Source organism: Ambystoma mexicanum, chromosome 5p, assembly GCF_040938575.1.
Source record: "Ambystoma mexicanum isolate Mex_15411 chromosome 5p, UKY_AmexF1_1, whole genome shotgun sequence".
In the NCBI taxonomy this organism is placed as follows: Eukaryota; Metazoa; Chordata; class Amphibia; order Caudata; family Ambystomatidae; genus Ambystoma; species Ambystoma mexicanum.
Window position 1 is genome coordinate 1224073234 of NC_090930.1, and position 72089 is coordinate 1224145322.

The following is a 72089-nucleotide window of genomic DNA, read 5'->3' on the forward strand; positions in this document are numbered from 1 at the left end:
CCGCTCATGCCCCGTGTCTCCCCTGTTCCCCCCACCCCCCGCTCATGCCCTGTGTCTCCCATGTTCCCCCCACCCCCGCCCATGTTTTCCCTGTTCCCCCCACCCCCCACTCATGCCCCGTGTCTCCCTCCCGTTCCTCCTCACCCCCCGCTCATGCCCCATGTCTCCCTCCTGTTCCCCTCACCCCCCGCTCATGCCCGTGTCTCCCCTGTTACCCCCCACCCCCCGCTCATGCCCCGTGTTTCCCTCCTGTTCCTCCACCCCCACTCATGCCCCGTATCTCCCTCGAGTCCCCTCCACCCCCACTCATGCCCCGTGTTCCCCCCACCTCCACTCATGCCCCATGTCTCCCTCCTTTTCCCCCACCCCCCGCTCATGCCCTGTGTCTCCCTCCTGTACCCCCACCCTTGGTTCATGCCTCGTGTCTAACTTGTGGTACCCCCACCCCTGTTCATGCCCCGTGTCTCCTTCGTGTACCCCTGACCCCCCGCTCATGCCCCGTGTCTCCCTCGTGTTACCCCTACCCCCGCTCATGCTCCGTGTCTCCTTCGTGTACCTCCCCCACCCCGTTCATGCCCCGTGTCTCCTTCATGTTCCCCCGACCCCCCGCTCATGCCCCTTGTCTCCCTCGTGTACCTCCCACCCCCAATCATGCCCTGTGTCTGCCCTGTTCCCCCCACCCCCCGCTCATGCCACGTGTCTCCCTCGTGTTCCTCCCACCCCCACTCATGCCCCGTGTCTCCCTCGTGTTCCCCCACCCCCCGCTCATGGCCAGTGTCTCCCTCCTGTTCCCCCCACCCCTGCTCATGCCCCGTTTCTCCCTCCTGTTCCCCCCAGCCCGTTCATGCCCCGTGTTTCCCTCATGTTCCTCCCACCCCCCGCTCATGCCCTGTTTCTCCCTCGTGTTACCCCCCACCTGTGCCCCATGTCTCCCTCCTGTTCCCCCCACCCCCTGCTCATGCCCCGTGTCTCCCTCCCGTTCCTCCTCACCCCCCGCTCATGCCCCGTGTCTCCCTCCTGTTCCCCTCACCCCCCGCTCATGCCTGTGTCTCCCCTGTTACCCCCCACCCACCGCTCATGCCCCGTGTTTCCCTCCTGTTCCTCCACCCCCACTCATGCTCCGTATCTCCCTCGTGTCCCCTCCACCCCCACTCATGCCCCGTGTTCCCCCCACCTCCACTCATGCCCCATGTCTCCCTCCTTTTCCCCCCACCCCCCGCTCATGCCCTGTGTCTCCCTTCTGTACCCCCACCCTTGGTTCATGCCTCGTGTCTAACTTGTGGTACCCCCCCACCCCTGTTCATGCCCCGTGTCTCCTTCGTGTACCCCTGACCCCCCGCTCATGCCCCGTGTCTCCCTCGTGTTACCCCTACCCCCCGCTCATGCTCCGTGTCTCCTTCGTGTACCTCCCCCACCCCGTTCATGCCCCGTGTCTCCTTCATGTTCCCCCCACCCCCCACTCATGCCCCTTGTCTCCCTCGTGTACCTCCCACCCCCAATCATGCCCTGTGTCTGCCCTGTTCCCCCCACCCCCCGCTCATGCCCCGTGTCTCCCTCGTGTTCCTCCCACCCCCACTCATGCCCCGTGTCTCCCTCGTGTTCCCCCACCCCCGCTCATGGCCAGTGTCTCCCTCCTGTTCCCCCCACCCCTGCTCATGCCCCGTTTCTCGCTCCTGTTCCCCCCAGCCCGTTCATGCCCCGTGTTTCCCTCATGTTCCCCCCACCCCCGCTCATGCCCTGTGTCTCCCTCGTGTTACCCCCCCACCCATGCCCCGTGTCTCCCTCCTGTTCCCCCCACCTCCTGCTCATGCCCTGTGTCTCCCTCCTGTACTCCCCACCCCCCGCTCATGCCCTGTGTTTGTCCTTTTCCCCCCTACCCCCGCTCATGCCCCCTGTCTCCCTCGTGTTACCCCCCGCATCTCCCTTGTGTTACCCCCCACCCCCGCTCATGTCCCGTGTCTCCCTCCTGTTCCCCCCACCCCCCGCTCATGCCCTGTGTCTCCCTCCTGTTGCCCCCACCACCCGCTCATGCCCCATGTCTCTCCCCCGTTCCCCCCTGCTCAAGCCCTGTGTCTCTCCCCTGTTCCCCCCGCTCATGCCCTGTGTCTCTCCCCTGTTCCCCCTGCTCATGCCCCGTGTCTCTCCCCTGTTCCCCCACCCTCTGCTCATGCCCCATGTCTCCCTCCTGTTCCCCCACCCCCCGCTCATGCCCTGTGTCTCCCCTGTTCCACCCCCACCCCCCGCTCATGCTCTGTGTCTCCTTCCTTTCCCTCCACACCCCGCTCATGCCCGTGTCTCCCCTGTTCCCCCCCACCCCCTGCTCATGCCCCGTGTCTCCCTCCTTTTCCCCCATCCCTCTCTCATGCCCTGTGTCTCCCACCCGTTCCCCCACACCCCCTGCTCATGCCCCGTGTCACCCATGTTCCCCCCAGCCCCCCGCTCATGCCCCGTGTCTCCCTCCCGTTCCCCCACCCCCGCTCATGCCCTGTGTCTCCCTCCTGTTTCCCCACCCCCCGCTCATGCCCGTGTCTCCCCTGTTACCCCCCACCCCCCTCTCATGCCCCGTATCTCCCTCCTGTTCCCCCACCCCCGCTCATGCCCCGTATCTCCCTCGTGTCCCCTCCACCCCCGCTTATGCCGCGTGCTCCCCCCACTCCCGCTCATGCCCCATGTATCCCTCCTTTTCCCCCCATCCCCCGCTCATGCCCCATGTCTTCCTTCTGTTCCCCCACCCCCCGCTCATGCCCCGTGTCTCCCCTGTTACCCCCGCTCATGTCCCGTGTCTCCCTGTTCCCCCCAACCCCCGCTCATGCCCCATGTCTCCCCTGTTGCACCCCACCCCCTGCTCATGCCCCATGTCTCCCTCCCGTTCCCCCCACCCCCCGCTCGTGCTTCTTGTGTCCCTGGTTCCCCCCACCCCCGCTCATGCCCCGTGTCTACTTACTTTTTTTCCCCCACCCCCCGCTCATGCCCCGTGTCTCCCCTGTTCCCCCCGCTCATGCCCCATGTCCCCCCCACCCCCTGCTCATGCCCCGTGTCTCCTCTTTTCCCCCTCACCCCCGCTCATGCCCCATGTCTCCTCTGTTCCCCCCACCCCCTGCTCATGCCCTGTGTCTCCCTCCCGTAACCCCCCACCCCCCGCTCATGCCCCGTGTCTCCCCTGTTCCCCCATCGCCCGCTCATGCCCCATGTCTCCCCTCACCCCCCGCTCATGCCCCGTGTCTCCCCTGTTCCCCCCCACCATGCCCCGTGTATCCCTCCTTTTCACCCCCACCCCCTGCTCATGCCCTGTGTCTCCCCTGTTCCCCCATCCCAGACCATGCCCCGTGTCTCCCCTGTTCCCCCACCCCCCGCTCATGCCCCGTGTCTCCCTTGTGCTACCCCCCACCTCCCGCCCATGCCCCGTGTCTCCCTCCTGTTCCCCCACCCCCTGCTCATGCCCCGTGTCTCTCCTGTTCCCCCCACCCCCCCGCTCATGCCCCGTGTCTCCCCTGTTCCCCCTCACCCCCCGCTCATGCCCCGTGTCTTCCTCTTGTTCCCCCTCCTATGATGCCCCTTGTTGACCTCTTGTTCCCCACACCCCCTGCTGATGCCCTGTTGTGTTCATTTTAAACACTCCGCCTTCCCTTTACATGGTGGCAATCTTGGTAAAAGATTTTCCTTCCTAGGTTTGGGGAGAAAAATCTTTTTTTTACCGCCCGGGGTTCTCACTTTGATGACCTAGGATGCTAGTGGTCTTCATCTATTGAAACGGACGTTACGGTTAAGTTGCACTAATAAAAACCTATGAAATTCAATGAAAATACTTTGTTAAAGGGACATTATGGTTAATTTGCACTACTAAAAACCTATGAAATTCAGTGAAAAAACTTTGTTAAAGGGACGTTATGGTTCCAAGTAAAACCCGAAGAACCCTTGAAATTTGCCAGTTATGGTAAGCTAAGCAACCATAACTCTGCCACCACCGTGCACTGCTAAGACTAACACGCAGGACATCAAATATGACATCACAAATATCATTGATGACATCACTGATGACATCACATGTGCATTTACTTTTCATACAAGGGGTTGTGAATGTAATGTTGGCAAAAAAGTATCAGGGATTATCGGGAGATATGTAATAAATTACATACTTCATCACGCAATGTAGCGCTCTGAAGAACATTCCATTGCAGTGTTCTTTCTAGTACAGTAACCTACTCATACAGAAATGTAGGTTTTTGGCTGCAGCATACACCACAGAGGTGCTATATTTGTAATTTTCCAAAGTTATATAATAAAACGGTGAATGCTTCTGTGTCAGACTTTTCCGTACTGTGAAACATGTACTAAGTAGCTAATAATGCATCACTTACTACATATTTCTACTAATACACACAAAACATAGACTACAATGCATACAAATAAGTGGCTTATATATGGAGAGTAAAGTAAGGAAACAAGAGGCAGTACCATTAGCAAATGTGTTTAATCTACATGATTGTATTCACACACAAAAATGATTGCTGTGTTTCAGGCCTGCTTCTACCCCTATATATGTACATCATAATATGCGATTAAATTCTAAGGAAAGTAGTGTAAGAACATGTGAGAATAGCAATATCTATAAATGTAATACCTTTAGAAATGTAAGTTTCTGACTGTCAGTAAATAAACCCACCTGTCCTAGATAGGGCAGTGAACAAAAAAGAAGGGGCTAGACATGTGATGTCATCAGTGATGTCATCAATGATATTTGTGATGTCATCTTTGATGTCCTGGGTGTTAGTCTTAGCAGTGCACGGTGGTGGCGCGAGTTATGGTTGCTTAGCTTACCATAACTGGGGAATTTCAGGGGTTTTTCGGTTTTACTTGGAACCATAACGTCCCTTTAACAAAGTTTTTTCACTGAATTTCATAGGCATATGTTTTCAGTTGCACAACTTAACCATAATGTCCCTTTAACAAAGTTTTGTTCACTGAATAATATATATATATATATATTCACTAAAATAAACGTTGTTGAGGGGACTTTATGGTTAAGTTGCCCTAACAAAGACCTGTACACTTCACTACAAAAATACTTTCCACCTCCCCTTTATGCTTCACATTAAAACCGAAAAACCCCTGAAATCCGACAGTTATGGTAAACTAAGCACCCACCCCTGCCACCGCCCATGTGCACTGCTAACACTAACACCAACACCATGAAAGATGTAAGAGCATGAACCCTGCAAATGAGCAACATGTGCACTCTGCAACATTACAGGAAAATTGTGCAAGGGCAGAAAAATAATACGTTAAGTATATTAGCACAATTAGATAGGCAGTTACGTAAAAATAAAGCACGGATTGCTGTACAGTGGGCCAAAGTACCCTTACAAAATATTTACAGCCTCCATTCTTTATCGGCATGTCAGTCACAAATGTGTTTGCAGCAAAGAATCTTCCTTGACTGATATGCATGTCACTTACAAACATTTTTTAATACATAACCTTATCAATTGTTTTTTTTTTTTACCCTTTCATTCTGTGAATAGCGCGCAAGTTTGTCTTGGGCTGAAGGTCAAAAAACAATTGCCCCTTTACTTTCACTCAGATGCGCGGGCGTACTGAGCGGTCAACCAAAAAAGCAACTTGTGCGTCAACATAATGAAATCTAATTATAACAACCTGTACTCCCATACAGATTCAGAAGCGCTGTTTGAAGCAAACAGTGCAGATGGTAGCCTTAGTTCTCAAAACTGTATAGGCCAATGTGAGGGAAACAGAAGCGCAAAACACATTTTAATTCACACGCTTTAATTGGTCATGGTGCAGTGAGCATGAACTTCCATTTAAACTTATAATTTTGCAGAGAAGAAAAATGCACTTTTTCACTTTGTGCTGCCACAGCTCATTGGGCCCCCTGAAATGGCAACTTGTGAAATACTATTACTTGAGTGTGAGAATTATAATGCTGTCTTGTTTTGGAACTGTTTCTGGCGGTATCGGTGCACACAAAAACATTAGTAGAAGAGAGGGGGCCACCGAACAAAGGTACCTTACTACACGCTATTTTGCAAACAATCTGGGAAAGAGCCACATGGTCGTGAGCATGACCTTTTCCCCCGTTCAGTGTAAGGGGAAAAAGGACGTTTTGAGAACCCCTCCCCCTTATAACTTTCGTCCCCCTGCACCAAACATGACCAAACTTTCCAACCAAAGTCAGAGTAGGCGATATATTTTTTTTCCAAACTTTGGCGACAATGAGTCCAAGGGTACGACAGTTATAAGGCAGCCAAAAATAGTTCTTTCTATAGAAACAGCCACTCCACCAAAGCAACACAGTCAGTAATGTCCCTCTCAAATGTGCTGCAGTGGGTGCCGCCAGGACCTAGAGGGTAAGCTATATGTCCACGTACTTTTTAATGTATATGTGTACAATGGCTTATGCCTCCACCGCTAACAAGGTCGTAACTGGGTGCATGGGCTTCGGCACACTGTGCACTCTCCCCTCAACCATGTAAGAGATAATGAATAGTACACGTGTAACCATGGCCGTGACATGCAGCGGTGGTTGTGGGCAGGCCCTACAGTCTTGGAAATATGGCTTTCGGCCTACGGCCTACGGCCATGCATCCAAGACTCTAGGCCCTGTCCACAACCACTGCAGCATGTAACGACCATGGTGGTGTACTAAGGAATAACACACCCATAGGAAAATATAATGTAATTGGGAAATACACTCAAAATTAATGGTCACTAACGCCACGCGTGTCCTGCATACATTTTCAAGGTGCCTGTACACAGCACGGACTCAAATAGTAGCCTTATTAGATCCCTCATTTTCTCCACGTACAAACATCCTGAAGAACGCGTCAATGCAGAATATATAATAGACAATTGCCGGCCAAACAAGTACAGTATTTCGTCCGTCTCTTACTCTGTGATCCTCCCCACGCACTATAGGAGAGCAAAACAGTTTCGAAAACAGCATTTCGCCTCTGGTAAGTAGCGCGCTGTCTTCGGATCCAAGATGTCGGGCGCTTCCACACATTCTGACATACATCACGGCTCGCTGTAGCCAATCGGCGCACACGTCGCGTGTCTGCAGTGATGACGCCACCCCCCCTGGCCAATCGGTATCATGTCTGCAGAACGAACAGAGAAATGTGACCGCGGAGCAGACATAGATATCACAAATTTATTCAAACATATTTTTGGGTCGTTTTAAAGGAAAGTACTGGATGGATTGTCACCAAATTTACTAAAGCACGCTTTCGGGTCCAAGCCCCTGCCCCTGGCACAAATTTGGTGCAAATCCGTCCAGCGGTTTCACCTGTAACCCATTCACTCTATGGAAAAAAAGACATTTTGGGACCCACCTATAACTTTGCCCCCTCTGGCCCAAACATCTCCAAACTTTGCAAAAAAATTCAGAGTGACCCATATACTTTTTTTGCAAAGTTTGGTGAGGATTTGTTCAGGGGAAGCAGAGTTATAAGCCACTCAAAAAGTGCTCTTCCTATGGAAAAAGCAACTTAACCATAACTACCATGGCCATGTAATATTCAAGGAAACAACTTTAGTTGCAGGCATGTTAAGGTGAGCAATACATTGTAACAAAACCTTCAAATAAAGAAAAAAATAACTTTAGTTGCATGGACGTTAAGATGAGAACTTAACGCAACAAAACCAATGAAATTCAGCTAAAGCCACCTTAACTTTGTGCCCCCTGTGGCGCAGCATATGACCACAATGATGACATCACAGATCACATCACTGATGTAATCACTAATTAGATTACAAAAGTAACTGGCATTAAGCATGTCCTTCAGCAATAGTCAGTGTTCATGGACAAATATATTTGAACACATGCATGGGTACTAGTCATGGCCTTCTGTCATGGACAGTGGTCACAACCTTTACCCATGTGCACAGAATATTTTAAAACACTAACAAGCTACCAGCCTTAGATTTTGGCCCTTACTATGGGATAAAGCTTTCAACCACCATCCCAACTGTATATTATATACACTGATCAGGCACTAGCCATGGACTTTAGCACAATACTGGCCAGTGGCCACAATTTTTGTATGTGTCCACTATATATTGTAACATATAAATGGGCCACTAGCTATGGCCTTTGACCTTGAGCACTTTGTACATCTTTTGGCCATGCCCACTGTGTATTATACAACACTAACCAGCCTCTAGCTATGGTCTTCAGCCGTGCCCACTGTATATTATATACACTAACCAGCCACTAGCCATGGTCTTCAACACAATACTAGCCAGTGGCCACAGACTTTGGCTGTGTCAATTGTATATTCTAACATATTAATGGCCACTAGCTATGACCTTTAGCCATGGCCACGGACTACAGCTTTCAATGTTGCCCACAGTATATCTTAAAAAAGTGACAGGCACTAGACATGGCTTTTAGCCATGCCCATTGGTATTTATTAACACCAACCGACCACTAGCTATGGCCTTTGGTGCTGGCCAGTGACCCCAGCCTTTGTCATGGCCAGATCCACGGCCTAAATTGTTCTTACGTAATCACAGTTTTCATGAGGTAACTTATAAATTATGTTATGTCTAATTCCATTATTGATGTAATCAGTTATACACAATGTAATCTGTGTTGTCACCAGTGGTGGCATCAGTGATGTGATTTGTAATGCCATCAGTGTTCTCATGCAACATGTATTTAGTGATGTCATCAGTGATGTGATGTCATCATTGTGGTCATAGGCTGTGCAACAGGGGGCACAAAGTCAAGGTGGCTCAAGCTCAATTTCAGGGGTTTTGTTGCATTAAGTCCTCACTTTGACTTCCCTGTAACTAAAGTTTTTTTTCCATGAAAGGCAAATGTTTTGTAACAATATATTGCTCACCTTAAAGTCCCTGCAACTAAAGTTCTTCCCTTGAATTTCAAGGATGTTGTTATTCCATATGTTTTAGAACACTTCCAGACCACTAGCCATGGCTATAGGGATAGCCGAACCCTACCGAATCACTAGCCATGGCCTTTGGCCGTGGTCAGTGGACATGGCAACTCTATATTTTAAAACACTTGCAACCCATTGTTCATCAATCACAAACTGATTTTGTCTTGTTTTGACAGTCGTATTGTTATATATAAACGATTGCAGGCTTCGAGAGCTGAAACTGTTTTTAGGCAATGCGCAATGAGATAAAATTATTTGGCGAGGATCACACACTTTGGTTAAGCAGTGTGCTCCAAGCCCCTTGTTTTATGGCCGGTCTCTTGGTGACTGTTGCGATACATCACACTACCCCAACTAACCACATTTAAGCCGCACGGAAATGGGAATAAAAGGACTGGCTGCAAGAATAACATATGCCCAGGTACTTTCTGCACACATAGCGAAAATCAAAAGCTGGCACCCATGAATATAATCACAGTAAGTGAACATATATCATAAAGTGAAATATACAAATGTAGTTAATTTGATCTTCCCCTTAGAAGAAAGTGTGCAAGACAAAATATCATTGGACTTTTAAAAAAGTAATGAACACCAGAAAAATAACCTAAAAGAGGAAATGTTCCAATACATATGCTGGCAAAGTATAAAAAGTGCTCACCTTTTAAACCCAGCAATCTGTCATGAAATATTCCCTAGTAAACGAAATCCCAATATGAAACAAGTGTGTGTGGTCTTGTGGGTAAGTGTCTGCACTGGGAGCATGACAACCTGAGTTAAATACTGTTATCCAAATACTTGAGCAAGCTTGCCAACTTAAAAAAAAAATATGCATTGCATCTGCCGTCTGAAGAAAGGTTATGCTGTCCACCCGCATGTGTCCTTTACTTGTGCCCTGAAAAGCAGCCACAATTAGGGGGAAATAACTGCACCAGTGTCCAAGATGCAAACTCTCTTGCCAAATTGTGGGCAAATACTCATGACTTAATTGCCCTCTCATCATTTCTCTTCCTCACCCACATGTCTGGCTTTCAACAATACTCTGCTTTATAAAGATAGCTTGAAAATTACACATACCATAGTGTCACTCAAATATATGAATCCTTATAGAACTATATTAATCAAAAAGTGTACAATAGAGGCATTATTCCCCATCTTAACTGTGAGACTACAAATCCCAGAATGCAATTATGAAAAAGCCAAAAATATTGTCTCAGAGAGCAAAACTTTCAAGGCCTGACAGTAGCATGGTTTAAAAAAAAACATGATGCAGATAGTGTGTGTTATGAGATATTTAAAACTAGGAAAACACATGGCATTCAAGACTGTGGACTGTCTCCCATCGATGCAGTAACCGGTTCTGACCCTGTTTAGCCTCAAAGTAAGGAAGGATCCGGCCCCTCAGGCCATGCTGCTCTAAGTGGTCTTGTAAGTTTATTAGGCAACATGGTCTGAGGGGGCTGGTCATTTCCTCGCTTCGAAGCTAAGCAGGGTCTGTCCCAGTTACTGCATGAATGGATAAGCCACTTTAGCTGTAAAATTATCTTTTTTTATTTTTTATTAATTACTGGGAAACTACAAATACCAGTATGCAATTCAGCAAAAGGCAAACAACCACAGGTACTGAACTACACATACCATCGGCTATTTGTAGTCCTATATAGCCACAAATATTAGAAAAATGGCCGAAAAGAAGAATGCTTTCCAGGCCCTTACCAAGTGCACCCCTCATCTGGGCCATCTCCTCCCACTCCGCAGATGGCCTCCTCACCTCCACTGTCCTCTCCGGTTCCCTGCACAACACACTCTGTTTCTGTAACCCAGTTTGCTTTGAGATGTTGGCCAGTCAAGCCTACAGAAAACTTTGTGTTGCAAAATCAGTCCCTAGACGCCCTCCAACTCGCAAATTTCACTTGGTGCCCTCTAGTCACCCCCATCTCTAGCCTGACGGTATTTTCATTTTGTTGACCTACAAATTGATTTTTTCTGTGTTTCATTTTCCCATATCCTTGGCTATAACCTCGAAAATCTCTCACATCGAGAGAAAAAAAAGATGGCAGCTATTTAATGTATAAAAACACCCAGTTTTGGGTAAATCCCTGAGATATAGTTGTCTATTTTTAAAAAGGGGGCACCCCTTTCTCTGTCAATTATTTAAATAACTACTGAACAAGATACCCCCAAACCAAGCATGGATCGCGAGTTAACACTTTGTGCCCAAGTTGTTTTGGACCTTGTCCAAATCCGTCCAGTGGTTTGGGCTCTACACTTTGGCGAAAATTGCCCTTCTTTGTCTATGGGATAAATGAATGGGTTGTAGACCGCAACTTTGGAAGACATTTTTTTGTCTTCTTAATGACTTTTTTTTAATGTATTTCTATGGAACTTTTCAGTCTGGGGGGGGGGCTCGCAAGTCCCTTATCACCTTTGCAATTTCGTTCTATTCCATTACTTGAGTCAAAAGTTATTAACAATAGAATTTTAAGGGGTTCCTATGGGAGGCCGATTCTTCTTAACTATAGGGCTGCTTTCACTGCCCTATAATATATATATTACAGGGCCTGTGGTAGAAGCCCTGTAGTTATTTTTAAGTTGCTCTACTCATCAAAAGAGCACTTATTGGGTGGCTTATAATTTTGTACTACCTGCACGAATCCTCACCAAACTTTGCAGAAAATGTGTATGGCCCTCTCAGACTGAAGATTGGTGTGCTTTCGTACAGGGGAACAATGTTATAGGGGTGTCCCAACATTTCTGGAAATTCTCATAGATGCAATGGAAAAAAAAGTTGCTCATGCCTACAGCACAAACCGCTGGACGGATTTGCACCAAACCTGCCCAAGGAGCCACGGCTTGGTCTCGAAAGTGTGATTTTGCAAACTTGGTGTAAATCCGTCCAGTAGTTTAAAAATAAATTGGCAAAACGTTTTACAAAAAATTAGTGATATGTGGGTCTGCTCTACAGACACATTTCCTGATTTGGTGTTGCAGCGTGCCGTTTGCAGACATTTTACGTGCTCACTGATTGGTGAATTCAAAACGTGAGGTGCATCAAAACATTTGAAATGGGCGCCAAGTTGGATTCGTGAACATCGGCCATAGTCCACGGATATCGCGGTAAAACATATAAAAAAAAAACACAACATTTCACTTGTCAAACTAATGAAACAATCTCTGGGGAGGTGAGGGGTGATGAGGATGGGATGGGATATGGCCATAAAATGTCAACAATCGGGTGTTTCTTCTTCTACGAAGTCCACGAACATCTCAGATGTTCTGGGACATCCATGCATATTTTTGCCTTACAAGGTTGGCGAAAACCAGTTTTTGGATGGTTTATAACTTTGGCCCCACTCAATGAAACTGCATGAAATGTTGCATTGTCATTATAGCCCTGACCCGGAATGGTTCTGCAATGTTTGATGCAGTTTCTCTAAGAGGGGAACACATTAGAGGGAGGTCCCAAAATATTTGAAAGGCTTATAAGTTTGGTGCCATTTGACGAATCTGCACAAAAGTTTGCAAAAAATTTTAGACCAAGATTTATATGTTTTTGCAAATTTTTGTGGGATTTTGTTCAGAGCGGGCAGCATTAGAGGGGGTCTCAACATTTTTATATGGCCTATAACTTTGTTTCTGCTTCACAAATCTGTAAAAAATGTTTTCAGAAAGCTTATAGACCCGACCTTGAAAACTATTTTTGTACGTACATTTTGATACTTTTAAACAAAAAAAACATGGACCGATATGCAGAAAACTTGTTCAAGGAGCATGGGCAAGGACCCGAAAGCATGGTTAAGCAAATGTGTCTGTATTTTATTTTTTGAAAAGTGTCATCATGTAGGTACAGAAAGTAGTGATTTACCTTTGGTGACTGGGGTATGGGCAGTGGCCAGATTATCCAGGCAATGGCCAAAGGCCATTACCCAGACAATCTGGCTACTGGCCATGACCACGAGGGACCGGCAATGGGGTTAAAACGGCATGGCCACCAGCAGGGTCGGACTGGGACAAGAAATAGGCCCGGACACCCAAAATAAAGTGGCCCACCCCTCGCCTCAAAAAAGTGGCCCATCCCTCACCTCGAAAAGTGGCCCACCCCTCACCTCAAAAAAAGTGGCCCTCAAACCATCATCCGTGAATCGCGTCAGTTCACGACTTTACAGAAAACGATACTTATGGAGGCTTCATGTGTCTGTTGCATGTTATTATGTATTATGTTTTGTGTAAACGCTTGAGAAAGTGATAACATTCCTTTTGTTCTTCTAAAAAAAAAAAACAACATCATCACATAGTAAAATACTTATTTTGCAGAACCAGACTCAAGGCATGTCTACTCGTTGCCACCAGTAATGAAAATAGAGTTGCATTTAAGAAGCCAAAGTACAGCCAAATGATGACACAATAACAACACAACTCATAAAATAACATAACTTTTCAAACAGTTCTGTGACAGCCAGGTCCACAGCTCCTGGAAATCCTGCTTCCAGCTTCATGAAAATCCTGGAAATCACTCAATCAAGAGTTCCTGCAACAATGCACTTTTATGTGCAACCATGTTGATTATGTCTGGATTTTGCAATTGGACAAGCACATAACGCTCCACAGACATGAGCATAAAGGCTTCGAGGTTGTCCTGGCAGAGGTGATTTCTGAGGCGGGTTTTAATATTCTTCAATTTTGAAAAACTTCTTTCACATGCTACCCGTGTGCAGGATAAGGTCAAGATGAACCTGTATGCCAAATACAATTGCCGGTAAGCACTACTAAAAAGTTCATACCTTTTTAGAATTGCATAGCAACATATTGCACAGTTACGGCATGTATTGCATTTCTGTACTAAAGGTAGCTCTCCAAAATCTTGTAGTGCTGGACTTCACGATGAAGGGCTTCAAAGGCATACTCTTCTGGTAGTGAGCGTTTACCATTATTCTACTGAACTCGGGTGACAAATAGTTGGGTGCGGTTCGCCACATTTTGGAAGCATGCGTTTCCCTTCCCTCCATATGTTTACATACCTCAAGTTTCAACCTTTTGTAGCCCCATGCAGCAGGGTCGGTGGAAAAAAAAACATGATTTTGTTTATGGCAGATGAGATGAGAATACATTGAAATGTATGGATGGGTTAGGGGTGAACTGATTTCATAGTGGGGGGCGGGGGCTGCCAAAGCATGGCATTGGTCAGGTGACACAGGTCTGGTTTTGTACGAGCATCTCCGTTCTAGTGGCTAAGTGGGCAGGCCAATAGTCTTTTTCCTTAGACTCGAGCAACAAGCATGAGCCATTTTGTCTAATAAATGTCGAACGCTGGTTGAGAACCCCCCTCCCATCTTTTTCAGATAGATAAACGTCCTCTTGTACATGCCATGGTGCATAAATGTGGGGCTGTACTGCTGGGTCACAGACTAGTTCCTGCCACAATCACGCTGCATAACAGGAACAAGGGTGGACATAATAAAAACACAAATTGTGGCCATAATTGCATATTTTAGCGATATTAATTCCAGGCACAAAGAGCAGACACGTGGTGTATGTCTTGTTTCACCGACTTGCACCAAGTTAAATGGTAAATAGCTGTCACCAGTCCAGTCCAGGAAAAGCAAAATAAATAAACATGGTCAGCATTCTACACCCGTTCTCTATTATTGGCATTCTGCTCTGGAAACAAATCATCCGGACCAGGCAGGCAGGCCAGTTTCACACACAGCCCTTTCAACAAAGAGTACAAGGCCGCTTAAACCTCCCCTCAAGAGTGGCATGACAGGCTCAAGGCAGCCGTTCTGCTCTTGCCTTTGCATGGGGTAGTTGGCCAATTTCTCAGTGTGATTTATTGGTACTGAGAGCAGTTCATGTGCTACTCCTTAGGATTCAGATTAAAAAACATATTGGCAAAACGCGACTCTGCTCGACCAGACTGGTTTCTAGATTGGAATGCCAGCAAGTGGCAGGGAAAAGTCATGTGGATGCACATTGTTTTGATTTTTTAGCATTTATATATCGCTATGAACCCTCAGGCATCTGAGCAGTGCTACCACGGTGTGTGTGGTGCTCATTTATCGATCTCGGAAGGATGAAAGGCTGAGTTTGGCACTGCCGGGATTCGAACTTGCGTCAGCAGGCTCTGCACGGATGTCAAAGCGAGCACTCTACTCGCTGTGCTATCGAACCAGCTTTTTTACACTTATTGGCAGAGTAAGGCTGTGCAATTGGGCATAATGTGGGCACACGTGTTGTTGGTACATGGGATATGGAGCTTGTTGTGTATACTTGCTTTAGGACAAATGGCAAAGTAGGATTGGGTGCAAGCAGACAAAGCTGATAAGGGGTGGTGAATTACGTCTACAAAGAGGAATTCTTTTTAGAGGGGAGGAGTGGCTTCCTTCTAATGTCTCCCATTAGTGAGCAATCCCACTCTAGAAGCTCGTGTCTAAAATGTGAACCCTTATGCTATGTTGAAATTATTGGGAAAGTGCAGCGTCCCTTTCTAAAGGCATCATGACGCTAGGAAAGGACAGCATGGCAGGAAAGGCATCATGACGCTAGGAAAGGACAGCATGGCAGGAAAGGCATCATGACGCTAGGAAAGGACAGCATGGCAGGAAAGGCATCATGACGCTAGGAAAGGAGAGCATGGCAGGAAAGGCATCATGACGCTAGGAAAGGACAGCATGGCAGGAAAGCGCAGGAGGAGCAAGAATAAAAGATTGAAAAGGAATGTTTTCCGTAGACGGCAAAACAAAAGATGGTCATCAAGGGCGCGAATAGAGCATAGCAGCTTATTCCAGAGAATGGCAGCTGCAACAGCGAAGGCGCGGCCACCAGCTCTGGAGCAGGGAAGGCTCTCTTGTGTCTGTTGCTCCAGGAATTCTGGGGAGTAAGGCAGTTAGTCTCTGGTCTTGGGTGAATGTAGCTGTTTCTACTGTACCACGGTTTCAACACTTCGTTTTACATTTGTAAAGCGCCTACACCCAGGGGTATCAGGGCGCTGTTCAAAAGTTACACATATATGGCATGATACGATTGGAAGGTGCCTGGCAAGATGCTCCCAGCTCAGGCAGGGACAGTTCACTGTTCTCTGATTATAGACAGCGACAACTGGATTGTCTCGGGAGGATAGCTCAGCTCAGGGGCAACATTCTCGCCATGGAAGCAACACAGGTTCGATCCCTGGGTCTGCGCTTAGAAACCTCTGGGTATTAAGTGTGTTATAAATAACCTATCATATCATATCGGCTTTTACGTCCTTCGTCCATGCGACGCTTGAGTGGCATCAGAGGCCACTCGTCAGTCACGTTCTGGTGATAGAACACCTAATCTCTGCCAACCATCCGCAACCCTGTGGCCACTTGGATGAAGAGCTGCAGTACATTTAAATGTAAATTTGCGTGACCAATTTTGCAGACTTTTGGGTAAAACAAACTGCACACTGTGCACCTAGTCCGGTAACACTCTCCAAAGATTGCGAGCCATCTGACATGGCTGCCGCTGGGGCGCCCCGGGCCCAACCAGTGCGATTATGTTCAAGCTGGCGAGGCCCACCTCACAGCTCCTGCCGAGTCAGGCAGGCAAATACCAGCAAGACAGCATCGATGAGGGCAATGGTATTAGCTCAGTCTGTGGCGCACCATCAGCTAATGTGTTCAGTTTAAGGAGGCACTCCAAGGCAGGCGGCAGGGCCACTGAGTGCAGGCAGCAGAAATCCCTGAAAACTAAGCATGAAGAGATGTAGCAACATGGCATTCCTGCACGCATAAGGCAAATTGTAAATATTGCTCAGAGCAAAGCAGTACCAGGGTAATCAGCGCATACCCACTGTTGGACACAATAAAAAGGGCCTTCCTGTGTACGGCGCGGCACTGCTGCACTGCATGCAGACAGACAGACCCCCGTCACGGACCGACCACCACCACTTCCAAATTCTTACCTGTCCTCAGCCCAGGAGTCTCCACAGACAGTCTACGATTCTCTTTGGTCCTCTTTTGGACTTCTTCGGGCCGGGCCTGCCGCTGGCTGGTGGCTGGGGGGGAGGGGGCTGGCAGTCAGAGTGGCACTGCCAGTGGCAGTGTGGCACTGGCGCAGCACTGCGGTGTGAAAGCGGCAAGTTGGCACTAGTGACGTCATCACGTGGCAGACTGGCGGTCTGCTGCTGGCTGCTGCTGAGCTGTGCTGCACGCCGGTATCAGTCGTGGGCTGGCCAAAATCCTCATGCCCGGGTCAGGACTCAGGAGAGGAGGCCAACTTATATCCTCGAAAGTCAGAGGCTCTCAGAGCAGTCACGTGTAGTCCATGGCGGCACAGAGTCTGTCAGCGGGCCAGCCCCAGGCACAAGTTGCTTTCAACTTTGCAAAGTGCAACACATTCATGGTTGTTACTTCCTGCAAAGTTGAAAACAACTTGTTGTTAGAGTGTGAATTGATATGCCGCACAGTCGCACACAGGGGCCAGGCCAGCCCGCCCCCAGCTTCACTGCCCAGCCCTGCAGGAGGCAGCCAGGCCAGCCTGCAGCAGGTGCTATAATATTAGCACTTCAGAGTGACTTTACTTCAATGACTATACTTCATAGAGCAAGCCGGGGCCAGGGGGCAGGCCCCAGCGAGCACAGAGCACCAAGTTTTGCACGGCCGCCGCCGCCGCAGCGCTCGAAGGCTGAGGGTGCATGCATGATGCAAAATGCACATGACACATAATTATGCATGATGCTGCATGCAAATGAAATCATCACATCAAAGCAAGGCAACACAACGTGTATGTGTTACCTTGCTTTGATGAATATGCTCCAAGTCCGGCCCGCCCTACTAGTGCATGTGTGCAAGTCTCCTTCCACTCCAATCCATTAGCGAGGCACGCTCAGCCTCAGGGAGCTGCTGCTTCTGCTTGGGCCGGCCCACTAGCGTGACTAGCCGCAGACAGCCCCGCCAGCGGCTTGGCACGGCAGCAGCCTCAGATTCACAAAAACAAAAAAAATAAACCGGCCCACCTACTGACATAACCCTGTGACTGCTGCTCAGTCAGGCCGCTCGCGGCGCTCGGCAAGCAGCGCGCCTCACGCAGTGAGTGAGACTGTAATAAAAAAAACAATAAAAAACAATATAAATATTTTTAAAAACGGCCCACCCGTGGCTTCAGAAAAACCGGCCCCAACAGACCTCAAGTTCCATCGGCCAGTGGCCGATCGGCCGATAGGGCCAGTCCAACCCTGGCCACCAGGAACCGGCTTTAGAATTCTGCTTGTGGTTACAGCCCAAAGTGCTGGACATGATTGCAGCAAACATTCGCAAGGAGCATCAGCAAGGACCTCAAAGCATGGTTTTGCAACCCTGTCCTGTGTTTTATTTTTTGTCAAGTGTCAAACTGCAAGAACAAACAATTGTGATATAAATTTGGTGCATGGAAAATAGGCCTAGCCCTGAGGAGGGACAAATGTGTACTCTGATTTGCTTATTGGGGCATGCGGCATGGCCAAAGCCCTAGGTGTGAATGGGAAAAAAATATTCTGCTTGCGGCTACAGCCTAAAGTGTTCGACTGCATTACAACAAACCTACGCAAGGAGCATTAGCAAGGACCTGAAGAATGCTTTGCAAATCTGTCATGTGTTTTATTTTTCCAAAGGGTCAAAATGTAAGTACAAAAAATAGTAATGTAACTTTGGTGCATGGACAGTGGGCCTGGCCCTCGGAAAGGACAAATGCCTACTCTGACTTACTTATTTGGGGCATGTGGCATGTCTGAAGCCCTAGGTTTGAATGGGAGAAAAAATGTCTTCTTGCGGCTGCAGCCCGAAGTGCTGGACGGGATTGCAGCAAACGTCCGCGAGGAGCACCAGCAAGGACCTGAAAGCATACTTTTGCAAATCTGTCTTGTGTTTTACTTTTGTGAAAGTGTCAAAAAGTAAGTAAAAAAATAGTGATGTAACTTTGCTGCCTGTGCAGTGGGCCTGGCCTTCGGCAAGGACAAATGTCGCCATTTGTCATGTCATATTTGATGTCCTGGGTGTTAGTCTTAGCAGTGCACGTGGTGGCACAAGTTGCTTAGCTTACCATAACTGTGGAATTTCTGGGGTTTTCGGTTTTACTTGTAGCCATAATGTCCCTTTAACAAAGTTTTTTCACTGAATTTCATAGGTTTTTATTAGTGCAACTAAACTTTGGTAAAGTGACGTTATGGTTAAGTTGCACTATATATATATGCATGCACTGCAGCTCGACGACATCACATGTACAGTGACATCAAAACTCCATGTCACCAGTACCCTGGCTTCCCAATCTTTGGTTTTATTCAACAACGCAGTGCATTTTAGGCAATACAGTCAGGCTGGACTGGCCTACAGGGTACTCTGAAAATGTATTGGTGGGCCTCTGTACCATGGGCCTCCTTTGTGTGGTTACCCAATTTCTCGTGTTCCGCAGCGTCCAGGATATTGGTACATTAAAGTTCAATATGCAGCCTCTTTATATTGTAATGCTCACTGTTCGCCCAATGGTGCAAGTGCATAACAACACTCCCTTTAGTAAAGCAATTCCCAGGCCACCTGACCTCCATCTGGTATATAGAAAATTGGCAGTAATATGCCCTGGCACAGCCTGGCCTGCTGGCTCAACAAGACAGAGGACAGGGAGACGTTCAATAGAGGGGATAGTTGGGTGCTGGTCAGGCGAATCAGTTCGTTAACGGCCTGCAAGACCCCTTTTGAATAGGACAGAAACTTCCTGCACGTTTTTCTTGTTTTCTCGTGTGTAAATAAACACATGTGTTGGCATGGTTCCCAAATATTTCAGAGGTCTAGAGACAGTTGTATCTTGTGAGATCTATAAGCCTTTAACTGACTATGGGGACTGATTTCTTTTGGCTGCTGAATGTATACAGTTGAGTGAGTATACCTCAGTTGTTTCCTTTCAGTGAGCCAACAGATTTGAGCGAGATATTTTGGCCGTGGTTTTAAATTGAGGATGGTGCAGAGTGCAGAGTACTCAAACAAAACACTTTCACCCTGATTCATGGAATTATTTGCAAGTAAAACACACATGTGCGCGTCATTCTTCCTGAAAATCTCCATACCACAAACAGGGATTTTCGGGCAGAATGGTGCGCAAATGTGCATTTTACGCGCAAATAATTCCATGAATAAGGGTGAAAATTGTAAAAGTGCTTTGCTCGAGGAGCGTTGAATGTCATTCTCTTGCCCGAGGGATGCATTTTTGCAAGACAAATTCCACGACGACTACACTGACATGTTCACAATATTTTAGGTCAAAAATATCTTTTGTCAAAATGTATTTTACTTACATTATATCATCCATTTTACTCCAGTCTGGTTCATGCTGATCCCTGAGTGCTCCAACTATGAGCGTTACCTCATGGAAATAGTTAAGTGTCTCTCTTTCTTCACATGTCAATGGGCTCATGAGACAGCTCCCTTTTATTTCTGGAACCTGTCTTCAGCAATTCCTCCAGCACCTTCCTCACTTGCTGATCTATGCCTATAAACCATGCACCAATGCCCTTTTATCGCTTTCTGATTTCTGGACACATCCTCTTTTCTACAACTCTGAAGCCACCCTCCCCCCAGTGCTACCCACCTCCATATCCTCCATCTCTGTTTGCTGTCCTTTTACAGCTTTTTTTCAAGCGGCATTTAACCCTCCTCAGCCCATTATTAAACTGGGCGCTCACCAGGCTAACTTGTAGTTCTGGGGTAGTAATCAATATAACCCCCTGTGGGGGGGGATGTCAACCCCTATAATGGCACTAAGGGCTGCAATTACTTTGTTGCACAGCCATTACTGGGCAGTAAAGTCCTCTCCAAGTCTCATGGTATATTGCATAACTATTAGTCCTGTGTTGTTCCCTTCCCAGAGCTAGGTTAATACCCTAAAGGTCAGTTTCACACAATTCCTGCATGTAAAACACATATGCACCATGTTTGCCCAATACTCTCCAGGACTTATATGAAAGATAGGTGTCAAAGAGCACCATATTAACATGAGTGTTGGCACTGTCTCTAACATGCTACTATTTTTACAACCGAATTATCACTGTGCAAAATAAAGACTTGGGCTACCTGCATTGAACCTGGAAACGTGGGAAGAGTATGGGACTGTGGTTGCTAGGTATGCCATGGTGAGATGGTCAGCATTGTGGTGCAGGGCTCAGCAAACCCTTATTTGTAAAAACAGTGTCAACCATATGCAGTGCATAATTGCACTATGCATAGAATGCCCCTCCATTACTGCTACTCAACTGCTACAAATCTGGCAGTGTAAAATGCACTGTGTGCAATAATTAGATTTGGTGTTTCTATCTGTAAACGTCAATACAAGAGTTAAGTGTCACATTAAGAAGTATGTGATTTATAATTAGAACTCAAAGTGTAGAACTGTGTAAATTATCAAAAGTAGTTATCATTGAATGCACAAGGTTAATGTTATGTTTGTGGTGATTCGTGCAATTTCGACGGGTTCCATCACATATAAGCGACATGCTCAACATACTGTTTGTGTCCAATACACATTTCTCAGTGTATGTCTTTGTGCATATCTAAGGTGTATATATGCAAGTACACGGGTTCTACCAATCAAAGGCTGGCCCTTCTTCATTCACTACCCCTCCCTCATCAATGTGTAATCTGCATCTAGAGGTGAATACCTCTGCGACTAACTGCTAAATGCAATTTTCTTCCCGTGTACGGCCATTCTGATGCAGAATATTTGTGCTTAAAGAATATATGGCGATGTTTTTGTGTTTGTCTAATGGTTATACATATGCTGTGTTTTTTTCTACATTCAGTTAATATTCACATGTTTTATGGTATGTTATGTGTCATTCTATCACACCAATTTGCCATTGACGTTTCCATTGGGCACTTTCTGTTAGTCCACTTCTCTGGACTGCCGAACACCTTGATCGGAGTGATGGACCGTGATGCTCTCTATGTCAGAGGAAATATGAGAGTGGCATGCACAGTTGAATCAATGGGATTCTCTTCTTACTCTTTCCCTTGTCTGATCTCACTTGTATCATAATCATGGAGAGCACACTACACATGACTTCAACTCGATGAGTGGAGGCAAATGATTGCAAGGATATTGGACTGTAAATGTTTGGTGGAAAGGCAAGATCATTCTACTGGTTAAATAAAATAGTCAAGTAAATATCCAATAGACAGCAATAACTACCAGTTTCCAGTAGTAGAACAGAACTAGAATGGCAGAAGTGTTGTGCAAAATGTAATTTGAGTTGTTTATGAAAGCGTATGATGCCACTTCCTATGATTTCAAGTGGTGAAAGGTCATGTGCCTACCACTTCCCGTGATGTCACTTGTGAGTGGGGTCAAATGACATCCTTCCTGATGCAGAAAAATACATTGTTTGTTTTCTTACTCCTAGGAGGGGACAGAAGTTGAGACAGCAGAATACTAAACACACAAAGATGCAATGTTTTCCAGCAGTGCAATTTCACAGTTTGCAAATGTGTAATTTCCTAGCTGCCGATTACTTAAATCACTCGATGCACAACGGGTGATCCTTGCCACCACAAACAGGGTTTTGGAACTTACCTCATTTTCTTCTGATTCAATAAGTTACCTTCAGTGTTGTGTTGTACTGTTTACAGTTGTTTCATGGACTTCATCACTGCTGCAAAAAACAGCCAGACATCTCCAATTTTCATCTCCTTCAGAACCTAGAGCTAAGTTTAAAATGGGTTTTATTATTGCATTGGCAAATACTGCTACCTGATCATCTTCCTGTATCTCTTGCAAAGTGCTTGCATAACTCAATAGGATAAACATTTAAAGTTCTTGTTTCTATACATTATTAGTATCGTGCTCTCACACTTTCAAACAAGTATATTTTTTTGTTTGAGGTACACATCCTACCATACAAGGTCTGCAGAAGTTTGGTGTGTTACAAAACCTGATTACCAACATTGAAAACCTGTTATTCCACTTATGCAGTGCTTCTGCATTGCCATTCTAGTGCTGCACCCTTACCCAAAATCTGATAAGGAGAGTACTTGGAGTGCTCTGCGTGCAAAGCTGCCGTGTCCATCACACAGTTGAAGGATGGGAAGGTATTATACTCTCAGCCAGAAACAGAGATCAAGACTCCATTTTCCACCTTGTACTCTCGTAAGGCTTCTGGTGTAACACTTGTTCTTGTGTTATTTTGGCTGCCAACAGAATAGTTCAAAATTTGTTCAAGGCATAAAGTGCATTACGGAGTGATACCAACTTCAGTACCAAAAGTCTCATGACCCCTGTCCCCATACTTTATGAAGAAAAAAATCCTGGCTGCATTTTGTATTACTTCCACACTCACCAACACTCTTTATATGCCTAGGTTTCTGTTCCTACAAGTGCATTGTCCTCTACACCCCACCTCTCCATAATGGTACACATTTCAACAATTAGTACTATTGTATAGATTTTTGGGATAATGCCCAACAGTCGCTCTTCCTTTATTCTGATCATAAGACTTAAAATGTAGTTTCTTACCAGATTGAGCAGAACACTGGCTTGACAGACGTGTCCAGTGCTGCTGTTTCAATGGCAACAGAGTTGGGCTGTGGAAAAAGTTGGTGCATGCCTTTCCTCATGTAAGGTGAAGATTCTGACTGGAAGGCAGGTTGTTGCTTAGGTGACCGGAAACCACAGAGGAGGAGGGTTGTGAGTGTTCAATGGCAACAGATCAAGACACAGAACTCTGGTAGTGGAGCTGCAGGTGTTAGTCAGAAAAGAGACTGCAAGTATGGCAGGGGCTGTTTTGTTGTCATAGAAAACTGGCTGTGATTCGGATGGTCCCCGGCTGGTTTTAACAGAAGACAGTGACTGGGTGTGTCTCATCCTGGCTTGGTTGAAAACAAATCAATAATAAGTGCTGGCATTGTGATATTTTGAAGACAGAACTGTAGCTGTGGGGCAGCTGGTGACTGGCTTAAAAAGGAAGATGCTGCTTAGATGGTTCATCATTGCTTCATTGACTGGAAATCAAGAAGAGCCATGCGGGATAGCAAATGTGTTCATGACACAAAACTCCGGCTGTGCTGCAGCTTCTGGCTGACTTGGCAAGAAGATGCTGATGGAGGCTACTCAAATTCTAAAAGACTGGCAGTTGGCAGATGCTTGTGGCTATGCTACTAGTAGTCTACACCCCACAATGTGAAGAAGTGTCAACTAGATCATGTTGAAGCGTTAGCTAAGGACGAAGAACTTACTATAAAACCAGCCGACAAAGGTAGAGCGATAGTCGTAATGGACACGATGGACTACACAAAAAAATGCCTAGAACTCCTCAATGATTCCGACACATATACGAAGCTAGATGGAGATCCCATCATCAAGATACGTACATTGATTGCGAGAGCAATGGAAGAAGCTGTAGACAATGATTGGATTAACATTAAAACAAGTGAGTTCCTTATCAATCAACACCCTATCACACCAGTATTCCACGGACTACCAAAGATCCATAAGAACCGGAATGATCCTCCCTTCAGGCCCATAGTGGCCGGTACAGAGAGCATATTTGATCCGCTGGCAATATATATTGATCGTTTACTACAACCACTTATACAAGTTATTCCAACTTACCTCAAAGACACCACTGACTTCATCAACTGTATACAAGAAGTTAGAGCATTGAGTGATGACTGCATACTTTTCAGCATGGATGTTTGTAGCCTATATACTTCTATCCCGCACAATGAAGGGATTCTATCTGTAGAGTGGCTACTTTTGAATTCACAAGCAACCAGAGGAGATCCACAACTCATTATGAACTTACTGAATCTAATACTTAAGAACAACTACTTTAGATTCCAAGGAAATTACTATCTACAAATCAAAGGGACATCAATGGGGTCAGCAATGGCCCCAGTGTACGCCAATACATTCATGTATAAGTTTGAATATACTCACGTCCTGGAAAACATCGATTGGTCAGATAAGATACTGCTATGGAAACGTTTCATCGACAATATCTTCGGTATCTGGTGTGGAACACAGGAGGAACTAACATCATTCTTCAATTACCTAAATACAACACATCATAGCATTAAGTTCACCATGGAAATAGGGGCTCCATCTGCCTAGAAATCAGACACAACCGGATATCAATGAATGTCTACCATAAACCAACTGACGTGAACAACTTATTACACTTCTCGAGTTTTCACCCGAAATCTATTTTGGATAGTCTTCCTTACAGCCAAATCCTAAGGCTCAAAAGAATCATTTCCGACCCAGCAGTTCTTGATGTGGAGTGTACTAAACCTCTGGACAAATTTGAGAAGAGGGGTTATCCACATTCGGCTCTAACAGCAGCTAAAGAGAGATCGTCTGCCATAAGCAAAGAACAACTGTTGACTCCCAAAGTTAAAAGCAAAGAAGCACCGTTACTCCATATCTCCAAATATTCCCGACAAAGTGTTCAAGTGGGAAGATGCATTAAGAAGCACTGGGGTATTCTCCATAGTGACCCTCTCCTACAAGAGCTATTCCCAAAAACCCCAATGATGGCTTTCAAAAGAGGACAAAACCTTAGGGATAAGCTAGTGAGAGCCCAGAAGCCCCTGAAAGAAAAACAGATGTTGTTAAGCTCAAGGAAGAAAGGAACATATCCCTGCTTAACCTGCACACATTGTAACAATGTAATTAAAGGAGAATTCGTAACACACCCTCTGACTGGCAAAAAATACAAACTGAAGGATTTTGCCACCTGTATTTCTACAGGAGTGATATATGCCATCAAATGTCCATGCGGTAAATTATATGTTGGTCAGACCTCTAGAGCAGTGAAAGACAGGATAACTGAACACAAGTCCAACATTAGATGTAAGAATGTGAAATCTCCCCTTGACAGACACTTTTTACAATCTTCACACACAGTAGCTCAAGTGAAGTACATGGTTTTGGAGGTTGTTAAAAAATCATACAGAGGAGGTGATTACCAATCAACCCTATCATGCAGAGAAAAATATTGGATAGATCTTCTGGACACTCTCAGTACTAGAGGACTCAATGAGGAGTTTTCCTTGAGATGTTTTATTTGAAATACATGTGACTGGATATGTTTTTAATTTTTGTTGACTTTTATTGAATGACAATAACATTGCCTTACTTTATGTATTCACATATGCATGTAGCTCGTACTGGCATCATCCATCCATGACTGTGCATTCGAAGATGGTATTGATGTTCAGTGGAAAACCTGTTAAAAATTGACAAATCCGGGATTCGTCAACCGGCCGGCTGAATTAATGGTTGGTTAAGCAGAATATTGCCAAAGACTTTATAGAAGATTCACTACACATTGGGTTATTCCCTTAGAACACCAATAATTATACAATATATTTATATTGGTAATGAGCGTCAACTTGCACCGCCTGTCACTGTGACCACTTTACAATCTTTATTTGCTGCTTATATTTCAATTTGGTTTTCTTTATACCCATTTCCTCGTGACATGTGTCACCAATACAATACCCTATATTCTGTTTTAGAATCAAGCATTTCTTCACTTGAAGCAATCATTTAATATCGCTGCTAAGGAACGTCCAATTTTCATATTATTTCACCACTTATGGCTACATTTCATCACAATACATGGATTAGCAATGTGTTATCTAACTCCATTCCATGATGGCGCCCATGCACCACATGGATTCTTGAATTACCTGTTTCTCCCCAAATAGAAAACTCAGTCCGTTTTTTTTTTTGCTCACTTGAGCGTGTTCGTTACTTGCAGGCCCCTAGATACCAGTCCGTAGTCTGGGTTGGCTTCCCTAGCGACAGCACAGCCCACCTTAACCATTGAGAGGCACGCTCCGCTCGCATCTTTCTACTCGCAGCTGGAGCCCGCAGCCTGTGCATTGTTTGAAGACTCGGAACGCAAGTGTTATTTATAGATGCAGCCTTTGAGATGTGTGCTCCGTGTACTCCGGATTGCCATTTTTATGCTCAACTCGAATCCAAGCATTGGGTAAGCAACAGAACCCTCCGTGTAGCACCCATCCATGGTTTGCTACATGCTTTACTACTAGATTCATTAGTGCATTACACTACAGATAACAAGATGATTCATTTTTGTTATAGGCTGTGTTCTTTTGAGCACTGGACACACCCATTGCGTCTTGAGGACTTTACTACTACTGGGCATTATTTTCAGCCCGCAACATATTCAAGAGCATTGTTACTATCCTGGACCTGACTGCACGTATAGTGAGAGGTATGCCTTTACATTTACTCTCCGACCTCTATTAGTTTTCTCTTTCATTTTAACTTAATAGCACTTTCTCAATATGTCTCAGAGCTTACATCTACCTATTGTATTTCGTAGGTGACATTCTGTTCCTATCAGTTCAGACGTTATTATTACAGCATATGTTTGCTTTTTACATTTAGATTACCGCCTTGACAGGGAAGTTGTTCATTCAGCCTGAAACCTAAGGACCGATTCCCACACATCACGCCCTTGAGGCTGTTACTTTTCCTTTTCAAGAACACACTTTAAGGTATGCTAGTCTCTACCTCTGTTTACTAGTCTGTGTCCTGTAACTATACTGGGGAACCTCCTGTGATTTTCTCACGTAGACAATCTAGGTTGTTCACCTCATCTCTGCTAGAATCCAGATAAATTGACTACTAAGAACGTTTATTGGTCACATTGTCAACTCCCCCATGGGGATAGGTGCTTCTTGGTGAATATGTAATTGACTCAATACATATGATGTATATTGTGGTTCTTCAGAAATTTAAGAATTTCATCGATTTCAACATAATGTATGGGTCTTGCCTTTAACCCAAATACATGCTTTGCGAACACTTTAATTTATGAGTATTCACCAGTCCAAAAAACCTGACATACCTATTTTTCATTTCATTTCCCTTACAGTTTACAATTCACTTGGCTCTAGAAGAAGGGACAGGATCCCGAAACGCGTCAGCCATTTTTTACTTGAGTTGTAATTATATATACACTTGGTCCACATGGTTCTAAACATTTTGTATATTGTATATTATTTGACATTTGTTTTTGATCTCAGAATCATAAGATTTATTGATGTATATTTCTTCAAAAAAATGGTCTTCAACCATTAAATTCTTTAATTTGAAACACTTTGTTGCTTTGCAATTATATGACTAAAAATGTACATTACCATATACCTATGCTTTACTTTAGATTTATTCTTAACCGTTATTACATGGGATATTAATAGTGTGCAGGGGACGGGAGGGCTCCTACCTATGGATCCTCTTTTTTCTCAGTACTGATAGGTATTTGTGATCCTGTGCCAGGGTTACGTTTCCTCCCCCGCACCTTAAAAGATTACTTAAAACTATCTACATTTACTTCTTAAAGATTCTGAATATGTTAGGTGTGTGCATCCACAACCCCTTTCACAGTATGCTACTAGTAGTGCCTGTCTGGCTTCACAGGAAAATACTGATTGAATATCTTGCTGTTGCTTAGACTGAAAATCTGTAGGATGCCGGGAAATGTGGCAGATGCTTCCATTTTGAGGACACACATGACTGGCTGTAAGTGTGTTTGGTGTCCTTCTTAATTGGGATGTTTCCGATTTAATGGTTCTTTGTTGCTAAGCTCACTGGTAAACAATAGGTTGCTGACAAAACTCAACAACATACCATGCAGTGTTTTGAAGGTAAGACACAGAAACAGGTGGTAGTGCATGAGTGATGCATCATGGCTGACTTCATGAGGAGAAGAAGCTGGTAGTGTAGGACAAGAGCAGACGGATTTGAAGACTATATGTGATGCTGATTAGGTCTGAGTAATTTGAAAAAAAAGAGCCTAACTAGAAAAGTGAGCTATAACCTAGCAATGTCAAAGAATATAATGGGTCATATTTTCAGAGGATACCTCCTGTGCGCATGGCAGCAAATCGGTCAATGGCATCACTCAAATGTACCTCATCAACCTCCATAGGTTCACATGCCATTATCAACAAATCACTAAGTCTCTTGTCTGCACATCTATTTCACAAATAGTTTTTAACTATTTTCAAATAGGAGAAGAACCTCTCATTTGTTGCAGTTGTAATTGGCAATGCAAGGACCACATCCAACAGGTTTAGGATCTCAGAAAAGTCTCCTGGTTATGTATAGAGATAGTACCTGACAGAGTGAATACCTGCTAAATTCTTGTCAGATAAAAATCTCTTTGCAGTGTCAAGGCCTGTATGTAATCCAGCATAACCTACTTGGGGCCCTACGTAGTGCTCAGCAAGAACATCCAAGAAATGTTTAGCCCTTAGATTGAACATGCCGGCAGCCTTGATAAGCCCCATGTTATTTATAAAATGAGCATCCAACTCTCTTAAAAACCTATCCAAGCTGGAGAAAAACACCTCTTTTTTAACCGTTCAGTCTGTGGCATTCTATCCTCATAATGTCCATGGTCTCTTCCCTACAGTAGTACCAACAAAGTTATCTGTTAGTTTGCTGCTCAGTTGGTGCTGCCATAATGGTAAAGCTCTTCAGTCGTGGTCTTCAACTGTTTCAATAGCACATTTTTCTGCCAAATCTATTGCGTAATTGACGATTTGCACACAATGGCATTCTTGTTGAAGGTTGACAAGGTCAGTTCTTGTCACTTGAATTACTTCACTTGCATCTGGCAAATTAAGATCCTTTCTCTGAAGTACTTCTGATAACAGACAAATCTTTTTCAGAATTGCTGACAAAGTTAGCAAAAACTCAAAGCTCTGCAGATTTCAGAGAAGTCCTCTGGCTTTTGAACAAGCCTGACTGTCACATTGTTATGATTCTATTGCATTGAGAAGAACTACAATGGTTAACACAAGGATAACAATAAAACCATCCAGTGATAGCAAGTCTTTCTAATTTGTGTACAACCAGACCACTTTCTTTTTGAGCTTTTACAAAGAGTTCATGTCGAGGAGAATTTTGTGAAAGGAAAACATACACAGCCTGCAAAGTTGAGAAAAAATCTTTCACTGTTTGTATGTTAGTGATAGTTTGCACTAACTAAGGTTTAGATGATGTGCATGACAGTGAATGTAAATTGCCTGTGGAGCAACTTGTTTTATTTTCATTTACACTTCATTGAAACAGCCACCCATAACTGATGCCCCATTATAGCATTGTGCCACACAGTTCTTCCAGTCAAGGCCAGCTTTGCGTACAGAATTGTCAATGGATGCAGCTAAACTGGAGGCATCTAACTTCTCCATGAGGTAACATCTCATGGCTTTTTCCTGAATGTTCCCACTTCTGGATCACAAAGCTCATCTGGTCTTTATGTGAAATGTCTTTGGTTTCATCAAATAAAACTGCAAAGTGCTTTTTCACTTTCCTAATGATATTCTGACGTACACAATTTGACACAACTGAGAATATGTCATTTTGATACTCAGGAGATGTGTAGTGCCCATATCTTCTAGGCATTTTTACTTTAAGAAGTTCATTATTATCAGACAGCAAATGCAATATTTCTATGAAGATTCCCTTACTGTGGGAATGCTGTGATTCGTCTGTGGCTCGGAAAGCAAGACCTTGATGACCCAAAAGACATACAACCTTTAGTAACTGCAGCACATGTTGACGATTCTCTTCAAACTCTTGGTCCCCAACCTTTTCTAGCATGGAAACAATTGATTGTTGACGGTCTGTGGTCGGTTGTACACGCTTAAAGTCTTCCCAAGATACAACCTAAGATTTAGGCTTATCAGAATCTGAGTATGTCTTTAAAGCATGACCTGTCTTTTCCCATTTACTGAAGCCAATGTCACCAAATGGAACATTGCCACATGCACGCCCCCCACTTCCAGAAGTAGAACCAATGTGTCTGCATGCAAAGCAGTATACTTTATATTTCAGACCTGAAGACTCCACCTAAGCATATGTTTTGTAGTCTCCAATAAGCTTACGGGAAGCAGTTACAGGATATGTAGGAAGTTTTGGCTATACAGGGACACTGTATTGATTTGGTGACAGATCAGTCACCACGCTGTCATCTAAATTGGCAGCTGGATATCTTCTTAGAATTCCCTGCTCAGCTCGACACATCTGCATACTGTCATCGCTCTGCAACCAAGAGCTGCCTGTTCTCTCCCTGAGGAATGAAATGTCAGAAGAGCAAGCAAGAGTGGAGGTGATCATCAAACATGCTAACACAGGAAGAACAATCCTCAATTTCAGGATTGAAGGAACATTCAGCGTTATCCAGGAAAGTTGAAGTATTGCTTTTGCCAACATCATGTGAAACCATCAAAGCAATGTCTGCATGTGAAGAAGAGCCTTCAGTGGCCACTACAAATGAAGGAGATGCTATGTCAGCCAAGGAAGGAGGAGCTCTAGACAAAGTGTCAGCATGTGAAGATATCGGACCAATGTCAGCACATGCAGATGTTGATGCACTGTCTGCACCTGAAGAAACAGCTCCACGGCCAGCAAGAGTTGATGTGCTCGCTGGTGGTTGGACAGCATGTACAGCTGTGCTTGAACTACCACTCAAGTTATCATCAGAAGACAACCTCTTTCGCTTGCTTGAATCAGAGCCTGTAGTAGGGCCAGCTCCTCTTGGTTTTGGACGAAAAATATAAAAGACTGACCGTTGTATTGGATCGTTGGGTTTTCCTGTAGGTGTAGACATGTTCGTTCTTTTAGTACTGCTAAATCAGAAGCTATTATTCAAGCAAATGATGGATTCCTGGGTGTCCCCCTGACTTGTTTTGTTCTTTGGAGGATCACTTCTTCTGCATACCAAAGAGGAGACAAATCTGAAATGTATTGGTTTGGCTTAGAACTATATCATTGTACTCCCAGAAAATAAGCTAATACTCCCTGAAAATAAAAAAAAGAGATTACAAATTCTCCCAACAAAAAATAGTACAAAACACAGTGGACCTTGAGCCCCTGCTTTCACATACACAGCTCCATGGATGTTTGGAGAGGTAATGCATGTAGTGTCACAGGAAAAAAGTACTATTGTTACTGCCCAATCGGTAGACATGCACATGTATCTTTTAATGTGTATGAGTAACTAGGTGCAACATAATTAATAGAAAAACATTTCAGATTTTCAGTTAAAGCATTTTTACTTGCTTACAAAATACTACCATGGGGAATTGGATTTACATTTTTACTCCCTAAAAGAACCCATTTATTTTACTTCCAAGTTTATAAAATAGTGAGCAAAATAGTCCCACTTCAAAATATACACACCTAAGAAGTGATTTCAAGTATTTATTTTTGTAGCTTACTTTTAGGCCAGTCCTTTTTGTCAGGGATATAGGTTAGATTTAAGAGATTAACAAGTGCAACCTGCTCAAACTCTGCCCCTAAAAAGAAGGAATCCCCTAGGTCCTGAAAAAGAACTGAAGTGAAGGATGTGTTCAGTGTCATACAGTTTGAAGTTAATTTTGTGGCATTCTCAGTTTCAATGGAAGAGACAGCAATCCTTAGTGTTGGAACAACTAGGACAATGCCGCAATGCATAAATAGATAAGGACTAACAGATCATTAACATATGCTATCCATTTTCAATATTTTGCTTCATGTTCATTTACCTCCCACAGGGGTCACAGATAAGGTTGGATGTCAGCTGCTCAATGGTGGTACTGTTTACTGAAGTTGAGAACACAGAATGGAAGGAACTCCCACAAGAAAATGCAGGTCTGGATGATGCAGGTCTGAAAATAAAACCAAATATCAGAATGGAATAATCATTTGTGCAACACCACACCATATTAATTTTTAATAGAATTTTAGAGAGGCATGGGGATTGTATCCATTACACATATGGCAAACATACAGCAACATGCCATGGTGGTCAGTTTACCAGAGGCACAGTGGTATGACTAAACATGATTGTAGAACTGACAAGCCCTCCATTTTTCTTGGTACACAATTGTTCCTCCAGTGAGGGGGATCAGCACACACAGGTAAGAACAGAACATCAGCGTATGGTCTGAGGAAGGACTAGTGATGCATGATTTGGTTGTGTTTCTAGTATCGGGGTATCCGGATCACGGCTGACAAATCTCTAATTTGGCTGAGTTGCTTAAGGGTATTTACAGGCATTATACATCTATGCCTGTAAATTAGCCTGGCGGCTGACCAATTCTTTGGTCAGCCCCCAAGCTAATTTACAGGTGTATATGTATAACGATCAGACATGTGTGAATCAGGGGTGGGGCATCTCCCAGCGTTGCCAGTGCACCCTGGGAATGTTCTGGGACAGTGGAATCTGCCATATGATATTATTCCCTCTGTCCACTACCAACAACTGAAACACAATGACCATCTATTATGGTGTGTCATATAGTGTGTCATATAGTGCCCAGCAAGCCACCTTGCAACCCGTGCAGCAGACAGTACTGGGTGTATCCAAATTGTAAACGTGCAGGGAATAATACCCACCCAGCACAGAGCGAACAATGTGCCATGGGCATAATTCTTCAATTTTCTTTTTACTAAAGTTCAGAGACTCTTTAGGAAAATGATCAACGTCACTCCTGCATTTTTGTTTTCCTCTATATTCCTGTTATGTTATCAGCACAACGTAAGTAAATAAATCATTAAAACCAGAAAATAGCTCAATTTCAGAAACATAAAATTAATTGTAATTGAATCTTCATCACATGAACTAGGCAATCATAAAATTACCTGTACAAAGCTACATATGTGATTTATGCCCAAGTCCAAACTTTGCGACTTTCTGTGGTGCATAATGTTGTGTGGCCCAGCGTGGTGTGGGCAGCCACTCACACATGCACATGCACAATCATGAACAGAGGAGTCAGACGCGATGTTGCCGGTTGCATCACCCGGTGGCAACTGCCGCACGGACTTCCTTTAATACATTGCGCATGCGCGAGCCCCAAGCGAGGCTCGCGCATGCCCAGTGCACACTCGGGACGTCACATCCCTTTTTATCTTTAACAACAAACAACAAAATGAGGTTAACTTAGTAAAACATTAACTGGAGCGACCTGACCGCAGGTCTCTTCCCATCACTTACTGACGGCCACCGGTATCCTGAGCTCAGTCCCCTGAGTCCAAAACATAGTCCTTGAGACGGGCAGGCGGTCTCCTGGACACTCTTGAGGGATACCTCGACGTGACTGGTGGGGCCTCCGTGCTCGCTTCCGCCGCTGGGGCTCCGATGTTCATGGGTTCCTCACCCAGCTCTTCAGGGCCCTCTTCCTGGGCGGGCACGGCTTGTGCACTGGACATTCCTGTGGATGTGTCCACCTTCTTGAAGAAAGACACGTTACGCGTGACCGTACCACGCTCACAGGCGGCCGTCACCATGGTCCCCTTTACATGGGTGACCTTCCAAGGGTGTGGTTCAAACGGTAGAGCTAGCTTTCCTTCGGGGTGACGGTTCTTGACTAGCACTGAATCTCCGACACGGATCTCCTTGCCCTGCAGGCCTTGTCTGTCACTTTCCTTCTGGTTGTGTATGGCCCGCTCTTGTCGTACTTTTTCATTGTCTATGATGCCCAGACTCCTTCCCTCCATTTCACGTATCATTCCTCTAGGGCAGCGCCCAAACAGAGCCTCCGCCGGGGCGACACCCGTGGACTGATGAGGTGTGGTCGATATTCCCGCAAGAACTCCACTAGCTTCTTCTGCAGGTCGTCACCTCCGTTGGCCGAGATCCTCAGCACTTTATTCAGCATGCGCATCATTCTTTCCGCTTCTCCGTTAGCGCGAGGCCACAGTGGCGAGACTCTGCGGTGCTGTATTCCCCTATCATGGAGGTATTGCGCAAATTGGTTGCCGGTAAACGGTGGCCCGTTGTCGGAGCAGAGCATCTCCGGAAAGCCGTGTGCTGCAAACATTCTGTCGAATGCCCTCGTGGTGAACTCTGTTGCCGTCGATTCTACCACCTCCACCTCCGGGTATCTCGACCATTGGTCAACGGCTACCAGGAAATACATGCCCCGACCCGTCAAACCAAAATCTACATGGATTGTCCCCCACGGCTTCTCACTCCGCTCCATCGAGCTTATAGGGGGAGCCCTTTCTCCTGGGGTCGCCGCCTGGCAAGCCAAACATCTCTTCACGAAGCCCTCAACCTTTTCTCCTAGATCCGGAAACCACACCTTTGGTCGTAGTCTCGCTTTCGTTTTGACCACCCCTTGATGTCCGATGTGGGCCAGTTCAAGCACACGCCTCCTTAGTGTCTGCGGGATTACAATTTGCCTCCCTCTCAGTAGCAGACCATCATCTGAGATTGAGAGCGCCTCCTTTACCCACCAGAGTGACTGAAGATCTCTCTGGGCCTCCTGCTGCCGCTGTGAGTTGTTGCGCAGCATCTCCCTCCATTCTCCACTTCTAATGGCCTCCTTAGTGATGTCAAAAACTTCATCCTTGGATGATTCTGAGGCAATGGTCGATCTCGACAACACTACGGGGAGCGCCCCAACCACCACATGACAGGTTAGTCCCTGGCAGTCTGACACCTCTCCGCCTTTGTTGTCACCTCCAGCGTTGGGGTGACGTGATAGGTAGTCCACCGGATTGTTGGTGCCTGGCCTATATATTAGTCGCACCCCATACTCCATCAGGGCCAGTATCCACCTCTCTATTCTTGGTGGCGGCTTCGAAGATAGACCCGCCAGTATTGGTAGTAGGGGCTTGTGGTCCGTTACCACTATCACAGGCTTTCCCAAGATATATAGGCGGAAATGGTGGCAGCCCCACAAAATGGCGAGCGCCTCCCTCTCAATTTGCGAGTATCGCATTTCAGTGTCAGAGAGGGCCTTGCTGGCGTACGCAACGGGTCTCATGTCTCCTCTTCCATCCGGCTGCAAGAGCACTGCCCCCACTCCCACCGGACTGGCATCGACAACAATCTCTGACTCTACGGCGGGGTTAAAGTAGGCCATAGTGTCCCCATCCGACAGGGCATTTTTGAGGGCCTGAAACGCCTCCTGCTCCTTGCCTTCCCACTTCCACACTGCATCGCTTCAGGTCAATGCTCTGAAGGGTTCTGATAAGGAGGCGAGGCCCTTGATAAAGCGTCCGCAATAGTTCACCATCCCCAGGAAGCTCCTTACCTCCGTGGGGGAAGTTGGCGCCGCTGCCTCTCGAATGTCCCTGATCTTCTCCGGGTCCGGTGACATTCCCGCTGCGTGAAATATGAACCCAAAAAACCCAATTCCGATCTTTGAGGAACTCACATTTCTGGCGGTGCAAGGTGAGGCCTAGGTCGTGCAACCTCTTGAGTGTGCTCTCGAGCCTTCTCATGTGCTCGGCTTCAGTATCCGCAAACACCAAGATGTCGTCACTTATGTTCAACACCCCTTTTAGGCCTGCGAGTGCCCCTCTTATAGTGTTCTGAAAAACCTCCACCGCTGAGGAGATGCCAAAACTCAGACGTTTAAATTGGTAAAGCCCCTCGTGCATCGTGAAGACGGTGATGAACCTAGAGTCTTGGTGGAGCTCAAGCTGGTGATAGCCCGCTCGTAGGTCTAATTTCGAAAATACTTTCGCTCCCTGTAGTTCGCCTATAATATCGTCCAGCGTTGGCTTGAGGTGCCTTTCCCTCTTTATTGCGGCATTGGGGAGACGCATGTCCACACAAATTCTCACAGCCCCTGGCTGCTTCGGCTTTGGCGCCACTACTATGGGGGATACCCAGGGTGTCGGCCCTTCCACCCTTTCAATTATGTCATTGTTGACCAGCGAGCAAAGCTCCTCTTCCACCTTTTCTCTCAGGTGGAACGGAATCCGCCTGTGCTTCAGGGCGGTTGGCCTGATCGTATTATCAATGTGCAGCCGCACCGGTGGTGCTTTTAACTTTCCGACCCCTTCAAAAATGCCTGTAAATTTGTTCAACAGCACCTCGATGTCCATTTGATAGACTGCCATCGTGAAATGGACCAAGTTCAGGGCCTCGGACGCTGCGCAGCTAAGTAACGAGTGGCGGCTCACGTCCATAACGAAGAACCGTGCCTTTATGGTCTTGCCTTCCTTGGACACGGGCGCTACAAACACGCCATCAATTGGAAGGGGGGTATCCCCTCCAAATGTAAAGATCTTGGCAGTTGATGTGCTTAGCGCCGGAGGTCCCGGAATCCGCCGATAGTGGTCTGCGGCCAGCACACAGGCCGATGCACCTGTGTCGATGAGCACTTGCGTCGGCACCCCCTGGATGTCCACTACGCATTTGGGCTGTCTCTTGTTCTTGGCACCTGAAGCAATGTTAGAGATGAAGAATACTTCTTCTTCTTCCTCCTCCTCCTCTTCTGCCATTTGAAGCCTCTGTATCTCCTGCTCCAACGCCGCAATGCTTTGCATTTTCCTTGAGCCACCGCCACGTGCTCTGGCTGGGCCTCTCTGCACTGACACCGGGGCGGGGGAGGGACACATTCGGGCATAATGGCCAGGTCCATTGCATCTGCCACATGACCTGTCCTTGGCAGGACATTCCTCTGGATGGGGCAGATCATAGCCGCACTGCTGGCAAATGCCATCAGACCCCGCAGTCGAGCGACTTTCCTGCTTTCTCTGCCCCCACTTGTCTCTTGACATCGACCGTTTCCCCATGGCGAATGCTTCTTCCGATGCTCCTGGACGCACCGCCGCATCTATTTTCGCACCTCTGGACTCGGCCAGCTCAAATGTTCTGCCACTGTCCAATATCTGCTGCAGGGACCAGCCTGATTCTCTTAACACTTGTCTCCGCAGTTTGCTGGAGCTCCAACCCTGTAGAACCTGATTACGTATCATGCACTCATCATTGTCCCATCGACAAGAGGTGGCCATCATTCGAAGCCGGGCACAAAACTGGTCGAGCGACTCCTCCTCTCTCTGCTTTTCCCCGCAGAAGAGGAACCTCTCGTAGTCGACATTCGAGAGCGGTATGAAATAGTTCTCCAGCGCCTTCTTCACCTAAGCGTATGTGCCTACCTGCAAGTTGAGGGACTCGTAAATGCATAAGTCCTCTAGGCCTGCCGAGTATAACAAGGTGGCCCTCTTTGCATTGTCATCATTAATCCCCGTTGCTGTAAAGTACATATCCAGTTTTTTGATCCAAAGCCACCATCTTGGGCCCAATTTCGAAGGGGGGCCTGACACATCAAATTCTTGCATGGGTAACAAGGCTCCCTGTTGTGCTCTCGCCGCCACCGCTGCAGTTTCTGCCTCTCCATCACTGTCTGCCATGTTCACAGGTCGCACAGGCACCTCCTGCTGGGCTGGAGGCCGCAAACCTGACTCTGGAGGGTATTGCACGTACCTTCACTTCTCTTACTGCGTGGGGTGGCCCCCTTGTTTCATTTTGCCACTTCCAGGTCCCCTTCATGTGGTGCCTGTCTTCAATGGGCCATCCTCTGTGTGTGGAGGATAGCCAGAAGTTCCAAAAATTTGTAGAAATGGAGCCAGTGGCGCACAAGCACCTTCTCAGGCTGCTACCACTGTGCTCCTGCTTCTAGAACGTCACCGGAATGCACCCGCCGGGTCCGTGACTCATCTGCCGTGACGTCGCTGCTACAACGTGCCATGTGTGTTTCACGAGCGCTCGTGCAGCATCCCGCCTCGTCGCCAGTTGTTGTGTGGCCCAGCGTGCTGTGGGCAGCCACTCACACATGCACACGCACAATCATGCACAGAGGAGTCAGACGCGATGTTGCCGGTTGCATTGCCGGTTGCATCACCCGGCGGCAACTGCTGCACGGACTTCCTTTATTACATTGCGCATGTGCAGGCCCCAAGCGAGGCTTGCACATGCCCAGTGCACAATCGGGACGTCACACATAACATAACATAGCATGTATAAGATATTTATTTTTACAGGGCAGATGATGCAAGTGAGTTGGTAAATGCACTGTGCAATGAAGCTCTTAATCGAATAGCAGTGACAGAATAAGAACCTCTGACCATACATTATCATAAAGACATTGCTCGACTTGCATGTCCTGTGAATTGTAAACGATACATTTTCAACGTGATTAAGCATAATCCAAGGTAACACTGTGATTTTCCAGATATTCACTTGGCACCACAATCAGCTAACAGATGAGGACTGGGAACCAAAAGAGGCCCTGAAAAGAATGTTCACAGTGGTCACACAAGAGAGGAACAGGGTGCAGAGGCCTACCAGCAAATCTCCAGATTTCCCTATCGGCTAGGCCACCCCTGGCAGCTAATGCTCCTGATCTGCGAAGTGAAAGGGGATGATGCAATGTGCCCAGGGACACACATGGATGCTGAGATTTGAGCCCAGGACTTTAACATCTGACCCACTGCACAGTAGTGAGTAATGTAAATGCACTCTCGACTCAGCACATCTTCACACACCAGGTCAGGGCGGGTTCAGGGCAGTTGCCGAGCACACTCAACCCCGACCTGCATCCTACACTGAGAGAGGGCATTGCAAATGGCATTAGAGAAAAACACCCTCTGCTACTTAAAGTAGTAAGGGCATGTGCACGAGGGATAAATAATGCAAACTCTGCAAAGTGCACATTTTAAGCACTGTAATGAAAATAGAGAAAGTAATATATTGCTGTGTTACAAGACTGATGAGAGGCAACATGGGGCAGTTGCTGGGGGTCACAGCTCAAGATTGGCCTCAGATTGAAGAGATGCTGGGGGCAGTGATCGTGGCTGGCTGGTAGAGAAATGATGCGAAGAAGAGTTCTCTTAAAAACAAGCAGCCACTGTTCCCTTCCTCTTCTCAACCAATGGGTGACAGGCATTTCTGCTGTTTTACAGTCCCTATTGGGACTCGACCCTGCGTTTACCAAGACAGTTTTGCTTCACTTCATTTTAGGGCCCTTTCGTGAGCTTTACGCAGCTCTGCACCTTCAGTGGTCAGCTGTTTCCAGCCCTGGCAGACTCATTCTATAAAGTTGCACCTCAACCAACACCTGTTATCTGAAAAGCGGTTTGCTCATGTGTTAGTGTGGGAAACAGGGGTGGATATGGTGGGTCTATGGCATGTCCCTTTAGAGGGCGATTACAAAGGGGAGGAGTTCACATAGCTGCATCTTGTGGGGAGCAATGACCCGAATTGAATGCTGAGTTTAGGAGGGATGTCCGTTGACTATGTCTCTTTCAGTTTTAATAGGACTGTTGTAAAACACAAGGTTAGGGGTAGGGGGGGCAGGTAGAACCCAGGTAGGGGATTTGCATAGGACGAAGGAGGGGTGAAGGGGGTGCAGTGTGCAATGGGGGGGGGCATAGTTGCACTATTTCTTTATCGTAAACTTTCATCACTGCTTAGGGTCCATCATGGTTGTGGGTAGAAACCCAGTCAAAGGGCTCATCTGACCAATTGGAATGGGCGGTGAGCACCAGGAGGTGAGCCAGAGTCCCTGTCATAATAAGACCCTTTGAATATATATAAAATATGTGCTGTGCAGCTCATTATTCAACATACCTGTTTCCGTAGTAGGTCCTTAAATAATATTACTTTAACAGTATAAGTAAAAATAGTTGCTTTTTTGTAATGTTTCCTCAATAGGCCTAGCGGCACTAAACACTGTGTTTTACTGTGCGCAAATCTGGGTGGTGTGCCTGGGCATGCTGGCACCAGAGTGCAGGGCTGGCCCAATTTATTGTGAGTTATGTCTCCTACAGCCTCACTAGAAAATGAAAGGAGTCATGTATCGCTGCCATATTTTAGCCCAAGAAAAGTGGGGGGCAAAAACCAAAGCACCATAGCCGAGAGAACTGCGAGTCCTCAAGAGGCACCCCCAATTGCAGCGATTTAGGGGGCTTATTTTATGGGAATGGGTTTCAACAAATGCTGTGAGTAACTACCCAATATCCTGCATAATGGAATCCAGCGTGAGCCACAAATAAAGCAGAAAGCTAATTTCCGGCAGAAAAGTGGCTATTGCCAACAGACACGCTTCCGTGTTCTGTCTGAGTTTTCTTTTTTTAAAACCTAATTGAAAAAAATGTGTTAGCTTTGCAATGTTTATAAATTATCTTTTCAATTGACCTGTCATCTGACAATTATTTTGTTTTTTTTGTATTTTAATCTTTAAGATTTTTTACAAAGGGTGATTTTCTGTTTATCTGTATTTGTCTATCTTCCTTTCTTGAGTCTCTATAGAGCTGTCAGCGGAGCAGTTTGTTTTTATGTGGTAAGAAAGTTGGTGAGGTACAAGACGCCACTAAGTCTGTTGAGGCCTGAAAGGTTTCTTGTAAGCTGCGTAAGATGTTGTAGGCTGCCAACAGCCATGGGGTCTTGTCACCCGCTATTAGCCTTGCCCAGGAAAGTGCTTCATCCTGCAGCACGAAGTCCGAGAAAATATGTCTCAGATAAGGTGATCTTAACTTCGAAGTTCCAGGACAAGACAGCAGCAAGTGGCGGATAGTTTCCGTTACTTCCGTTTGTCCACAAAATCTGCAGGCGTTAGTTGTTGCGCGCCCCCGTATGAATACGATCTCATTTGTATGTAACAAGTTCAATCTTGCTCTTATTAGCAGGGACCTTGCTTGCTTGGACGAGAACTGTTTGATGAATGGTTGAAGCTCGTTCAGTTTGCGAATGGCCATCGGCAAGTGTCTCGTTAGCTTGTTTGAGGCGGCTTTCTCAGCTGTTTTAATCCAGTCGAGTTCCTTCACTCTATTCAGTACTTTTACTGGGTTGTTATTGAGAGTCTCTACGTCAGATGAAACTTCTTGGAGGATTTCCTTGATCCGATTTGATCAGCTGTTTAACATCTTGCACTTTTGGTCATTTATTTCTTGTAGGATCAGATGGTATACTGAAGGATTTTCCGCAGGTTGGCATTTGCGTTAGAGCATTATAGAGTTGCATCTTACTGATCCCTCGAGGGAAAGTAAACTAAGTTCTTGTTTTATACAAGCTATAGGCATGCATTTTGGAAGCCCCAGGATAGCCCGCCAAAACGTTGCCTCTAGGGTAGGCCAAAGCGATGAAGGAATGTTGGGCATAGCATCTGCTCCGTAAACTAGGGTTGGGACCACCTTCATTTTGTAAAAATTGATCACCGGGATCAAGGAAAATCGCCCAAACTTTCTATCAATGGGTTTGCCTTGTGCCGTGAGTTTTCTCGCTTTGTCTTTTAGGAGATTTTGCATTCCTATCTCATTTTTGGAGTTGTGCAGGATAACGCCCAGGTATTTAAATTGCGCCACATTTTCAATCTGGTTCTTGTTCAGCACTAGTTTCGTTTTTGCGTTGATTTTGGCGTTTTTGGCCAAAGACATAAGTTTGGTTTTCTTGTCGTTTATCTCCAGGTTGTTTCTTTCCATGTATATCTGAAGGTTGCTCAGCTGACGTTGCAGTCCTATTGGTGTATAATCTAGGAGTATCACGTCGTCTGCGTACAGGAGCCTTCCCACATGCGATTTTCTGATTTTTGGTGCAAAACTACGAACGGTTTCTGCAGATGTTTTGATGTCTCAGAGGAATATCAAGAACAGTGCCTGAGCCAGAGGGCATCCTTGTTTAACACTCCTTTGCGTGGGTATCAGAGTGGATAAAGATCCTTGTTGATCCAAGCGCACCCTCATGTTGGTGTCCGAGTACAGCGCTTTGATAGGCTCTAAGATAGAAGAAACACAGCTCCATGCCTCAAGCTTGTCCCATAGCAGTGCCCTGTCTATACGGTCAAAGGCCTGGGTAAGGTCCACAAAGACGATGAAGATCCTAGGACCTCCCTCGAGCACTTTATGTTTCATGGTGTTCATTATCAGGATGTTTGCTGATGTGCCAAAGTTTTTCTTAAACCCTGATTGTAAGTGGTCCTCGCAGGGCACCGTTTTTGCCCATGCTTTAAATTCATTTAAAAGGAGGGACCCAAACACTTTGCCTATGCAGTCTAGCAAGGCGATTGGGCGATAGTTTGCCGGATCACTCTTGTTCCCTTTTTTGAAGATGGGGACCACCGTCGCTGACTTCCATGAAGGCGGGATTGATTTGGATTGGGCACATCTGCGGAAAATTTCACACAGGAGCGCTGTCCATTCTTCAGGTTTTTTTTAGGTCCACGTTAGTGATCCCGTCTGGGCCGGGAGCTCTGTAGTTCTTGAGTGACCTGATCTGGCGGCTTATGTCTTCGCGATCATCCAGAGTGATCCATTGTGCTGGTTCAGTGTTCTGCTTAGTTGCCTTTGTTGTTTTTGGTGGGGCGAAAAGGGTTCTGAAGAAGTTCACCCAGACGGATTCTCCTACATTGTTGATTATGGTTGGTGTCTCTTGTGGTGTAGTTGAATTTAAGAGCGACCAGAATTCACGGCTTTTGTTCCCTCGTATAGCTGTTTTGATTTCCTCGGCGTCTTGCTGTTATAGTGTTGCCCGATGGTGTTTGAGCCATGATTTGTAAACCCTGGTGGCCTCTATAACTGTCTTGTTTGTTTTTATGGGGCCTCGGGTTAGGGCTGTCCTCTTCACTTTTCTTAGAACTTTCCTTTTTTTCGACCAAAAGTTTGTCATACACATGCTTCCTGGATTCTACGTTGTTCTTAGGACCCCTCTTCTTTTTGTAGATCTCTAGGAGTGGCAGGTAGTCAATCTCGTTTACTAGAGTGCTGGAGTTTTGTGCACAGTACTTTTGTTTAAGGTCGATTATTGCTTTGGCTAACAGTTTTATTTTTGTTCCTCTGGTGTTTGCTTCCAAGAGCGTGGTTGACTTTGAAGTTAGACTCAGATTTATCGGCCAGGTGACATACAACAGGTTATGATCGCTTTTGCTAGTCCGTGTCACCCCGAATTCCATGATTAATCTGGCCAGGCTGTGGGATACGTAAATATAGTCAATCGTTGCGCTGGCTGAACCGTTTTCCCATGTGGGGATGAAGGTTTCTTTAGGTGGGACCTCGCTCATGTTATGTAGTTCTCTAGATGACATCAGTTTTGTCCATCCCATCCCTCTTGAGACTGTAGATGAAGCTTTTTGAGCTGAGTGTTCTTTTTGTTTTTCTTGACCACAAGAAGCGTTGATGTCACCACACAGCAATAGGTGTGAAGCAGCATGCGTGGCAGTAGCCGTGTCATAGGCTTGTTCAATCGATCTCAAAAAGTTACTGGCTTCAACGGCGGATGGATTCCAGTAAATGTTCATTATGACTATTGTCGATTTTGCGTTTTTTGCTTCATTTGTATTAGACTCGGCCAGCTTTGCACTGATCATAAGTAAAAATTGATTGCTTCTCAACACTTTTGCATGGGACAGACCACAGTTGTGTCAAATCGCTGTCAAGATTCCCGATGAAGGACGGCCCAGCGGGCCTTATTTTGGCGGGGACCAGAAAAATGTCATACCCGTGAAGGGATGGCGACTCTGTTAGCCAAGTCTCCTGGAAACAGAGGATGTCAAATTCTGTTAGTTTTACGTCACTAGGTGCCGTGAGATGACCGTGGCCTCTTGTGTTCCAGGAGCAAAGCTTTAGTCCGCCTGTTGCTGGCTTTGTGTCGCGTTGCAGTTGGTCGGCTTGCTCCGGGATCAAGGATTGCTAACTTTTGTGTTGTTTTTGTAGCATTTTAGGGAGCCATGCCCACAAGTTTCTTGCCGGAGATTTGGTGGGCAAAACCACAGTCTTGGCTGATTTCACTTCTCGTCCACGAGTGTTTAACCTCAGTGAGTCATGGTGAGGCTTAACAGAGGGTCTCTCTGAGGCTGAGTGATCTCTTTCACGGCACTTTCTGTTCCTCATCGGTGTCCTGTGGTAGTGCTCTTCCGACGCTCGCTCTGGAGATTTCTTCAATCGGCTGTTTTCAACTCGACTGTAGTGTATAATTTCCTTAAGGTGGTCCTTGGATTTCCCCCTTCGGTCTTGAGAATGGTTTGTGGCCTCTGTGTCTCGTTTCTGGCTCGGGGAGCGTTTACGTAAAGGCGGAGCTGCACCGAACCTTGAAGTAGTCTCTCTTGTTGACTCTGTTAGGTCATACCCCATTTTGAGCAGTTTGCTGGAGTCTTTTTCCAGCTGACTTTTTATGTTCTTGGAAGCAATATACAAGTGGGCCAGTGCCTTTCCCCGTTTGTGACTCGGGTCAACAATTATTAAGTCTTCAGACCTTATTTGGTGTAATGATGGAATGTAACTGAACAAAGCGAGCACTGACTCACGGTTTAACGTAATTTCGTCGTCGTTGCCCTCGATCTGTTCTAGTTTCATAATCCATCTTGTGGTCTCTTTTTTGATGTGTACTTTGTTGTACTTTGCCGTTTTAGAAACATAGTGGAGTTTAAAAGGCCCGTCTGATGTTTCGCTTTGCTCTGGCGATGTTTTGTGTCTTTTAGTTGCTCTCTGGGGGGAAGATGACATGTCGGGCCTCTTGTGTTGCTTCCGCAGAGTACTCGTGTCATTTTCTGATTTTGTAGAGTTTGTAGGCCCTTTTCGATTTCCATGTCTATTGTTTTCGTGTCCACTCTCCGCTCTATGAGCTTTTTTCCTCTTCTTTATTGGGTTTATTTACAGTTTCTGTATCTCGAAGAGTTTTAGTTATTGGCTCCTTTCTTGATTTCTCAGCTCTTCTTTTTTCTGGGACTTCGAGAACTTTTTCTTCTTTTTTGTTAAGTTTGCTTTGGTTTTCTAGATGTCAGGGAGTTACAGTCACTGGGCCTCATTACGACCCAGGCGGTAAGTTACCGCCTGGGTCGTACCCTTACCACCATGGTGTAAACTACGTTTACACCATGGTGGATGGCGGATTTACCGCCCCATTCCAAGGTGAGTGGGGCGGTAAATCCCCATTTCCCATTTTACCCTTCCCCATTCCCATTTTTGCCCCATAGGGCATAATGGGAGTGGGGAAGGCGCTAATTACGCCACCGTAAATTACGGTGGCGTAATTAGCACCAAGGTCCCTTAGCGCCATGGATTTTAACGCCTGCAAAAAGCAGACGTTAAACTCACCATGGCGCTAAGGGACCTTGGAATCAGGCGTTAAGGGTCGGCGCTGTTTACGGCGCTGTTAACCCCTTAACGCCTGATTCGTAATGAGGCCAACTGACTCCTTTCTTGTTTTTTCAGCTCTTATTTTCTGCGGGACTTCATCGTCGGAGTAAGTACTCAAGTTTATCAAGTCGTCGGACTGCAAGAATTCTTCTGTTGTCTTTGGTGACTTGTTTGTCCTCGCGACTTCAATTGTCATTGCTATTTCCGCTGGTGCCACTGAGGGTGTTTTTTTTTCTAGCTTGTTTCTCGGCTTTTAATTTTCTTTTGACGTCCCTTTATTCGTTTTGTTTAGCACAAATACTGGCTCTAACGTTGATGTAGTTTTACTCGTCTCAGACTTTGGCTCCTCTTTGGGATTTGCCTTTGCTGCTTTCAGCGGCACATTAGACCTCTCAGTTAGATCAATCGTGAGTGCTGTTTGGGTACCAGCTTCTTTGTTAGATGGTCTTTTAGGGTACTGGTCTAGCCCAGTCCCCACTGGACCCAAAGCCCTTGTTTGGGCTTCACTTACTTTGGTGTTTTCCTGCGCTATAATTTAGGCTTCCATAAAAGACAATTTAGTCAGTAACGATGCTTGAATTGACGTGTGGTCTTTCAGTGTGTCACTTATCCCTTCATACACTTTCATGAATGGGCAGAGAGCAATTGTCACTGTCGACATTATTGCAGGCATGTCCAAGTTGTTTGCCATGGGAGGTCTCAGGTTCTGCTCTGTGGGTTCAGATGTTCTCCCTTTCTCCAAAGGGTTGAGCCGGTCAGACAGGGAACCTGGTTGGAACGGGCAGCATGGTTTATTAAAATCTGTTGTTTTTCTGCATGCTTTGAGCACATTTGGGTGGTCGCAAAACTCTTGGTCAGTACTAGGTGTTTGGAGATTGTTTTTTTTTCTACGTGATAGTATGTCGTTTGACTGTAGGCTGGAGTTTTGCTCCAACTTGTTTTGCGCATTTTCCAGAGGATCTTTATCGATGTCTACGAGTGTATTTTCGTTGTTGTCCCCTTGTGCCAACGTTGCCTCTTGCCCCTCCGTTTGTCCGCCACACTTTTCTCGATCCAGAAACTGCCTTTCCGTAGTGTTAGTAAGTGTAGGCGTTAGTGAAGGAGTTTTATCTAGGTCTATAGTGGTGATTAAGTCTTTGGTGGTTGATTTTGAGTTCATCGCCAACTTCAAATGGTTGGGTTCCGGGAATGGAATAATAGCATCAAGTGCCATTGAGGTTTCTGTTAACTTTTGAGTTTTAGTCTCTAGTAGTGAAGAGAGTGGCTGGTCATTTTCCTTCAGAATAGGAGATTTGGTCACCGTCTCTTGTACTGTGGAGGGGCACTCTGTCCCCTCGGCCAGCTCTAGGTTCAGAGAATTCTCAGTGGGTGGTGCTGATTGATGAGCCGTCAGTTTTTGGGAACTTAGGGCTCTGCTGATGGAAGGCAACTGCTCTTTGCTCGACTCAGCAGGGGCAAAGACCTCCTTTGCCGGATTAGGAGGAACCTGTGATGTAAAGTGTTCAATCCGTCTCTGTTTAGATACCGGCATACAATCGTTCAAAGCCTCTAGGATTTCAAGGTCAGTTAGTTCGACCCTTCTAGCATTGGTAATTGCTGGTTTGAGGTTAAAGAAGTCTCTCAAATTTGTGGCACTGCCTTCGGTGTTTATGTTTTTTTTTCCGGGCTAGACCTTTTCCTTTGGTCAAAAGCCCTTTTATTAAGCCTTTTGCATTTTTCCTGTGGTAAGTACTCCCCGCTTTTTGGGGTTGTACAGGTCTTTGTCGCTTCCTGTCGTTTGTCGTCAGGGCCTCATGTGTTTCTTGACTCAACTCCCCCAGGGATGGCAAAGTTGCAGTGCTCGGCTCCACGTGGATCTGAGCCTGCACATTGCGGATGGTTTCCCGGGGAAGCGCCACAGCCGTCTCCAGGGCTGACCCTGGTTGCTGCAATCCCACCAGCAAGGAAGCCGGTGGCGTGGCAGACGCTCCTCCCCTCGCGATTTCCCCACAGAACTCATCGATGCTCCACCTTTTCCGGGGCTCATGGTCCAGAGGTGTCGCTGTCGGTGACCTCCGGGCCCACGCGCCCACGCCCTCCGCAACTCCCTGCTCCCCCTCCCCAGGGGCCGACTCAGGGGAAGCCGAGGTCAGAAGGCCGGGACCCGGAGCGTTGGAATCTTCATTGCAACACCTCGTCACAGCGGTCGATGGGTCCAGGTTAGTCGTTTCGATGAGGATGATGTTTGTCTGGGGTGCGTTGAGGGGTTTAATGGCCTTGGGCTTCCCTTTTGTTTTTGGACGTGGTGGCTGATCCAACTTTGTGTTGGTTATGTCTTGCAGAGTTATTGTTTTTTTTGATGGTGTAGAGGCTCTGAGGCAGGCGCTGCGAAGGCACCGTCCATCTTCTTCGAGGAGGGAAGGGGAGTCCATGACAGCCCTGGCTCTGGCAGCCCGGCCTGCCAGGACTGCAGGACTGTCACTCTACGTCCACTCTGCGGCCGCTCCGCGGCGTAAATGTTCTTTTGTACTGTGGGTCCACCCACCAGTACAGCAATGGTAAACAGACTCAGGAAGCAGGTAGGAGGGAGAGCAGTCCTCTCTAGCAGGGCAGGACTGTCACTCTACGTCCACTCCGTCCACTTTTAATTTGTTCAGCATATCGCCAATTTAGCTTTACTTGACTAAAAAGTCAGGTTTGTCCCCATTGATGTGCGGCCAAGAGTGCGTGTGCCCCTCGAGTCAATAGAATTTTTTTTAAAATCTGTTCCAGTGCCGGGGAGGTGGGGGGGGGTGGTCAGAGATGGCGGGCATCGACTGGCATTTCAAACAGCATCATGTGGCAGTAAAAAAGTAAATCTCTCTGGTGGCTTACAGAGGAGGCCTGGGAAATGATACAGTTATATTAAGCTCAGAGGAACATGGGAGTCTATGCTGTCCTCTCATAAGGATAACGCCAACAACAAGACTATATAGATATAAAACATAGCCCGACCTGACCCACACAATAGGTGCGGTTGAGGCCGGGCAAGAAGGAGTGAGTGAGTCCTGCCTGGGTAGCCACAGCCGGCACCAAGGCCCTGCAGGCCACAGGCAGGCACAGCAGCCCATGACCAGCAGCACGCCACACACCACACGACAAGGAGAGGGCCCACCCGGTCCCCACCCAGCAAAGCACACTCTCACCGACGCACCCTGCTCTCACTTGAGTCTTACCATATTTGTTTTTGGAGCTCGCTCATCGACACAAGGGAAAGAAAGAACCAGCAGTGAACCACCTACACAACACGTGCTTTTGCTTTGTGAGGCAAGGCAAAATGGAGGAACCCACACCTGGCACCGGGTTTGCTGTGGCCACGCCACCTCAGATAGCCACACGCCCTCAGAGGTCGCAAGCGATTGGCAGAGGTCACCAGCCAATAAGCAGAGGCCGCTCTTGCGACTTCTGCTGACCCCTGAATAATGTACCCTGCCATCAATGCTGTGCTCCTCTATTGACCACAATGCATTTTTGAATTAGCATACATAATGAACCGATTCTCTCAAAATAACAACGAGCCCTCCAAGCTCTCCAGCATGAACAATGGTAGGCTTCATGCACCGCCCTCTCTGTGTTCTCTGCCCTCAAAGGCCAATGTACAATTCTTTCAAGTGCTCCTCGAGCCCATTCAAACTCCAATTCACTGAAATAGAATCTACTACTTTGTCAGCACTTTAAGTCCTATTCATCAACCTCACCAACCCTACTAAGAAAAAATCCCTAATATTTTGAGTCAAAATGCCAATACTTTGAGGGAACTCTCAAACACCACAATACACCAAAACATAACACTAAAACATAACATGTATAAAGCCGTCTTCACGTCTCCTAACAGGTTAAACCAACAAATCTTGTGGTCCCTTTCTATAGCGTTGCCTTATAGAGATGCACCCCTGCAAGGTAATATCGGGAACACCACCTTCCACGATGTAAGTTAGCATGTTCTGCTAACCAATATAACCAGGTAAACCATCATATACTCATCCATGAACAAGCTAACCCATTTTTGTTGTTGTAATTTTGTATGTTTTTAATCCATAAACAAAAGCTGATGCCTAATTTTACAGGTAACATTTTTATAATATTTTTTTCTTTTTCCATCTGTAAACCGAGCTGACTGTCTAAGCTGACCACCCAAACTGACTGCATAAAGAACAGGTAACCTTTACACAGAAACACAAAATGACTGTTCTCCCACTTCCCTCCCACCTGTATTTGTCAGATTTCTGTGCACATAATTACAATAACTCTGTGGAGCTGCTGAAGTTCTCGGATTGGCCATCACTCCCACAGCCTGCCAACCCCACCTTTTGATCTCTGGACATCCCACAGGGAGCAGGCAGGAATGTAAGTGAGATAACATTTGTCACTGAACGTATTAGAAGCCATCATATGCTGCCAAATTGAATCGGAATTTAGAAACCAGAGGCTGGCTCGAGGGAAATCCCCTGTGCCAAGAACCGGCAGAGTCCAGAAATGTGACAAATTACTGCTTTTATTAATACATCTCCACAAGCAGGAATAGGCACATGGAATACTGCAGTTCCAATATATTCTCAGCTCATTACAGGCTGGTAGTGAGGTTTTATGTTTCTGTGACATTGCGATTAGGTGAACAGTATATACACATTTACATCCTATAGGGGACAGGTGGTCTAATTAGCCTGGCCATATCGGGTAGCTCCTCCTGGCACCACCCACAGGAGGCCAGTGTGAGCCTTCTCAGCTTGGGAAAATTAACAGCATGTGAGCACAATAATGGGTGGGAGAGAATGGCTTCAGGGTACCACCTGTTTCCTCTGAAGGTTAGCACTTCTCTGACTCCTCTGGCCCTGAGCAAGGACATTCCTGACTCCAACTTCGTACTGAGTTACATTTCTGCAACTTCTGTTTGCGGTTTAATGGAACAACAGTGTCTGCCTGCCTTGGATGAATAGGCCTTGGTTCCCAGGTTCAGATCACATGTCTAGGGACTGCAGAATTAAGCTCTCTGCTTGCATTTATGAAGAATTTCAGCTCCCAGCCCCTGCAGGTGTTTTATCTCTTCTGCTAACTTGAACCTTCTCTCTCAGCATCCTTGGCACGGTTGGGCACAGTGACTGCACTGCCAGCTTTGCTTTGCATTTCTCAGAGAAATCAGTGAGTCAGGCCTCTCCCTGTGTTTTAATCCTTCCCAGTGCCTTCCATTTTATTTTCACGGCTGTTCAGTGTAGTTGCTTTTAGGTGTCGGTGAGCAGTTCAGGTGTACTCCTTTGCAACTAGCTGACACCTCTACTTGTGTGTTCAGCCATGTTGCCTCTTCATGATTACTTTATGATGTTATACGGTTATGGTCTGTGGGGCTACTTCAGTGGGGGGCATTGTCATCTTGTGGGTATGCTGGCGGGGTAGAGGCCCACTCAACAGCTCTGTAGGTAGACTTCTCTAGGCAAAGTAGTGATCTGCAAAATGACTCATACAGCGCACAAATCTGGGGATGGAAGAGAGAGCAGAGGTATCATAAAGGAAAGGCACAGGACATGTCTCTTTCCCCTGTGGTGCTCCCCGTTCCCATGATTAATGGTCTACCTGAACTAGATGGATTTTGATTTTGCTGTGCCTACATGTTTATTTTGATGTTTTTAGATCACCAGGTTGCAGTAGAACAACTTCAAAGTTTGGGAGAAAGGTATAATACATTCATTGGATCACTGTGCTGACACATGCTCAAATGTGTGTTAGAAAAGGAACATCATACAGGAGTTAAGAGTGTGGATAATTGTGTGCATTTGCAGGGATCTACAGTAGAGTACAATGGTGGAATGAACCGTAACTGTAACAGGATATCAAACTAAAGTTTACAAAGAAATATAGGTACATATTACAAACGTATTGTTGAACATGATGTAACAGTTTAGTAACAGGAAGACAAGAAGAACTATTGTCCAGGATTATAATCAATAAACAAGCATAAGAAATGCCAACAGTGTTGGCTTTTGTGTAGGCATGGGAAAAGCAATTTCCAGGCACTGCCAGTAGTAACAACAGACCCTGCATGGTAGCAACTGCACAATGGTGAGCGTGCCTGGATATAATAGCAGTGCCTGGCAAATACCTAATACTTATACACAAACCAACACTGTTAACTCTGCCAATGCTTGTTTTTAACAGAACTTTAGTGAAAGACACACACAGCGCTTCTAAATCAAGTGGCTGAAGGCAGACCAGGTTAAGATATTTTTATTACATCAGTAGTGAGTTTACAGCTCCAATTAAAGCATTAGCACTCAAAGACAGACAGTCAGTTTGAGGACATGTTGTGATGGTAAGGTTGGAAAAAACCTAGCTCAAAGAGATCCCAGCAGGATATGCTTTGATCAGAATGAAAGATAATTCCAGAGACACTGCGCCACAAAGAGTCCAAATTAAAAATCCCAATTTGCATTTATTGTGCAGAGGTAGTCATCCTGACACGTGTTTCAAGCTATCCAGGCATTTCTAATTTGGACTCTTTGTGGCGCAGTGTCTCTGGAATTATCTTTCATGCTGTTAATTGAATGTGGTGTATATAGGCAGTATACCCACCCTTCCCAGTGACCCGCAGGCTTTAGTCTTTATCTATATATCTGAGAGTGCAAGCACTGGGGAACTCTTTGGCTTTCCTGTGCCGCTAGTTTCTCCTCTTATGTTTTGATCAGCTAAGGGCATTAAGTGTGTACAAACTGCCATAGGGATTAGCATGCCATGAGCACTCAATGGGTGGGCATGTAATCAAACAACACCTACACGCTTTGTGTTCCCCTTATATGCATTTTCTCTAACTAGCTGTACTCCAATGCAATAGTTTGGCTTATAGGTGGTGATTTAGTGCCACCTTAAATAACAAAAAATCCAAGTTTTGATCATTTTTATAAGACTAACTAAACACCTAGACCATCACATCGCCCCTCAGACCACCTGACTCGCTAGACGGCACCCGCCCCTATCACCCCAGTGCAGCTGTACCCCTCATTTGTGCCCCTCTGTATCCTACCCCCACTGTATATCTGTATTGTTGTATACCTCTGTAAAGTGCTCAATTATGTATCTGTATTGTTGTATAACTCTGTCAAGCACTCATTGCTTCTCTGAGCTAGTTCCGCGCTCAATAAATACCATAATAATCCTACTACTACTACTAATAATAAAAATAATAGTAATAATAATAATAATATACAATTGCAAATCATCCAATTTGGTATACCTCATGCCAGAGTGCAGAAAACAAAGGCACAAGTGTTAGTAGGAATGCCTGTAATGAAGGGGCATCAGCTGTTGGCTCAATGAAATGTCAATTAGGAAAGTATCTTGATGTGATTTGCCAGGACCTATCTGAATGAATGAACATACATCAACAAACTGCAAAACAGAAACACCAGTTGGTCAACCAAGGATGGACACAGACTGCAGGACCGGTCAGGACCTGTCAGTGATTGTACTGAAAGATGGCTTGACGAATGCTGCATAAAGAGGAACAGGGGAGCTCAAGTACTTGAACATTCTCAATCTGTTAAAATGCTGGCCTGAACATAGACACAGGATTTATGGCACAATATGGTTCACATTGGTGGAAAGCTTGGTTGCAGCTTGCATTTAAAAATATTGTACATTTACTCACCAGAGTTTCTCTGTATTGACTTAGCATTTCCCATCATGAGATACTCTAGTACTGTTTTTGCTATGTTTTTAAAACAATCCTCTATGCAAAAACAAATATGGTAGTATAGTTCTGAGTTTGCACCAGACCACCAAAGAATGCAACATATATGAGAAGGAACAGTTGCTAAAACCGTTGTATTTTCATGTATCTGACTACTTACAGTCATTATAACAAATCAAAAGGTAGGGATTGACCATGTGAAATGATAAGGTTAGGGCAGGTGGCCTGTAAGGGTCAATAAGGTTAAAAACACATTCATGTTTTAAGGACACATGGTTATTATGACAGTAGCTACTGCACTGGATAGACAAAAGTTGAATTTGTTTTAACGTTGTTTGGAGTTGTCATTCCACTACACGTTTTGGACTGTGAATCCCATGATCCCTTACCTCTGCCTATGCTGGGTAGTGCTAGTGTGACTTGTAATGTAAAACCTCTAGAGATTTTAAGCATGCAGAGTCCTGCTATTTTCAAATGAAATTGTAGTTTGCTATGTACTAGACCTAGTTTCTATAGTTCCCCAATCATTACTTCCAATGCTTGACAAATGTTTTCGGAACGTCATAAAAGACAAGGTAAATTACATCTGTGCTATACGGTCAAATACAGTAAAAAAAAAATCCCCATTGAAGGGTACTTACTATTAAAGACATTGGGGAAGCCGCAGGTTGTGTCCAGCTTGTCTTCTCATATGATGTCATAAGTGATGCCTCAGACATGTCATAGGAAACTAGGGAGTACGTTCAAGTGGAAGGGCTGTACACATTGTGAGTGTTGTCAAATGTGGAAATACCTTTGTCTACATTCAGTGCTTGCACATGTAGATGTCAGGGTCACTGCACATGAAATTGTGGCCTGTCAGTAAAAATCACATGGTGTCAATGCACAAGTGCAATGCAATGGGAAATGGAAATGTGCAGGCAGATTACCCAGATACTTCACCATATGACAGGGATTGTTTTTTAAATGCAAACTCCATCCAAGCTTTGCGCCTGAATCCACCCACGCAGGGACGTCATTTAGGGGCCGCCAGAGGTCGCAACTGTGACCTCTGAGGGCTCCTCTGTGTCCCTTGCGACCTCTAAAAAAAATGTTTTAAAAAAATAGTAATAGTTTTTTAAAATTATTTTATTTTTGTAATGCAAGCTCCTGGGCTGTGGCCAGCACCATGTGGCTCTTCACTTCAAGTCTAACACTTTCAGCACTGACCCTAAATAAGAAAGGATAAGAATACCACATAATGTGTCTTTCTTGAATTCTATACAATAATTGCTAGACTCATTAAACACTTACTTCAGGTGGTGAGTCACTGATTTAGTCTGTTCTTAAACACCTCAACTCAGCCTTTTATCTTTCTGAGTTCGATAAATGAATACCAACACAGTTTGGGTGATATTGGGTGTATTTTTTTCTATATAAAGCGCTTTAGCGTAAGTGCTATATAATAATATATCATTATCATTTGGTCATGGACGTCTGCTTGCATTCACAGTAATTTGGTAATATGGGCCTATAGACACTGATCTTAATGATACATACGGCGATCCATTCTTGTATGAAATGTACATCACATTATAGTGATATCGTAACCATATTTTTCGTAGTGTACAATGCTATGTGATGCCACTTCCTGTTTTGTCAATGGGTGAAAGGTCATGTTCTATCGCTTCCCGCGATATCACTTCAGCGTGGGGTCAAATTACATCACTTCCGATATCACTTCAGGGTGGGGTCAAATTACATCACTTCCTGTGATGTCATCAGGGGTCGAGGGTCATGTGATGTCACTTCCGCTACCCCTGGTATTTTGGTGAAATGATGTCCCTGCACCCACGTGATCTGCTGTACCGGAGATGTCACTTATGATGCCATAAGTGATGTCATATGGGATATCAATGGTTATTTGTGATGTCATCAGAGTGCTTAGAGGATGCACAATGGGGGTCTCATAGGTAATATGGCATAGCTTACAGCACCTGCCAACTTTCAGGAGTTTTTTGGTGTTAAATCCGAACTTTTACATCGGTGGCTGCAAGAATCAAGTTCAAGAACATCTGCATCTTCCACAAGGCTTTCTGGGGACAGGGCCCACACTACATTCAAATCTCTATTCCAAAATACCTTCCTTCTCAAGCCCTTCCCTCAGCTACCTCCAACCCTCTTAGGGTCTGATGCTTCTCAAGGCAGAGAGTGGGGCATAGATCTCTCTCTTCTGCAGGTGCCTCCTTCTGGAACGGCCTCCCTGCCCCTCTTAAGTTCCGGAAGCAGATCAAGACCTTCCTTTTCTCCTCTGCTTCCTCTCTCTCCTTACACTTACACAGAAGTGTGCTGCCCTGGCTGCACGAACTCAGAGCAATCCTGCCCTGATTGCACTTCCAACTCCCTCTGCCTGGTACTTCCCCCTGCACTTTTCGTTGTCACACTTGCACGATCTGAATGTCTGAATGACTCAAGGCCTAGTAAGATTGTTTGTCTTGTCCTCCCTCTGACTTCCCTTCCTTGCCTTCTCGCATCTAGAAACATTTGTGTACAGGCGCATTATAAATTACTTATCATATCATTTCAACTAATGTTTTTTCACAAAATTTCAAGGTTTTTATTGAACTGAACTTATTCACCTTAACTGTCCTTTAAATAATGTTTTTTTCACTGAATTTCAGGGGGTTTGTTCTGCTACATCTTCCACCACCTGCAATTCTGCCATTTTTGCTGCGAAAATAACTGATCACATATAAACTGTCATCAACATCTGATCTTCAACAATGCAACATTGAGTTTATGAATTGTTTTTGGTATCTCCTAGATCCAAAGGCACTACTAATGGTGTACTCTGATGAGGAATAGTGAGGTGGGATCAGTGGGGGACTGTTATGAGATTTTGTGAGATGCTAGTGGTGGGTGACTATGATGAGGAAGTGAGAGGTGGTTTTAGTGGGAGACTGATGAGGAAGAGTGAGCTGGTGGTAGAGTGGTACTGAAACCAGAAGCACTAACATGGTGGTAGTGGGGATATGTGACCTACAGAACATGTAATAATACTTACTTCACTTCGGAAAAAATATACTTTACACATTGTAAACCAACCATACGTATAAATATAAAAAAATTTAAACACTTATTATGAATCGCAATCTTATACTCATACACTGAGATGTGGAAGAGAGACTCACACACAATAATTCTAAATTCGAGAACGGTTGCTAAAAATCAATACATACAAACATGTTTTTAAAGTCTACCCTGTTGGTATTCCCCACTCAAAACAAAGCGAGAATGTGTAATGTTACAAATTATTCACATGGTAGTGAGTCAACGAACAGTAGATTGAACATAAATACTAATACATTCACAATTCAACATGCTTTACCACTCTTGCAGGTCAACAACCACATACATGCCCAATGAAAAAAAAACTGCATCATACTTTCAAATAACTGTATTTTTTGAAAACTACAAAAACCATAGATAATTGCAATAAAATCAAACAACAAAATGCTCTATTTTGCTTAACTTCGAAGTTGAAACCACAATGTAATCAGCACTCAAATCTATTCATCCGAAAATTCACTTAAGGGAGAAACACACTCATAACATTCACCATAATAAGTATTTGCCACAACCAACCTGATCAAGAACAAAAGTGTCCCTTCACACATTCAAAAATCCATAATATCATAAGAATAAAAAGAGATTCATTTATTTTCAAATCGCGAATCACGTGTACAAACAGATTGGCCTAAGGGCACGTGCATGCTATGAAATTCGAGGGCTGATTGGTTCATAGACACACAGATATCGAATCACATATATATATATATACTCCAGTAAATCTTAGATTTTCTTGTTGCTTTGGAGACATATTCAGGTAGTCACAGTACCAGTACCAGCTTTCACTATCCTATGTGTCCAAAGAACACCATGTCCTACTCAAGCCTTTCCCGTTGTGTGCTCCCTTTGTTGTACATTTTTTTCTGTTTGTTAGTTTCTATTTGTATTCCATCTTTAAGGAATGTTTAATGTTTTTTATTTAGATTTTTATTTTGTAGATGGAGACACAACATCCCGAACCACCGTCCAGTGATGAAGAGATCAATGTAATCACTGTACCTGAAGAGTCCGAAGATGTGCAGGAAGATGACGTCAAATAGGTATAGCAGCCAGCTCCACCCAATAAGTACCACTGCAGGAGTTTATAACCTTGCATTTACTGACATTCCACTTTTTGACATAGAAAAGGGATGGGTGTTTTGCGGTGAGGTGCGCAGGAGAGGATTCTCGATGGTTCCTAAACAGAGCTTGCGCACCACTGCATTTGTCAACCACCTGATTCGACAAATATTTTAGAATAGAGAGGCCCAGACGATGATGCAGTTGATGGTGGTGGCTCACCTTAACTATTGGGTGGCTATCGTCATCCTATAATACAATTTAAGTAGAAAATAAATAGATTCATAATATGATGTTTGGCGTATCATAATATTCCTTTGTTATGCAGTCAGTCACATGTAACATTCTTGACAATTTGAATGTAAGTGTTATCTAAATCTGTTGTTGCATCTAGATAGACAATACTCAAGCTTAGAAATGTATAAATCAATTAACAATGTTCAAACATTCATGGATCATACATAGATCTTCACAATGTCTCATATTCATCATGTTCATTACAGAACTCACATCATAGTCCAATAATAATAAGTAATACCTGCATAGAGCTTATGGAAACATTGTGCTTCTGCAAATATTTTGAAAATGTAAATCAAGCAAATATAATCTATCATGTAAAGCTTGATAGGGCATATTCCAAATTAATTCCTTAAGCGGTCAGAGAATCACGTATTTTAATCCAGTGTTTTGTGTTCCTTCATAACATATGTTTTATATTACACCCTCTCACCGATGGTATTTATTGTTCCTATGTCATAAAACAAATTTGTGAAATGCTATGTACTTGTTCGCTAAAATGTGCTGCTATTGGGATTTGATGTACTCTGAGTGAATATTTGACATATGCTCACCTCATCGAAGTTACCTTTCATTGTTGTCATGACAACATAATAAATCCCACATAGGCATTTAATACCATGTACAACATTACTGGTGTCACAAGTCGATATAAGTAAATGAGGACGTGTCTGGCCAGCGTATGGGAGTAAAAGAGTATTTCCTTTCAAAACATGTTTTGACAGTTTTGTCAGGGTATTGCACCTTTCATTTTCATAGGCTTTGTGTTTCACTAATATATGTGGCATGCACTAACATACATCTTATAGATTGTCTTTTTCTGTAGGCAAAAGCTGTAAAATGTTCTGGTAAGGTACACAAAGTAGCATCCATTTCTAAAAGTGGGCAATGTTTGAATAATAATACAAGACATGTGTATGCTTTGTTCTGAGTAAGTTGTTACATACACCATTGCTGCTGATTTCTTCGATTGATCTTTTGACACTACACCTAATCGTGAGGTATGTTTCACTTTATATAATGAGAGTGTATCTTTTTATTTCCTGTTCAGAAGCTTCTTTTTCAATTCATGTTGTTTATCTACCAATTCTGTCTCTTCTGAAATAATCCTATTATATCAAGTACATTCAATGTAAGGTATGCCTTTAATCCAAGTGGTAGTGTGAATTCTTGTCACCAGCAAAACGTTATTATGATCAATTGGTTTCGTATAAAATGTCATTTCCAATTTTTGAGATTTCAAATATATTCTCAAATATAAAACATGTAACTCAGGTCACTATACTCCTTAATGAATTTAATTTGTGGATGAATATGATTAATATATGTGAAGACATTTTCTAGATCAGCAACAGTGCCCCTCCATATAAAAAAAATGTCATCTGTATATAATTTGTAAAGCCGTAAATGGTCTTTCCATGTTTCATGTTGTAAAATATGCTGACACTAAAAGTAAAGCATGAATTTACTTGAAAATGTAGGGGCAATGAGAGCACCCATAGATTTCCCTGAAATCTGCAGGAAAAATTGGTAATCAAATAAGAATACATTGTTTCTTCGAAAATTACTTTCAGAATTGTTAGTATAAACATTTTAATTGCCCCAAAAAACTATTAGAACCATAGCCTTTTAGAACAATTTGCAAAATATGTTGATAGGTTTGCTCAACCACTCATTCACCAGAGTGATACATATTTCAGAAACACAAGGGACTTTCTCAAAAAGCTTGAATCTGTAGATTTTAATCCTGCACATGACACACTGCTCACTTTGGATGCAGTTAGCCTATATCCTTCAATACCCAACTGAGGTGGTCTAGAAACAATGGAATGGTTACTGTTGAAATAGATAACATTGGGGCCAACACCGTCAGTTGATTTATACATTTATCAGCCTGAGAACAGAGATATTGTCTATAGAATTGTGAAAATAGTTTTAGATAAACCTTACACTCAAATTGTCAAGAATGTTTCATGTGACAGACTGCCTAACAAAGGAAACATACTTGCACAAAAGGTTTTTCTTTAGAGGTGCACCTATATACTTACAGGTTTCCTAATTGTGCCACTTTAATTCTTCACACATTGTACTTCATATATTTTACTGCCTTCTACAGGATTCCACTTTGTTTCACCAAGACTGCACCTGGACACCTTCACTCCCATAATAACATTTCAACCCAAACCACCAGAAAAAAGATCCAACAAATGGTTTGACTCTGATATAAACATCCACTAGCATGCACTTAGAAAAACAATTTCTGAAAAAAAAATCAGAAAAGAACATACTTAATTTCAAAATCCTCTCCAGAGAATTACCTTGATGCTCATGTGATAAAATATATCTTTCTATCAATCCATTATTACCAGATCTCAATCTCAATCAGCTGAACTCTTCAAAACATACCACCAAATCACTAACCCTAAACACCTGAACAAACTTCCTACTCCTACCCAAGACTGGGATGACAATGTAGCTCTAGCTTTCCAAACAAAGATTAAGAAACATCATACTATGAATTTACTTAATTTTTTTCTGCAAAAATTGTATTATAGGTCAGTGATAGTCTGAGACAGATGGGAACCCCTCCAAATTCTATTGTTAATAACTTCTGATTCAAGTAATGGGCAAAATTGCAAAAGTGATTAAAAGTCTGCGCCCCTCGACCCCTAGACTGCAAAGCTTCGTAAAGATTTGTTACAAAAAATATTTTTTCCAAAAGGGCGACCTACTTCCCAATTATGTTCCAATAGACATAAAAGGTACATTCTTGCCAAAGTGAACAGCCTACACTGCTGGATGATTTGGACCAGGTCTGAAACAACTTGACCTGCGAGCCATTTGTGGTTTGGGGTTATTACGTGCCGTAGTTATTTTAAAATTTAATGGAGAAGGGGGTGCCTCCTTCCCCAAAAATGATAGTTATATCTCCCATGGTGCATTGCAAGATCATGGTTTTCAGAAATGAAACAACCGCCATCTTGTTTTTCTCTCGATGCAAGAGATATTCGAGGCTATAGCCGAGGTTATGGAAAAATTAAAAAAGTCAAAAGCTATATGCAGGGCATGGGAGGTGATGAGCCCATCTGGGTGGTTGGGGGGAGCTGGCACAGATGAGGGGGCACTTGGTGAATGTTAGGGAGAATTTTCTGTTTAGGCTGAATTTCCTAACCTAATGAGTCCCCCAGCAGCTTTGCTGGATTTCTGGAGTTCGTTTTTGTCCATCCTGCCAAGAGTGAGACTCTTTTTCTCCCACTCTTGGACATGAATGTGGTTAATTCCGTTGAATGTCAATGTGTTCTACGGGCTATGGGGTCTTTTACTCCATAGGGTCCCATATGTTTTACTATGTGTGTTACACCGCACCCTCCGTGCCGTAACACTGGGGCGTCCTAGAGGATCCCCACCATAGACTCCATACCCTGGGACTGACTACTGTCTCCCAGGGCATGTAATGTCACCATTGGCTCTACTAGACCTAAATTTACTAACAGAACTAGTACAAACCATCCTATTGTGGACGTACTAGTAGGGGTAATTCGATTACCCCTGGGTCTGTTATTCGAGGGGGCACTGTCCCGTTCCCCCTCGTCGAGTTTTGGCTGGTGGCAGTGGAAACTACTTGTTATATTCAACTCCGAATATAATTCTATGGGATTCTTCCCATTGTTGGAGGATAATACTTTTTTTCCTCTTAGTCTCTAACATACCGCCGGTTTATTTGTCTTAAATAAATCTACCGGTCGGTATTTTCTGCCAAAACTCGGTTTTTAAAATGGCGTCTGTGTTCGCCTCTGTAACTCCGAACCAAAGGTTGAGCCCTTTGTTCCACTTTTGGCGGGCTTCTACACAGAAGCCCTCCAAAGTGGTGCCATTCTGTCTGGGTACCACAGGGGGTGTGGGAGGGGGTTTAGGCACCCTGGACTGAGTTGCCATGCCAACTCAAGTCGCACTCTGGTGTGATTGGCCCAAGTGGTGAGCCACCCCGTTCACCACTTAGCATGTTTTGATTTACAGCTAGGCTGAATGAATGGGGGTTTCCTGCATAAAAGCAGGGCTTTTGGGACTGGATCTCCAGAAGTCGCCACAGGACCTAAGAATCCGACGAGGATAAAGCTGAGCCGACCTGCAACGACAACACCTTCGGTGGAGCCCTGCTGAACCGTCTCACCACTTCCCAACGACAGAGGAGATCTCCCGGCTGGAGAGTCTTCTTCCCCTGACTAGTGGGAACAACCAGTCCCTTTGCTTTTTCTTTGCTTCCAGTGCATAGTGGTCGAATTGCCCGTGCTGAACACCCCGGTAACCGGATAGCCACTAGCCCGTACCGCGACCAAAAGGTGGTGCCTTGTGACGGAGCACTCCGCGGCTGGTCTCTTCCCTGGTGGTGCAACGATCTTCAACTTTCCTTCGACGATGGGATCATCTCATCTCTTGGCAAAGCCCTGACTTGCATCCACCACCAGGAACAACTGCCCCCGCCAGAGCTGACTCTCCACATACAAGGTACCGTGTCCGCCTGTCTTCCCTTGTGACGGTTAACTTGAGGTGTCTTAATCCTTGCCTCTCCATCGGGTCGCCTCCGGACCTTCTTAACTTTTTGTTCTAAACTGGTCCAACCTTTCTGTGACAATTTGCTACAAAGACTCGAAGTGCATTTCCACTGTGATACTTTTTGGGACTTATCGCCTTGCCTCTCACCGAGTGGGCCTGGCCTCTGAACTTTGTGATCCACAGTAGACCCTGCCTTACTTGCCTTGCATTTGCTTCGTAAAAGAGTTGGTACCGAGTTGGTTTCATACCCTGCCTTTTCTCTCCCGTTCTAACGAATATTAGAGTGCCATCTAGGTTAAAGCATTCACCGCTGTCTGCAAATAAGTGGTGCCGTTGAACCTAGACTTGTCGAAATATTGTTAGAGGATTGATACTTATAGTGATTGTAATTGAAGTTGTTTGCCGTATTAGTGCCAGTGTGTTTTTCATAGATGTGTTCTTATAAATAAATAACTATATATCTTTACACCCAAGCTCTGTTCCGTGTCTGCTTGTTCTACTGTGTAAATTGCCCTATTTTGTATACTCCACATACTGCCTAACTCTTCTTGAGGGAAGTCTGACTGCTCAGCCACAGCTACCAAGTGAATCTGTGTGGTACAGACTGCTACCAAGTGGGTTTACTGCCAAACACCAGTAGGCCTAAATCTTTTGCAGTGGTCCCAGAGGGAACTGCACAGGTTTCCCCTTAACACTGGTGTACAGCGGTGGGATTTTTATCGAGTATACAGTTTAGAGTGCTTTTCAACACTTTAGGTTAACTAACCACAAAGCGTAGCACTAAAAAGCAACTTTCAAAAACATGTCTACTATGAAAGTTTACAGTCAAGAGTCCTTGTCAGGTGAAAATACTGAGAGTTTGAGATCTCTCTGTAGACAAGAGAATCTTTCTGTAAGAGGCAAGAAAGTAGAACTGATAGCGAGATTGCTGGAAAACCAAAGTCTGGGTACTGGTTCAGAGGAACCAACTTCTCCAGCAGATGTAGATAACAGTAATGGTGTTGATCTAAATCAAAGTTCAGATGATAGTGATGAAGAGGCTGAAGAGGAAGGAGAGGCTAACAAAACTGTCTCCCCTGCTCCTCTGTCTGCCTTACCAGCTGTACCTACTGGGCCTATAACAGGTCCCACACTAAGTCCTCAAGTCCTTGAACTAGAAAAAATGAAAATAGACTTGGAATTCAGAAGGATTACTGCTCAAACTGAACAGAAACACCAAGAAATGCAACACATTCTTAGGCTCAGAGAAATGGAGCTCAAGCATGAGTTAGAAATGAAAAAGTTGTCTGTCGAAACTGCTTCTGTCTCTGGCTCCTCTAGAAGTTCCAGTCCCAAAAGACCCTGGATGCCTAAAGAATTCATTGGTATGTATGAACTAAAGTTGAATGTGTTGGATTGGCTGAGTTTGTTTGAGTACAATCATGGGCTCCAGGACATCACAGGGAATGAGTTACCTCCCTGGTTGTTCTCTAGGCTTCCCCCTGTTGCGACTGATGTGGTAATGGAGTTGGGGGAGGTGGATAAGAAGGATTACGAAAGTGTAAAACTAGCTTTGATAGCTAGGTTCGGGAAGACCCCTTCCCAGTATCTTAAGAGGTTTAGAACCCTCAAAAAGCATGATGGTACCCCTTGGGCTACCTGGGTGAGTGAAGGTTTGAAAAACTTAGAGGGATGGATTAAGGGTTACCAGGTGAACACTTATGAGGGTATGAAGAATCTTTTTATGTTGGAGTCTGTTTATGATGCCTGTTCTCCTGAGCTCAGACAGCACTTGGCTGATTCGAAGGAATTGGATTCCAGGAAGCTAGCTAAGGCTGCTGACTTGTGGGTTGCCAACAGGGCTACTCATAAGGATTCTGGGGCAACTCAGAAAAAGGATGAGGGAAAGCAGCCTAAAAAAGACTCAAAAGAGAATTCTAATAACTCAAATTCCAAAGAGGGTCCCAAACAAAACCATAAGGGTAAGCCATAAGGAAAACCGCAGCAGAATAGTGTACCTTCTGGTGCCAAACCGGAGGGAGTCCAGAACAAGCCACCATTCCACAAAGCATTCGGTAAATGCTTTGTTTGTGGTTCGACTGACCATGTGAAAGGAGATCCCAGATGCAAGGGTAAACCTTCAGGGGTCCAGCTTGTCTCCTTAGCCTTCGCTCCAGAGGAGGAAGTCCAAATGGCAAGTGGAAACTTTCTACTACTGGCTGATGAACCCATTGGAGTCTCAGACAGAGTTTCTTTAGTGTCTCTGGGTTTGTGGGAACAACAGAATTTAGATGTCTATAATTCTATCCCAGATAATACTAAAGAGTATTATGGTCAGGAGACACCTGCCATTGAGGACACTGGGGCCAGCATAACTGTGGTGGATACATCTTTTTTCAGGCTGAGGATGTTGCTAAGGCACCCAAACGCCTCACCAAGTTAGCTGGAGGGCCTGTGCAGATGCTTCCCCAATTACCAGTTCTCATCCAGTGTAATGACATGACTGTGAAGATACCTGTCACCATACAGAGTGAGGTACCAGGACAAGTTCTGTTGGGTAACGATTTAAAAACTCTCAGAGTTGTGTCTCATACCCCCAGACCTCCTAGTAAAAGGTTACAGGAGCTAACCAGACCTGCAAGGGAGAGAACCATGAGAGGTACTCTCCAGGAGATGATGAAGAAAGATATCACTCCTGCTCCACTGGAATTGTCAGCTGCTGTCTCAAAGAAATCAGAAGCGAAAGGGAAACCTAAGACTTCTATACCAAAACCAGCAGCCAGCATTCCAGTGCAGCTGACAAGGACTTCCCCGCGTTGTCCAAAGTTACACCCGTAACTCCCCCTCCAGCTGAGGCTGAGAGGGTGGTACAACCCTGTGTGGTAGAATTAGACTCTGAGGAAGAGCTAATGGAAGGCCAAGAACTCATTGGAGATCTGGATCCTGTTGACCATCCTGAGCTGCAGTCGTTACTGGCAGAAGGTGGACCCAACAGGGCAGACTTCAGTAAGGGACAGAGGGAATGTCCAACTCTGGAAGGTCTTCGCCACCAGGCAGAAGCTCAGGCTGAAGGGCAAGAGCCTGGGAAATACAGGTTGCACTGGGAAGATGGCCTCTTCTACAGTGAACGGACCGAGTCTGCACCTGGAGACTACAAACAACTTGTAGTACCCCAAGAGAACAGACCACAGTTCTTGCAGTTAGCCCACGAGATTCCTTTGGCTGGTCACTTGAGTTTCAAGAAGACTAAGGAAAGGCTCTCTCTCTACTTTTATTGGCCGAAGATGGGGGCCGAAGTAGAAAAACACTACAGGAGCTGCCACACCTGCCAGACCTCTGGTAGGGTGGGCTCCAAGAATGTGGCACCTTTAGTGCCTCTCCCAGTTGTGGGAGTCCCATTTGAGAGAGTAGGGATTGACATTGTTGGTCCCCTTGATCCTCCAACCTCCTCAGGCAACAGGTTTATCCTTGTTGTAGTAGACCATGCTACTAGGTATCCTGAGGCAATTCCTATGAGGACTGTTACAGCTCCGGCTGTAGCTAAGGCCCTCCTTGGTATTTTTACCAGGGTCGGTTTTCCTAAGGAAGTAATGTCTGACAGGGGGTCAAACTTTATGTCCCACTACATGAAAGCCATGTGGAAAACCTGTGGAGTTACTTACAAGTTCTCAACAGCTTACCACCCACAAACCAATGGGTTGGTAGAAAGGTTCAACCGAACCATGAAGAGCATGATAGGTGCTTTAGAAGAACCCCTTAAACGAAAGTGGGACCTTCTACTGCCATGCCTTCTCTTTGCTTATAGAGAAGTCCCTCAGGAGGGAGTAGGTTATTCTCCCTTTGAGCTTCTCTATGGTCATCCCGTCAGAGGTCCATTGTCCCTGATTAAGGAGGGGTTGGAGAGTGCTCCTTCCCCCAAGCCAGTCAGAGTGACTGACTATGTGATAGGTCTCCGGAAGAGAATGTCGCACATGATGACAGAAGCAAGTGATAACTTGAAAGCTGGACAAGCATTGGTCAAGCACTGGCATGATCAAAAGGCTAACATGGTTGAGTTCACTCAAGACCAGCTCGTTCTCGTTATGATGCCAACAAGGCAGAGGTCCTTGCAAAACAAATGGAAGGAACCCTTCAGAGTTGTGGGTAAACTTGGAGAGGTCAACTATCTAGTGGACTTGGGCAATCCCAAGGAGGCTCCGACAGTCTTCCACACCAACCGACTCAAAGCGTATGTCTCGAGACCTGATGTAGGAGCATTGCTTCTAGCATCATCAGAGGAAGAAGAAGAGAGTGAAGCTCTTCCTGATCTCCTCAGAGGCTTACCTTTAGACGAAAAAATTGAAGGAGTGAATCTCTCTACAAATCTGACACCCGAGCAACAAGAAGAGTGCAAATCTATGTTAAATCAGTTTGCCCCTCTGTCCTCGCTTTCACCAGGCTTGACCCCTCGGGGCCAGCATGACATACTCACTGGTGACTGTCTGCCAGTCAAAAGCAGAGAATACCGAATGTCAGAAAACGTACAAACCCACATCAAAGGTGAGATCAGCAAGATGCTTGATCTCGGGGTAATAGAGCCTTCTACTAGCCCATGGTCTAGCCCAGTTGTGTTAGTACCAAAGGCAGGATCTAAAGAACTTAGATTCTGCATGGATAATAGAGCTCTTAATGCAGTCACCAAGACTGATGCCCACCCTTTGCCAAGAACAGATGAGTTGGTGGATAAACTTGGTTCAGCCAAGTTCCTTAGCACAGTTGACTTGACGTCAGGCTATTGGCAAATAGCCCTGACAGACCATGCCAAGAAGAAAACTGCATTTTCTACCCCCGTTGGCTTATACCAGTTTAAGGTAATGCATTTCGGATTTAAAAATGCACCTGCTACATTTCAACAGATGGTAAACCAGGCTCTGAATGGCATGGATGACTTCTGCATGGCATACTTGGATGACATAGCAGTGTTCAGCAATTCCTGGGAAGAACATGTAACCCACCTAAGAGATGTTTTGCAGGCTCTTGGACGAGCCAATCTGAACATAAAGGCGAGTAAATGCCAAATTGGACAGACAAGGTAGTCTATCTTGGACATGAGGTAGGAGGTGGAGAAATAAGGCCTTTGCTCAGTAAGATTGAAGCTGTGCAAAGTTGGACAACACCTACTACTCAGACCCAGGTGAGAGCCTTCTTAGGTCTCACTGGGTATTACAGGAATTTCATTGAGAACTATGGGACCATAGCTTCTCCTCTGAATGTCATCTCCTCTCCCAAATTTCCTAAAAAGGTTAGATGGAACGAGGAGTGCAATCAGGCTTTTGAAAACCTGAAAAAGGCTCTTTGCCAAGCCCCAGTACTCAGAGCTCCTGATTACCACCAAACTTTCATTGTGCAGACAGATGCTTCTAATGTAGGAATAGGTGCCATACTCAGTCAACTGGATGGGAAATGTAGGGAGCACCCCGTTTGCTTCATCAGCCGCAAGCTGAAGGATCCTGAAACAAGGTGGGCAACAATCGAAAGAGAATGCTTTGCTATCGTGTGGGCTCTGAAGAAGTTTAGGCCATACTTGTATGGTTCCACTTTTGTCATTCAGACTGACCACCAACCCTTGAGATGGTTAATGCAAATGAAAGGGGAAAACCCAAAACTACTGAGATGGTCGATCTGCCTCCAAGGGTTTGATTTCACCATTGAGCACAGGTCAGGGTGTCACCACCAAAATGCTGATGGTCTCTCTAGGATGTATGTCATCGACTAGAGGTATGAGATTCATCCAGGAGTGGATTAAATCCTCCTGTCCCCTAGTCTGGGGGGGCGAGTGTTAAGGAGAATTCTCTGTTTAGGCTTAATTTCCTAACCTAGTGAGTCCCCCAGCAGCTTTGCTGGATTTTTGGAGTTTGTTTTTGTCCATCCCGCCAAGAGTGAGACTCTTTTTCTCCCACTCTTGGACATGAATGTGGTTAATTCCGTTGGATGTCAATGTGTTCTATGGGCTATGGGGTCTTTTACTCCATAGGGTCTCATATGTTTTACTATGTGTGTTACACCGCACCCTCCATGCCGTAACACTGGGGCGTCCTAGAGGATCCCCACCATAAACTCCATACCCTGGGACTGACTACTGTCTCCCAGGGCATGTAAAGTCACCATTGGCTTTACTAGACCTAAATTTACTAACAGAACTAGTACAAACCATCCTATTGTGGACGTACTAGTAGGGGTAATTCGATTACCCCTGGGTCTGTTATTCGAGGGGGCACTGTCCCGTCCCCCCACGTCGAGTTTTGGCTGGCGGCAGTGGAAACTACTTGTTATATTCAACCCCGAATATAATTCTATGGGATTCTTCCCATTGTTGGAGGCTAATACTTTTTTCCTGTTAGTCTCTAACATACCGCCGGTTTATTTGTCTTAAATAAATCTACCGGTCGGTATTTTCTGCCAGAACTCGGTTTTTAAAATGGCGTCTGTGTTCGCCTCTGTAACTCCGAACCAAAGGTTGAGTCCTTTGTTCCACTTTTGGCGGGCTTCTACACAGAAGCCCTCCAAAGTGATGCCATTCTGTCTGGGTACCACAGGGCGTGTGGGAGGGGGTTTAGGCACCCTGGACTGAGTTGCCTTGCCAACTCAAGTCGCACTCTGGTGTGATTGGCCCAAGTGGTGAGCTACCCCGTTCACCACTTAGCGTGTTTTGATTGACAGCTAGGCTGAATGAATGGGGGTTTCCTGCATAAAAGCAGGGCTTTTGGGACTGGATCTTCAGAAGTCGCCACAGGACCTAAGAATCCGACGAGGGTAAAGCTGAGCCGACCTGCAACGACGACACCTCTGGTGGAGCCCTGCTGAACCGTCTCACCACTTCCCAACGACAGAGGAGATCTCCCGGCTGGAGAGTCTTCTTCCCCTGACTAGTGGGAACAACCAGTCCCTTTGCTTTTTCTTCGCTTCCAGGGCGTAGTGGTCGAATTGCCAGTGCTGAGCACCCCGGCAACCGGATAGCCACTAGCCTGTACCGCGACCAAAAGGTGGTGCCTTGTGACGGAGCACTCCGCGGCTGGTCTCTTCCCTGGTGGTGCAACGATCTTCAACTTTCCTTCGACGACGGGATCACCTCATCTCTTGGCAAAGCCCCGACTTGCATCCACCACAAGGAACAACTGCCCCCGCCGGAGCTGACTCTCCACATACAAGTTACCGTGTCCGCCTGGCTTCCCTTGTGACGGTTAGCGTGAGGTGTCTTACTCCTTGCCTCTCCATCGGGTCGTCTCCAGACCTTCTTAACTTTTTGTTCAAAACTGGCCCAACCTTTCTGTGACAATTTGCTACAAAGACTCGAAGTGCATTTCCACTGTGATACTTTTTGGGACATATCGCCTTGCCTCTCTCCGAGTGGGCCTGGCCTCTGAACTTTGTGATCTACAGTAGACCCTGCCTTACTTGCCTTGCATTTGCTTCGTAAAAGAGTTGGAACTGAGTTGGTTTCATACCCTGCCTTTTCTCTCCCATTCTAACGAATATTAGAGTGCTATCTAGGTTAAAGCATTCACCTCTGTCTGCAAATAAGTGGTGCCGTTGAACCTAGACTTGTCGAAATATTGTTAGAGGATTGATACTTATAGTGATTGTAATTGAATTTGTTCGCCGTATTAGTGCTAGTGTGTTTTTCATAGATGTGTTCTTATAAATAAATAACTATATAGCTTTACACCCAAGCTCTGTTCCGTGTCTGCTTGTTCTACTGTGTAAATTGCCCTATTTTGTATACTCCACATACTGCCTAACTCTTCTTGAGGGAAGTCTGACTGCTCAGCCACAGCTACCAAGTGAATCTGTGTGGTACAGACTGCTACCAAGTGGGTTTACTGCCAAACACCTGTAGGCCTAAATCCTTTGCAGTGGTCCCAGAGGGAACTGCACATGTTTCCGCTTAACAGTGAAGACCTGGGAATCACTTTTTTTCCCAGCTGTTTGGCCTGAATATATCCAAAATTACAGGACAAAGGGCATGACAAAGACTGATATGTTTTAGATATTTCTCCTCTGTGAAAGATAGTGAGCTAAAGACTCTGGCTAAGTCTCTTGTAACCAGGACAAATGTCTGGCAGAGGGTCTCCCAGGACCACCCTTGTTTTTGTATATTTAAGTAACTTTGGGTCTCACCCTGAGTTACTAGGGGAATCCAGACGTGGACCCCTTGCTCACTATTCTTAGAGAGGCACAGCTCCACCCTACTGATGAGGTCAGACCAGACTGAAACACGTGTCTAAAGACTCAGGGTAAGTCTGTCATAACTGGGCCTAATATCCGGTAGAGGGACTCCCAGGACCCCCCTTGTTTTTTACATATTACATAAACTGAACAGGCACTAGCCATGGACTTTATCACAATATTGGCCAGTGGCCACAATCTTTGACTGTTCCCACTATACATTCTGACATATAGATGGGCCACAGGCCAATGGACTTTGACCTTGATCAGTTAGTACATCTTTTGGCCATGTGCACTGTACATTTTAAAATATAAAATGCAATAAGCGATGGCCTACAGCCATGTCCACTGTACAGAGTTGGATTGAACCATCTGCCATGGCCGTGGCTGGGCCGAAATCATGATAAGGTTGGTGAGGCATTGGGGGCCAGGTCCTGAAGCACACGCCTTTGCTGGACTCCAGCCAAGGCAAAGGCTTCAGAACTGGCCCTCAGGGCCTCCCTGCATGCATCCTTGAGGCCCCGCCGGCCCGACGCAGATGCAGAGAAAGGTAACACAGAAGTGTTGCCTTTCTTTGATGAAGGCGGCAGGCTGACGGGCCAACTGTCACAACACCACGGCGCCAGCAGCAGTCAGTGATACAAATCACTGGGAGCAGCAGGGCTAGGCCGGGATGGGGTTGCCTCAGCTCGGCCTGCTCCCTCCCAGTGATTTGGATTACACACTCCACCGCATGCCGCCACAACAGATTGTGCAGGATGCAGGATGCCCCAACCCGAGGTAAGTGTGAATTTATCCAATGAACTCCTAGACATAGGAACCCCCCTATTCCATAAGTCTTCTTAATGGTTTATTCCAAGTAACACCAAGGCAGGGTATGCTTTTATAAACGTAACAAGATTAGCTTATCTGAGAGAATGCCCATGAATACACGTGTGCAAACATAGTAGAGCTATCTGCCTGCTATTTTGGTACACTCCGAAGTCATGGCTTAGGCCTATGCGATGGCGGCACCTTCTGGTCTATAACTGGGGAATAGACAGGCCAGAGCTATCATTCACTCAGCATACTTCAGTGGCTGTTGGGTGAGATGGGTCTGGTGGCAGGGGGATCCAACCGCCTCGTTTGATGGGGATCCAGTTGCACATGCACTGCAATAGGTGTAAAATAATTGTTAGCACTCAGCCATAGGAGGAGCAGATTCCAGGTTTCCCTGGAGACGGCATTGGTTTCTCTGTGTTCAGATCCTGGCTGCCCACCAGCACTGCCTGTGTTCTTAAGCCGATCATCTTACCTTACCTTGCACTGGACGAATATGCAAGTGTTATTTGAGCATCTGATAGTGTGAAAAAGTGTTCTCCATCATCTGTTCAAGGCGCATTTTAGTATCTACACATGTG